The 72089-nt window shown below is 46.5% G+C and overlaps 3 protein-coding genes and 2 pseudogenes across 3 annotated transcripts; all 5 read right to left on the bottom strand.

Moving 5' to 3' along the window:
- Nucleotides 1-33573: 33573 nt before the first annotated feature.
- Nucleotides 33574-34691, bottom strand: LOC136465714 (uncharacterized). The gene is made up of 2 exons (XM_066464339.1): nt 34164-34691; nt 33574-34047 (listed from the first exon to the last, which is right to left on the bottom strand). Exons 1-2 carry the CDS (start codon nt 34689-34691, stop codon nt 33574-33576), a joined length of 1002 nt encoding a protein of 333 aa, XP_066320436.1.
- A 9248-nt stretch (nt 34692-43939) lies between these two features.
- Nucleotides 43940-45362, bottom strand: LOC136465713 (uncharacterized; annotated as a pseudogene).
- A 5045-nt stretch (nt 45363-50407) lies between these two features.
- Nucleotides 50408-52969, bottom strand: LOC136465712 (uncharacterized; annotated as a pseudogene).
- A 5129-nt stretch (nt 52970-58098) lies between these two features.
- LOC136465711 (uncharacterized) lies at nt 58099-60099 on the bottom strand. The gene is made up of 5 exons (XM_066464338.1): nt 59758-60099; nt 58730-58847; nt 58463-58639; nt 58252-58382; nt 58099-58209 (listed from the first exon to the last, which is right to left on the bottom strand). The coding sequence occupies exons 1-5, from the start codon at nt 60097-60099 to the stop codon at nt 58099-58101; spliced, it is 879 nt and encodes a 292-aa protein (XP_066320435.1).
- An 893-nt stretch (nt 60100-60992) lies between these two features.
- On the bottom strand, nt 60993-62379 carry LOC136463553 (uncharacterized). Its single transcript, XM_066462543.1, has 3 exons — nt 61948-62379; nt 61363-61416; nt 60993-61197 (listed from the first exon to the last, which is right to left on the bottom strand). Exons 1-3 carry the CDS (start codon nt 62353-62355, stop codon nt 61168-61170), a joined length of 492 nt encoding a protein of 163 aa, XP_066318640.1. The 5' UTR covers nt 62356-62379; the 3' UTR covers nt 60993-61167.
- Between the last annotated feature and the right edge of the window lie 9710 nt (nt 62380-72089).

The raw sequence follows: 72089 nt of genomic DNA, 5'->3' as shown, positions 1-72089 counted from the left end.
TTAGCTACGCAGCGTCGTGCAAACAGAGGCGGCATGTTCGAGCCCTGTAGCCTATTACTATGGCGGCACAGTTGATGGAGTGGTCCTACCCTTGAAGTGCTAGAGCAACATGCTGGTCACATCCGATCCTGTGCGACGTGGGAGCTCCAGTGATGGCTTGATGTAGGGCCTAGCAAGCGACGTGCTGGTTGCTGTGCGTTGACTACGGGAAGAGCCAAGGCTCAGTTGGTACTGAGGCCGAGCCGTCGTGGGGTGGCTCGGCAGGCACGGATCCTGAGGTTGCCGAGATCCTGAAGTAGACTACCGAGGCATGGAGGGAGCAGTTGGTCCTATACACTGATTCCGAGGCTATAGTAACCCAGACTTGACTCCACACGCCGCGTTGTTCCTGGAGCAGGGTTTAGGTAGCACAACGCAGTATGGGCGCCCGTCGTGGGCACAGCACCGAGCATAGTGGCCAATAACCCCTGCCCTATCCCGTCCTGGATGGCATGGCTTTGATGTGACTAGCGTCTCGTCAGCCACTCCGCTATGTCGAGCCGTTGTTCGGCTGATATCACGGGAGTGGTTGAACGCGCCGGTCGGACGTGACATCTTGTCCGAGAAGTTGGTCGAGGTGGAGGTGATGGGGTTGTTTTGTCGAGCCGGCCTTGGGCAAGGTAGAGAATCGGCATCTCGTCCGAGGCTATTCGCGCGGGGCCTCAGGCGAGATGGAGAATCGGTTCCCTAGCCGAGGCCTTTCGCGTGAGGCCTCGAGCGAGGCGGAAAATCGGTAGATCGTCCGAGGCCTCTCGTGCGAGGCCCTGAGCGAGGCGGAGATTCAGTAGGCCGTCCGAGGCCTCTTGTGCGAGGCCTCTAGCGAGGCGAAGAGTAGGTGGCCTCGGACATGGCCGGGGTTTAGCCAATAGTTGTCTCTTGGCTTTGATTGTGATGGGGTCCAAGCGATTTTTTCGATTGTTGCTTAGGGGACCCCTTCTCGTGGTACCCGACAGTAGCCCCCGAGCCTCAAGGAGAGTGCGAGTGCTCTCCTTGAGGTTTTGACGAGACTCGGCTCGCAGCAGCTCCTGGCGGTTTGGTGTTTCGTACTCGAGGCCTTGGTGGGTGCGCGCGAGCGCACCCGCCGGGTGTAGCCCCCAAGGCCCTGGGGGAGTGGATTTATTCCCCTAGGGGCTTTTCTTACATCGTGCGAGGAGTTAATTGCGTTTGCCGAGCCCATGAGTGTGGGTTCGGGTCGCTGGGCCTCAGATCGGTTGCAGGAAGAGCCTCCTAGCGTCTTCACAGAGCGAGAAGGCCGTCAGGGGTTCCCTTGGCTTTTTGTACGACCCTCACATATCCTTTTTGTTCGGAAGGAGGGGTGGAGGATGCCACGCTACCCTCGGTGGGCGCGAGTAGTGACACCTCTGGTGAGCTGTTATCAGGTAAGTTCGAGTGGAGGCCCATGCCCCGTTCGATAGGGGTCGGCTAGCGGTCCAAAGACGCACTCCAAGAGTACCATAGGGCTTCTCTAGTGGGTGTCGGGGCCGTTTGATGGGCCCCGGTGGCTTGGTGCCTCCCTACGGTGGGATCCCATTCGGAGACCTCCCTGCCGGTCTCCGACACAACTTAGGGCGTCCCGAGTGATCGTTTGCTCGGGCCTTGGCCATACTCGGGCTCACCCATAGTTGTCCCTGACTCTGCTGCCCTAGGCGGCTGTCGAAACCCTTGGGGGCTCAGTCTTCGAACCCCTGGACCATAATGGGCTTGATGCCTTTTATCGCGTTTTTTCGAGCCTTTGAGTGCGAGCTTGGGTCGCTTGTCTTCGTCCTAGGTGCAGGAAGAGCCCCTGAGCCTCTACACGAAGCGAGATGGTGGTAAAGGGTTCCCCTAGCTTTTTGTGTGACCCTCGCGCATCCTTTTCGTTCGGATGGAGGGGTTGTTTGCCGAGCCCCCTCGAGTGCGAGCCTAGGTCGCTGGGTCTCGGCAAGGTTGCAGGAAGAGCCCCCTAGCCTCTGCACGGAGCAAGAGGGTCATCAGGGGTTCCCCTGGCTTTTTGTGCGACCCTCGCGTGTCCTTTTCGTTCAGATGGAGGGGTTGTTTGCCGAGCCCCCTCGAGTGCGAGCCTAGGTCGCTGGGTCTCGGCAAGGTTGCTAGAAGAGCCCCTAGCCTTTGCACAGAGCGAGAGGGCCATCAGGGGTTCCCCTGGCTTTTTGTGCGACCCTCGCGCATCCTTTTTGTTCAGAAGGAGGGGTTGTTTGACGAGCACCCTCGAGTGCAAGACTAGGTCGCTGGGTCTCGGCAAGGTTGTAGGAAGAGCCCCCTAGCCTCTTCACAGAGCGAGAGGGCCATCAGGAGTTCTCCTAGCTTTTTGTATGACCCTCACGCATCCTTTTTGTTCAGAAGGAGGGGTGGAATATGCCAGGCTACCCTCAGTGGGCGCGAGCGGTGACACTTCCGGTGAGCTGTTATCGGGTAAGTTCGAGTGGAGGCCCATCACGAGTGCGGCCTCGGCCTATCGGCGGACTGGTTCATGCGGGCACTCCTGCACTACTATGGAGTGGAGCTCCATAACTTCAACCCCAACTCCATCGCGCATGCGGCCATCTTCGTTGCCGTCTATGAGGGGTATCTAGGGATTGCTCCCCATTGGGAGCTGTGGCTCCACCTCTTCTGGGCAGGGCATACCACCAAGCCGATGGGCATGTTGGGCACAAGGAAGGTAGTGAGGGCCGGCGGCTGCACTCTCCAAGTGCGCTAGGACTGTCAGCACCTTTACATCCCGGCCTAGCTCGCGTCAACCAATCGCTGCTGGTACATCAGCTGGTTCTATCTCCACAACGATGACGGCGGACTTCCCCCCTACACTGGGCGGATCGTGGAGAGCTGTCTGGAGAAGTGGAAGTATGACGTCCTAAAGGAGGATCAACCCAAGCTGCAACCGCTCCTGGAGGGGCTAGAGAGGCTATGGAGCTGCTGCCTTACGGTGGCTATGGTCGTGGCTGCCTTCCACCACCAGAGGGTGCTGCCACTAATGGTTCGATGGCGGCGCCTATTCAAGATGAGACCGGATGAGCCGATCGAGGGCATCTGGATGTCCGCCTCCGCCCTCTCCGACGAGGAGATTCTTCGACGGGTGAGGGAGACGGTGGAGGCGAAGCTGAGGAGCGGTGGCCTGACCCCCATCATGATGTGCCCATCATGGGGGTACCTCTCCCTGGTAAGTCACGCGCCGCTGCAGCCCCCGAGGCCTCCCCATTCCTCACCGTTTCCTGTTCCCTTACCCGTGTTCACCGTTCCTGTAGGGGATAAGGGATGTGCGAGCCTCCCTGCCGCCCATTCCTGAGGATGCAGCGCGGTAGGCGGTGAACCGAGCATGCGCCGAGGCGTAGAAGAGGCAGAAGGACGCCAAGGAGGCAAAGCGTACGAGGAAGATCCTTGCGCACGAGAGACTAGAGAAGCGCCGCCGGTAGCAGGGGCAGGACGGTCTCCTAGTGGAGTTGTCTCCATCACTGTCACTGTCGATGGATGCTTCGGATGGAGATGACGAGAGCGAGAGGGGGCGAGGTCCCCTAGACCATCTCCCTAACATCAGGGAGATGGTGCTCGGGGCATCGGCGAGTAGCTCGGTGCTCCTAGGAGGAGGAGAGGATGCCTCGGGGCCGGCGATTGCCCACCCTAGGGCCGAGGCCGACACGCCCGAGGTGCGAGCGTTGGGAAAACGCGTCGTCAGCCCGGTGGGCTCTATGGCGGAGGTGGAGTAGGCAGCGGTGGGGGTGATGCAACTACCCCCGCAGAGGACTGAGGGGGTGCTGGAGTCCGGCGAGGGCCTATTGGCACTAGCGGATACGGAGGCCGTGCCACTGCCGCCGCCACCGCCGTTGCAGAGGCGGGCCGCAGTGCCGAAGCGGTTGCACCCCCGCTCGAGGTGAGTGTTTTTTCAGTGGAGTTCGCATCATTTCCCGCTCGCTTTATGGTCATATGCTAACCAAGTGGGTGTTTTGCCTTCAGCCGGAAGCGTAAGGTGGAGGTGCCTACCCTGGCACCGCTCAAGTCACTTAAGGTGAGCACGGGCTCCATCGCTCATTAGGTGGTGGAGGCGCAGGCCGCCACACAGCATGACGGGGTGTCGGCGAGGGCTGACCCAAAGGAGCTGGTCACCCAAGGGGAGGTTACCGGGCCAACCACAGAGCGAGCGGGGGAGGAAATGCCTACGCCCCGCAAGGCCGAGACCCACGAGTCAGATAGGGCCAAGGCGCCCCCAGTTGCCGAGGCCACCGGGGGCAAGACTGAGGCCCCTAGACTTCCGAGGCCGAGGCGACGGAGGCTAGGGTGCCTAGGACCGCCGAGGCCGACGTGGCGGGGACCGGAGCCCCCGAGACCACCGAGGCTGGGGTGGCGGGGACCGGTGCCCCCGAGACCGCCGAGGCTAGGGTGGCGGGAGCCGGCATGAGTGCGGCGAAGCCAGTGGCCTAGGGAGTGGAGGTGGAGGTAGGGCAAGCCTCAATGCCACCGTCAGTCCAAGGCCCACCGCCGTTGCAGGAGGGCGCCCGGGAAGTGGAGGTCCATTCGATCTCCTCCGACGATACTTCCCGGGCGAAGGAGGTGGTCGACACTGAGGTGGCCGGCACTATGGACCAGCTGGCTCCAACCTCGGGCGAGGGAAGGTCGGCCCTCATGGCGGTATGACCTAAGCCCCGTGGGTGGGATCACCCGCGTGTCCTGTAGTAGAGCCAGGACGACCCTGAGGGAGAGCCTCTGTTCGCCATCGAGGACGCGGCCAAGGGTGGGCGCTGGGACACCTTCGAGCAATACCACCGGCTGGCGGAGCGGTCACTATGGACAGCGCTGTCCGTCATGGCCGACGATCTGCCTAGGGTCGCCTAGGTTTGCGCCTTCCTTTCTCATGTGGTGTCGTCTTTTTCCGAGTTTTCTCGTAGTGAATGACCCCTGTTTTCCCTATCTAGAAGCTCGAGACCCGGTCCCTCGGGAAGTCATTGTTCCTCCGATGGGAGAGGGACGTCTAGGACTAGCTCTAGCGGCAGAAGGGCCTACTCGCTAACGCCAACGAGGTTTTGTCGGCGTGGAGCATGGAGGTGGAGGACCTCCGCCTTCGCTGTGCTGATATGAAGGCCGAGGCGGCCATGGCTCAGGAGCAGGTCACCCCTTTGGTGGCACGGATCAAGGAGCTAGAGGAGGAGCTGACCCGAGTGGCCGGCGATCGGGACGCCTTTTGGTCTCGGGCTGAAGAAGCAATGGCCTCTGCCAAGGCCTTCACTGGGCAGCTAGGGGCGGAGCAGGGTGCGCACCTGCTGATGAAAGGCTCTCTGGCAGAGGCCCTCAAGGTGGCTAAGGCCTCCTGGTCCGAGGCTATGGTCTAGAAGGGAAAGGTCGAGGGTGAGTCCTATTTCCCTTGTTTTATTTGTTTTTCTTGTGTTCGACCCCTAACTCCCTAGTGTGATGCAGAGCTGGAGAGAGAGGCTTCTAGGGCGGCCGAGGCTTCTTAGGTCGAGGTCCAGGGCTGGAAGGAGAAAGCCGAGGCCTCTCGGGTCGAGGCCCAGCACTGGAAGGAGAAAGCCGAGGCCTCCCGGGTCGAGGCCTAGCGCTGGGAGGAGAAAGCCGAGGGTGAGTTCCATAGGCCTCTGCCCCTATTTGGCTTGTTTTCCTTTGTGCTCAACCCCATTCCGTTTCCTTTGGTGCAGAGTTGGAGAAGGAGATCACCCGGGCATCCGAGGCCTCTGTCACAGTGCAGGCGGTGCTTGAGGCTGAGATTGGGGAGCACGACATGCTGAAGAGTGCCACCCATACCATGTGTGAGGCCCTGGAGGTTGAGGGGGCCCAGTCGGGCAGCTCCCTTAAGAGCCGCTTGGTCACGTTGAGCGGCCAAGTGTGCGAGCGAGTTCGGGGGCGCTACATGCAGGCGTCAAGCGTGCCCTAGCCGTCATCTCCTTGCACTACGCCAGTGTCGACCTCAAGATCGTTAGTGATGGCTATGTCTTGCCCGAGGCCGACGAGGAGGTCACGAAGCTAATGGAGGCAGCTGAGGGCCCTGGCACGGTGCTGGCCAAGCTGTTTGAAGAGGAGGTGGTCCCTCCCCTGCCGTCCGCTAATGCTGGAGACCCTGAGCCCTGACCTAGGCCCAAGAGGCCATGTAAATATATCAGGGATTACGTTACAGTATCATAATGCTGATGGCCTGTCAAGGCCTTTTTGAAATACTTATGCGTCTACGCTTCTTCATCGTTTTTCTTTATTGTATTTTCGAGCCTCTACCCTCTGTCTTGTTTCTGAGCATATCACTTGCAAACGACTTCCTCGGAGCCTAAGCTGTCCCTAGGGTGAAAAGGTGGTGAGGGAGTGCCATAGCCCGGAGGCATAGGCCATCTCATGACTCGGCCGGCCTTTTGGCCCTAAGACAGACTTTTGGTCCTTAGGTCTTTTATAATTGACTTGTCAGAGCATGATAGAGAGTTTGGCGTAGAAATTTTTTCGAAAAATGACTAAAAAACGGTATGTGGGACTTAGGGGGGAGTCCCCTCTTCTAGCCCCCGTGGGAGGCTCGGTTCTGCAGAGGCAGAGTCGTGTCTCCCTAATGGAGTTATCGTATCGCTGAGGCCCTTGATGGGCCTAGGGGTTTCTCGAAAGATTAGAACAACTAAAGAACATTTCTTAGTTGTATTTCGAGAAACAATATATACAATGCTTGGAAATTTAAGGGTAAAAGCGACATAGCTATTCTATGTTCCAAGCGTTGGTGAGGATTTTGCCCTTCTCGTTGGCTAGCTTGTAGGTCCCGAGCTTTAGTACTTGGGCGACGATGTATGGTCCTTCCCACGGTGGGGTCAACTTGTGGCGCCCCTTGTTGCTCTGCCTCAGCCTCAGCACCAGGTCGCCCACCTTCAGGTCTCGGCTTCAAATGCACCGGGCTTGATAGCGTCGCAGGGCTTGCTGGTACTTGGCTAAATGTAGAAGCGCAACGTCTCAGGCTTCCTTCAGTTGGTCGAGGGCATCTTCGCGGGTGGTGCGGTTGCTTTGCTCGTTGTAGGCCTGTAGCCTCGGGGAACCATATTCCAAGTTAGTGGGGAGGACGGCCTCGGCTCCATAGACCAGGAAGAATGGTGTGAACCCCGTGGCTCAGCTTGGAGTGTTCCTCAGGCTCTAGATGACCGACGGGAGTTTGGCAAGCCATTTCTTGCCAAATTTCTTCAACCGGTTGTATATTCTTGGCTTGAGGCCTTGTAGGATCATGCCATTGGCACATTCTACTTGGCCGTTTGTCCTAGGGTGTCCTATGGCTGACCAGGCCACACGGATGTGGTGGTCATCGTAGAACATTAGGAATTTTTGGCCGGTGAATTGTGTCCCATTGTCGGTGATGATGGTGTTCGGAACCCTGAACCTATGGATGATATCAGTGAAGAACAACACTGCTTGCTCAGACTTGATTCGATTGATCAAACAAGCCTCGATCCACTTGGAGAACTTATCGATTGCTACTAGCAGATGGGTGTAGCCCCCGAGGGCCTTCTGTAGAGGCCCAACCATGTCGAGCCCCCACACAGTGAATGGCCATGTGATAGGGATGGTTTGGAGGGCTTGAGCCAGGAGATGCGTCTGCCATGCGTAGTACTAGCATCCCTCATAGGAGCGTACGAGCTTGGTGGCATCAGCAACCGCTGTTGGCCAGTAGAACCCTTGGCGGAAGGCGTTTCCGACGAGCGTCCGAGGTGCCGCATGGTGCCCATAGGCTCCCGCGTGCAAGTCCCAAAGTAGGGCTCGACCTGCCTCGGTAGTGATGCATCGTTGGAGGACGCCAGATGGGCTTCGCCTGTACAGTTCGCCGTCGCTGAGAACGTAAGTCTTGGCTCGCCGAGCAAGCCATCGGGCTTCGGTCCTATCAGCGGGAAGCTCTCCTCAGATAAGGCAATCAAGGAACGGGACTCGCTAGTCCATGCCCTAGTCGGCCTCGGGAGGCTCCGTGTTGACTTACATGACCTCGGGCTCGGCTGAAGGAGTCTCGGTGATAGAGGGGGCCCCGAGCCCTGCCGGGGGCTCGACCGCTGGGCCCTCTTCCGCCACCGAGGCGCAGTCAATGGAAGGTTTGTGGAGGTCTTTGGCGAAGACATTCAGGGGGACTGGGGCCCACGCCGACGCCATCTTTGCCAGTTCGTCCACGGCCTCGTTGAATTTACGCGCGATGTGGGTGAGTTCGAGACCGTCGAACTTGTCTTCAAGGCGACGTACCAGCTTGCAGTATGCCTCCATTTTGGGGTCATGGCAGTTCGACTCCTTCATCACTTGATCGACAATGAGCTGTGAATCGCCCCGTACATCGAGACGCCGTACTCCAAGTTCGATGGCGATCTGCAAGCCGTTGACGAGGGCTTCGTACTCGGCTGCGTTGTTGGAGGCGGCGAAGTGGAGCCAAATCATGTAGTGCATGTGCACTCCAAGGGGTGAGATGAAGAGCAGACCCATGCCCGCCCCGGTCTTCATCAGGGACCCATCGAAGTACATGGTCCAGTATTCCGCCTGGACTTGGGCAGGCGACAATTGGGTGTCGGTCCATTCTGCCATGAAATCGGCCAAGACATGGGATTTGATTGCTTTCTGAGGCGCAAAGGATAGAGCCTCCCCCATGAGTTCGATGGCCCACTTGGCTATCCTACCCGAGGCCTCCCGGTTATGGATTATCTCCCCTAGGGGGAAAGACAACACCACGGTTACCGGGTGGGATTCGAAGTAGTGACGCAGCTTGCATCGAGCCAAGACTATGGCGTAGATCAGTTTCTGGATGTGGGGGGTAGCGTGTTTTCTCAAAGAGTACTTTGCTGATGAAGTAAACAGGTTGTTGGATGGGTAGAGCATGCCCCTCTTCCTGCCTCTCGACTACTACGGCCACGCTGACCACTTGGGTCATTGCGGCAATGTAGAGCAAGAGAGCCTCGCCCTTGGCTGGCGGTACCAGGACGGGAGGATTGGTGAGCAATGCCTTGAGTTTGGCGAGGGCTTCTTTGGCCTTGGGGGTCCAAGAAAAACGTTCCGATTTCCTCAAGAGGTGGTATAGAGGCAAGCCTTTTTTGCCAAGGCACGAGATGAAGCGGCTCAGGGCCGCAAGGCATCCCATGACCCTCTGTACTCCCTTGAGGTCTCGGATTGGCCCCATGTTGGCTACGGCCGAGACCTTCTCTGGGTTGGCTTTGATGCCGCGTTCCGAGACTATAAATCCTAAAAGCATGCCTCGGGGGACCCCGAAGACACACTTTTCAGGGTTAAGCTTGATGCCCTTTTCCCTAAGGCATCTAAAGGCTATTTCCAAGTCATTGATGAGATCACTGGCCTTCCTGGACTTGACCACGATGTCGTCCATGTAGGCCTCGATGGTCTGCCCAATGTGCTCGCCAAAGACATGAGTCATGCACCGCTGGTATGTGGCCCCTATGTTTTTGAGTCGGAGTCAGAGTAGCCGAAGCAGTAGTCGCTCATGGCCAGGAAGCGGCGCATGGCTTTAGGGTCACGAAGTCTGGAGAAGTCCGCTCCGGCCCACGCCTCATCCTCCTCCGAGGAGTTAGTGTGGGTGTGAGTCAAAGTCATGGCGCCGAAGTCGAGGGCGAAGCATTGGTGGCGTCCTGAGGGCTCTGTGTGAGCAGAAGCGTAGGCAGAAGCATAGGTGGTGGCGACATTTCTCAACCCGAAGGGGTATGGAGATGGTGCCATTTCTAGGCTTTGCTCCGCCGAAGTCGACCCCTCAGGAGGTGGCGGGGCAGAGCTTGATGACGGGGCATCGTCATGCGCCACCAGCGTCTTTCCCTCATCCAGGCTTAGGCTAGACAGGTCCCCAACTAGGGACCTTGTGCCAACAGCTGGGCGTGGGATACTGGTGGGGCGCGGCACATCGCCCCGAGCTTGTGTGGTGTCAGGATGGTCCTACCCGTGCCGTGCTTGGCGAGCGCGACGAGAGCGGCCGCCTGGGCTGCTGGGGCATGACGTCGTCGATGGTGAGCGGGACTCTGGGTGAGAGGAGTACCATATCATACTCATGTCCTAGAGACATGAATTCTAGGCTCCTAAACCAGATTATCGTGCCGAGACGCAGTGGTCGAACGGGGTTTGCCATCCGGAACTTGTCAGGATGGCTGTAACAGAACCGACCAAATCAAAAGAACGTAAGTACAAAAACAATCACTGAGGCGATCAAATTCCTGTACTTAAGCTCCCATAATCCCGGTAGTCCAGAAATCACGAAGGATTTCAACCAACTCTCGACATACAAACCAAGATCGTAGTGATTCAACACAACACATCATCCGTTACAACATTTCATAAGTAGCATTCAAATTACATCCATCAGAGTTCAAATAGCATATTACAAACCAAGTTTGAGTGTGCAGAAGCAACATAATTTAGTACAAAACATCATAGTTTTCAATTACATTACCAAGTCTGAGTCATGTCCCACAAAAGCATTATCAGGTATGAGAACTAGTAGAGACCGTGCCCAACGGTCTAGTCTTCATCCCCAGCTGAGAGAAGGCAGTACTTGCAGCAACCAAAGTAGAACTGGTCATCTGCAACAGGTGGGAGATAAACCCTAAGTACGAGAAGGTACTCAGCTAGACTTACCTATCAAAACCAGAAATAAAAGACACCAAGGATCATGCAAGGCTTTTCAGGTGGACTAGCTTGACACAGTTGCATAAAAGAGCTTATGATTATAGTAACCAATTTAAACTTAGCATCGAGCTTATCATCATTTACCTATCCACTAGATTAGCACCTGTACTAGAGCACTCACTTATTAGGAGCAAACAATATTAACCATATCAGGTATAATAAGGCTATCATCATCATATCATCAATTCTGAACCATTATGTTATTTAGTGTATTTACTTTGGAGATAAGCCCGTCAAGTTCTCACTAACCGGGAGAGACGGCGACTCGAATCGAATTACAACTCAGCTGAGGGGGTATTCCTAACTCTCACCCTGGCATACTTAGCAAGGGTAGCCGTGGGTTACCTTTGGTACAACTCAGGAACCAAATTCGCGGGTTCGATCAGCGCCAGCGCTCTCAGCGATTACCCTTCTTCCAGGACGATCAGGACTTTTAAATCACCTGCCCTTGGACTCATGCCTACGGCTCCCTTCTGAGGCGTACTTTATACTTATCGACTCCCGGCCTGAGTTGAGCTACTCGGCTTTGCGGTCGGTCTCCAGACCCGGCAAACTAAGAGAGAGGCATGCGTTCAACATGAACCGAAAAGGCTCCAAGATTCAGTCCTTAATCGACACAGACAGAGTCACTGCAAACCGGCAAGCCTCCGCTCGGTCTCCATTTCAATTTAAGACTGGTTCTTTTCCACGATAGCAAATATAGCCAACCATGCCATATGTATCTTCCTATATCTCGCAGGTGACAGGAAATCACCTGACTTTTACCGTGTTTAAGCAGGGCTAAGCACTACACGAGCCTGAGCTACATAGGATTCAGGGTAACAATATCTGGACAAGGAATGGGGTAACCAATGCAGCAAGTGTTTGCATCCAACACCTAAACTTAATGCAACAATACATATATGTAACAATAATACTATAACTACATTTCGGAAATAAGGAGGCTTAATATGCTCCGGGGCTTGCCTTTCACAAAGTTGCAAGGACGGTGATCTAGGCACTCAACGGCGACCTCGTCTGGCACTTCTCCTGAAGGCTGCTCCTCCTGAATCTCCGGTGTCGGCTGCTGCTGCTCGCTCGGTTCCTCGAATTCCGGTAGGGTCACTCCTTCTGGTACACCTATTGCATGCCGATGCACAAGATAAATATCATGGATGCATAAGGAATGACATGATGCTCAATGATGAATGAATCATAGTAAGTGTTTACCGAAAACACCACTGGACACTCGTTTACCGAGTAAGACTAGCCCTATTCAAATCACTTTAAAACAGGTATCTACTTTAACTTGAAGAACAAGATCACTTACCTAACTTGCATAACCTAAGATAAAGATGCTCATCTTCAGTTAAAGGCCTAACACCTAGGAACATTACCACAACTTAGAAATAGTAAAGGTATACATAATTTAACATTTAAAGTTTCATATGTATACAAGTAGTCCCTTAATTCAATCACAACCAGAGCTCTACAAATCCAAATGACTTGCATGAGGACATTCTGGAAAGCTTATGAAATTTTCTACAAATCAATGGTAAACAGCAAAGCACGATTCTTATGTTAACCAAATCAATTTCCAGTAAACCTAGAATCTGTTCCAGAAATAACAGGGTTACTAGCTTAATTATTTAATGATGATGCAAAAGCATAATTTGACCAAGCCAAGTTTACCAACTTGTTGCACATACCAGAGGAACACTAGAAATTATAATGCTAACTTCTAAATAAATTATTTAATGTCCTTTTCAAATTTATTTAGTTAATTAGGTGATTAAAGCAATATATAGTAAAACTATTCATAAAAATCTACAAAAATTACAGTAGCTATCTCATGCTTCACATAGACTACCATCAAAATTTCAAAGCCATTGAGCAAGCAGAACTTGCTGTACCCAAAATAACAGGTGGCATGCCTATTTTTAGCATAATTAGGAAACCCTAATGAAAAGTGTCAAGCAACAGATTTCACATTTTTCCTAGCATCATTCTAGCATAAGAACCTTACTCACCAAATTTTACCTATACTGGATCTATACAAAAATTATGAAAATTCACACAAGATCCATCTATTGATAAAAAGAAATTCTATAACTCAAAAACTATACATGCACTAGCTCTGAATTTTTAACCAAAGATTCTACTAAGCAATAATAGATTACCCACAAAATTTCATCATTTTTGGACCCCAGAAACTCAAGATAAAATTCAAACAAGTTTGCATGTATCCAAAAACATATTTCAAAGTCCTATTTAATTTATCCAGAATTTCTAAAACATGTGCTCATATAATATTTTTATTAAATACTAGACATGACCAGGAACTTAACAAAATTGGAACCATCACATTTGGATCTACCAAACTTGAGTTACACATTTTTGAATCTATACCCAAAACTGTGAAAAACAATTAAACAAAACAAAATGGAAAAACCTACACAGCTACTGGGCCAACCCAAGGAAACGGCGGCCCGCGAGCAACGCTGGCGCGGCCCAGACCATGGCGCGGCCCACGCTGGGCTCTCACCTCAGCCGCGGCGACTGACGAGAGGGGCCCGCGAGTCAGCGAGACAGGCAGGGGAGCGGAGGAAGACGACAGCGCAACTCACCGCCGGTGGCTTCTCCGGCGAAGGCAACGGTGCCTACGTGTTCGCCTCACCCTAGTGGACCTAGGGGAACCCTTTATTGCAGCTACTGATGCCGCTAGAGGGGGTGGCGATGGCCACGGCGGCGCTCGGCCATGGCACGGCCGGCTCCGACGACGCTACGGCGTCGTAGCCCGATAAGGTGACCCTACGAGCTTCGGCAGCAATCCTAGAACCTAGTGCGAGACAGAGGAGGGATGGCAAGGACGCGAGGACCGCTAGCCACGTGGAGCGCCAACTCCAGCGAGGGCAGCCATGGCGGCGGTGGAAGGAAACCAAAGATTTGCCCTTACTGAGGCTCGATTGACCCGATGGTGAGGTGGAGAGGGTAGAGAAGACTACGGCGAGGCTACAGGCGGACTAGGCAACCCATTTTCACGGTGGCGAATGCACACGACGACGGCGACGCACGGTCGGCAATGGCGGACTGCTTGAGCTCGCTTGCAGCGTGTGGTGGAGGCGAAGAAATGCGAACTGGAGCGGGTGAGTGTGTCGGGTAGGCGCGCGGGGTGCTCAAGACGCGGCTGGCCGTGCCAGGGCATCCACGGCGCGTGGCCTGCGTGCTCAGGCGAGCGGTGACGGGTGGCACCATGTGGCATCATCTTTCTAAACCGGTCGGCCATGTTCACTGAACGTTTTCTGAAAACGCGATTCAAAGATCATCGACGGTGACTGACAGAGCAAGTTTGACGGTGATTTGCTCCTAAACCGTGATGATTTAGGTCATGCCATAGTTAACAAAATTGATCATCTATATGTGAACTACAACTCTTATCAATGGAGCTCGAGCTGGTTTGGCTTTGTTAGGGAGATACAAGTCTCCAAACATTGGTACACGAAACTGTACTTCACTTCAGGACTTAGAAAATTTGCTAAGTAAGAAATCAGCATGGACATGTGACTTGTGGGCCATGTTTGACCATGTTCCACACATTTTCATGAGTTGGACATAAAACAACTTTTGTTCCTTAACAAATTAGCTACAACTTTTGTAAAGAGTGTACAGCCATGCAAGATCTCTAAGTTGGTCTTTTGAATCAGTCAAACTGTGAGACTCTAGGGTCAATTCAAGTCAAACCTTCACTTGAGGGCATTTTGGTCATTTTGATCTACATGAACAATGTCCCAACAAGTAACCTAAGTGTAGTTAAGGTGTAATAGACCATGATCAACCACTTTACAAAATTGTTATACCACTTCTAAAGATCACATGTGATAAAGCAATTAAAACAAGCAATTCATTCATATGTTTCGATTCCATGTTTCACCTGTTTCATGACCTTGTGGTTATTTTATACTTGTCATATTACTACCATGTTGCCATGTTTCAAGGTATGAGAAACTCAGGTTGCATTCACATGTTACACCATTACTATTCACAACACTCAAGTATGAAACATACACAATTTGAAAAATGTTGCATATGCATGTTTCAGTAACAAAGGCATGATGAGATAGATGATGCACATGTTTATGAAATGAAATGCAATTAGTGGAAGCCAAACACCTAGGGTGTTACAGCCCTCCCCCCTTAGAAAAATCTCATCCCGAGATTTAGAAAGCATACCATTTAGTATAGAAAGTTGGATGATTTTCTTTTAAATAATCTTCCCGCTCCCAAGTTGCATCCCGTTCGCTATGATTACTCCAAACTACCTTGTATAACTTAACCACTCATGTACGAGTCACTCTTTCTTGAGTATCTAGAACTTGCACGGGCTTTTCCTCATAAGAAAGATCGGATTTCAAGTTGACTTTTCTTATCGCTATTCTTTCCTTGGGAATACGAAGACACTTCTTCAGCTGGGACACATGGAATACCGGGAATATAGCTCCCATCTCACGTGGTAGATCGAGCTTATATGCTACTCTTCCACTTTTCTCGATAATGCGGTAGGGTCCAACATATCGAGGCTCCAGCTTCCTTTTGATTCCAAAATGTTTTACTCCTTTCATAGGGGATACCTTCAAATAAACATGATCACCTACTTCAAACTCAATAGGTTTTCTTCTCTTGTCAGCATAGCTCTTTTATCTAGCCTGTGTGGCAGTCATATTCTTCTGTATAGTTTGGACTTGCTCTTCGGCTTCTTTTACAAAGTCAATACCATAGAATCTTCTTTCCCCGGGTTCCACCCAGTTCAAAGGAGTTCTACACTTGCGGCCATAAAGAGCTTCAAAAGGAGCCATTTTGATACTCTCTTGATAACTATTGTTATAAGAGAATTCAGCAAGAGGTAACCAGTCCTCCCAAGAGCCTTTGCAAGAGATAAGACAAGCCCTAAGCATGTCTTCAAGAATTTGATTAATACGCTTAGTCTGTCCTGATGTTTACGGATGATAGGCAGAACTACGGATTAAATAAGTGCCAAGATTCTGATGTAAGCACTCCCAAAAGCGAGCCGTGAATTGCGGTCCTCTATCTGAAACAATGGATTTGGGGACACCATGGAGACGTACCACTTGTTGAAAATAAATCTCAGCATAATTGTGCGGGTGATAGGTAGACTTGACCGGAATAAAGTGAGCGGATTTAGTTAGACGATCTACGATAACTCAGATGGAATCACAACCCTTTTTAGTAGTGGGTAATCCAACAATAAATTCCATGCTAATTTCTTCCCACTTCCAGCTAGGAATAGAGAGCGGCTGCAATAATCCGGGCCTTATGTGAATAGCCTTGACTCTGCAACAGTTATCGCACCTTGCCACGTAGGCTACAATTTCTTTCTTCATCTTGGTCCACCAATAATATAGCTTGAGATCTTGATACATTTTACTGCTAACAGGATGGATGGACAATTTAGAAGAATGGGATTCAGCCATAATTTGATTTCTAAGTTCTTTGTCTTTGGGTACCACAAGCCTATCATTAAACCAGAGAATTCCTTTGTCATCGACCCTAAAGTGCTTGGTCTCTTTCTCTTTCATCTTCCGCTTGATGTGAAACACACCAACATCAGTCTTCTAGAGTTCGATAATTCGACTTCTCAGAGAGCAATCCACAGTGATATTGTGGAGTACCACAGGATGAAGGAGGTGTGCTAGATGAAAGTCTTCACTAACCAAGGAATTGCAATGGGCCTTTCTGCTTAAGGCATCAGCAACCACATTTGCCTTACCAGGATGGTAGTGCACTTGAAGGTTGTAGTCTTTGATTAATTCTAACCATCGCCGTTGACGCATGTTCAACTTGGGTTGAGTAAAGATGTACTTGAGGCTTTTATGGTCAGTATAGATGTTGCACACATTACCCAGCAAGTAATGTCTCCAAATCTTCAGGGCATGAACAACCGCAACTAGCTCTAAGTCATGGGTAGGATAGTTGACTTCATGCCTTCGAAGCTGGCATGAAGCATAAGCAATTACTCGGTCCTCCTGCATAAGAACACACCCCAAACCGGTGCCACATGCGTCATAGTAGATATCAAAAGGCTTCTTGATGTCAGGTTGTGCCAATACAGGAGCAGAGGTTAGTAAGGTCCGCAAAGTGTGGAAAGCCTCTTCACACTTCGGAGTCCACACAAACTTCTCATCCTTTTGAAGTAGTCGAGTCATGGGCTTGGCGATTTTTGAGAAATCCGAGATAAAGCGACGATAGTAGCCAGCCAAACCCAAGAAACTTTGGACTTCAGTGACCGTAGTAGGTGCCTTCCACTCATGGACTTCTTGCACCTTAGTAGGGTCAACCAAAATTCCATCACCAGATAACACATTATCTAGAAAAGGTATCTTGTTTAACCAGAATTCACACTTGCTGAACTTAGCATAAAGCTGGTTGTCACGCAACCGAGTTAAAACAATTCTCAGATGTTCAGCATGCTCTTCTTCATTCTGAGAATATACCAGGATATCATCAATGAACACGACGACAAATTTGTCCAATTCCGGCATGAATACCGAATTCATCAGGTACATAAAGTGTGCTGGAGCATTGGTCAATCCAAAGGACATGACGAGGTATTCGAACAAGCCATAACGAGTAGAGAAAGCTATCTTTGGTATATCTTCAGGACGAATTTTGATCTGATGGTAGCCAGACCTCAAATCGATCTTAGAGAATACCTTAGTTTTGGAGAGCTAATCAAACAGAATATCGATGCAAGGAAGAGGGTATTTGTTCTTGATAGTAACAGCGTTTAGGGGGCGATAATCCACGCACATGCGCAAAGACTCATCCTTCTTCTTCACAAATATAGCTGGACAACCCCAAGGAGAAGAACTAGGCTGAATCAAACCTTTCTTCAATAGCTCATTCAACTGACTCTTTAGCTCAGCCAACTCATTGGGCGATATTCTATATGGCCTTCGAGAAATAGGAGCCATACCCAGAATGAGTTCTATCTTGAATTCTACATCATGGTCCGAGGGTAATCTAGGCAAGTCATTAGGGAAGACATCTGGAAACTCACAGACAACCGGTAGATCCTCAATGGCTTTGGCTAGGGCAGCATTGGCTGTATTTTGGATAGAGATATCACGAGGTAACTGCACTAGAAAACCCTTCTTATCCACAAGATCCCTCAACATTACCATATGGGTTGATGTATCGATCAACACTCCATTCCCGCTCATCCACTTCATTCCTAGGATTACATCAATTCCTACCCCCGGTAGAACTACAAGATCCATAAGGAACTCTCGATCCCCAATCTCAATCTTTACATCTTTAACTACTTGGTTAGTCAGGATATTATTTCCAGCAGCACTAATACAATAACCACCCTTGATAATTGTAATCACATTCATATTATGCTCAGATGCAAAAGTAGAACTCATAAAGGAGTGTGAAGCACCCGAATCAAAGAGCACAACTGTAGGGTGATCATTAACAAGGAACTTACCAGCGGTGACCACTTCACCAGCAGGAATTTCCTCCACTGTAGTGTAGTGAACACGCCCCTGATGGATGTTTCCTTGAGCATTCTTGGGAGGATAGGGACACTTATTAGCCCAATGACCAGGCTGGTTATAGTTCCAGCATAGCCTGTTAGCTGGTGGGGCATTGAAGCTGCCCTGCCCAGAGGTATTCTTTGGCAAGGAAATTGTGTACCCCTTGCGGAAACCAATTTTAGCTTGATTCTTTTTCTGAGGTGGGCGGTACTGGACATTAGCATTGGGTGGACGGTACTAGGTCTTGGATACCATTGGAGCCTTAGACTGAGAAGCACCAGCCTCAAAGTTTCTTTTATGGTTCTTGGAAGCAGCATATATCTTGTCATTATTCTCCTGAGTCAGGGTGTTACTGATAAACTCTTTGAAGGTGACACACTTGCAGTTGCCCATAGACTTCATCAGTTTAGGGGAAAGTCCCCTCTTGAAGCTAGCTATTCTCTTGGTGTTAGTATCGATGAACTCGGGAGCATACCTCGCCAGGTTGTTGAATGCCTGGAGGTATTCATTAAGACTCTTGTTGCCTTGGGTTAGCTTCATAAACTTGGTATGCTTAATGGCCATGAGACCAGGAGGGATAAAGTGTCCCCTGAAGGCTGCCTAAAACTGGTTCCAAATGATCTCAACGTTAGCAGGGAAGGTGGTCCTATGATGGGTCCACCAGATGCCTGCAAGGCCTTGGAGCTGGTGTCCTACATACGAAGCCTTCATGCCTTCTGTCAAACGGAGCAATCCAAATCTTTGCTCTATCGTGCTCAACCATTCATCAGCTTGTAATGGTTCTTCTGCCTCATGAAAGATAGGAGGCTTTGTGTCCATAAAGTCCTTAAAGCTGCTATACTAGTTCGGCTCAGGTCCCTGGTGGACATGCCGATCCTCACGGTTAGCCATCTGGCGCATAGCCTCAGCTAGCATGCGCTAACTTTCCACGACCGTCTGCATTAGCTCAGCTGGTGTGGGCGGTGGAGGAGGTGGTTGTTCCTCATCTCCCATGCTACGACCGCAACGAAGGTTATAAGCCATCTGCAAAAGGTATAGCCAATGAGCACTGACGATGTGGAAACTTTTGTAGATGAATTGTATAATTATGCCAAACTGATTCCATCGGAGAGAATGCATTTATATAATCAACAGAGGCACAATCATTCATCACAATCACACAACTCATCAAGCGCATCAATTGACACATAAATGAGATGAACTTAACCAATAATCGAGATCCATAGACCACAAAGACGAATTTCATCAAAAGCTCACATACGTGGAGCATAATACGTCCGATAGGTTACATCCCAGCCATAGTGGTTCCAACTTACATCAAGGGTAACATAGGGTTCGATATTACATCCCAACGATTAACTTGATACAAAGCTACTTGTTCATGCATGAGGATCAACAAAAGACTAGCTCTAGTGCATTAGCTACGTAATAAGCTAAACTACGCATCATCCTCGGAGTCAGTGTTGAAGATCTCTCCTCCATCTTCATCACTAGCAGGCTCTAACTCCTCATCTTCCTCCTCATCAGGTGGGACGTCCTTGGGTCCATTAACCTCCATGTCATCATCACCTTCAGCCATGATGACACCAGAACCCATCTCAACCTCATCATCAGGTGGCAGGAGAGGGTGAAGTTGATTGTGTAACAGGTGAACCTCCTCATGGAGATGGTCGTTGTACTCTTCAGCAACTGCCACTTGCTGCTCTAACTCCACCTGTCGTGCTCTCAACACATTCTCTTCGTGCCAGGCTTCATTCCGTTGGTTCATCACGTGAATCAACATACGTTCACAGTTGCGGTGAGCAACTGTCAACCTCTGAACCTCAAGGGTCTCTTGGTCCCGTTCCTGTGTTACCTACTCCAAACGGTGCTGAGCCGCATTCCTCTCAGCGGTCACCTGAGCCAGCTCTGTCCTCAGCCTTTCCACCTCAGTAGGCTCAGGACGGGGCTCACGAGGAGCTAAACGGTGACGAGGCGCCCTGCCTCTAGCAGACTTGTGAGCAGTGAGTTTCGTGCGTGCCATCTGTAGCAAAAAGTTGCAACATAAGGGAAGAATCATTTAAGGGATACGAAATTTAATTAGTCGGGACAATCAAATTTTAAGGGAGGGAATAATGCAAGAAATGCCATGTATGCTTGAACATGATGCATGCACGATCCGTACGTCCTCATAAACCTAGAAAAATTTAAAGGCTAGCAAAATATACGGTGGCATACATATGTTCTCTCGTATACGGTAGCTAGTCGATCTACAACGATACGTTGTTAGTGTACCTGTAGAAAATTTCATTTCAGCCCAGTAATTTCCCAAAAAGCATAGAAAACAAGCAGTGAACTAAATACTTTCATACATGCATCCCCTAATGCATATACTCTAGTATCACAGCTACCCGTCAGAGATACCCACTTTTAAGTACTCTCATAGATACATGATTGAACATATAAGTATGCGAGCAACCACAACTACTCTCCCCTAGACCGACGGTTGGGCGATCATGCTCTCACAACTCCCACTTACCAGAGCGTAGAGGTATTTTGAACCATACATTACCACCCAAGCGGATGGCATCCATATAATAGCACGCCGTATGGACGATGAAACAGAAACAAGCAGGAACCCCAAAGTTAGTACTTTAATAAGCCACCTAAGAGTCCTTATTTGGGCATAAGGGATATGACCATTGGCAATACTTAGTATTTAATTTAGGATTTTCATAAATACTTTTGTTTTAAATACACAAATGACATGTTTAGTGTCAAATCTTGCTCTAATGCTAGCTGTAACAGAACCGACCAAATCATAAGAACGTAAGTACAAAAACAATCACCGAGGCGATCAAATTCCTGTACTTAAGCTCCCATAATCTCGGTAGTCCAGAAATCATGAAGGATTTCAACCAACTCTCGACATACAAACCAAGATCATAGTGATTCAACACAACACATCATCCGTTAGAACATTTCATAAGTAGCATTCGGATTACATCCATCAGAGTTCAAATAGCATATTACAAACCAAGTTTGAGTGTGCGGAAGCAACATAGTTTAGTACAAAACATCATAGTTTTCAATTACATTGCCAAGTCTGAGTCATGTCCCACAAAAGCATTATTAGGTATGAGAACTAGTAGAGACCGTGCCCAATGGTCTAGTCTTCATCCCCAGCTGGGAGAAGGTAGTACTTGCAGCAACCAAAGTAGAACTGGTCATCTGCAATAGGTGGGAGATAAACCCTGAGTACGAGAAGGTACTCAGCTAGACTTACCCATCAAAACCAGAAATAAAAGACACCAAGGATCATGCAAGGCTTTTCAGGTGGGCTAGCTTGACACAGTTGCATAAAAGAGCTTATGATTATAGTAACCAATTTAAACTTAGCATCGAGCTTATCATCATTTACCTGTCCACTAGATTAGCACCTGTACTAGAGCACTCACTTATTGGGAGCAAACAATATTAACCATAGCAGGTATAATAAGGCTGTCATCATCATATCATCAATTCTAAACCATTATGTTATTTAGTGTATCTACTTTGGAGATAAGCCCATCAAGTTCTCACTAACCGGGAGAGACGGCGACTCGAATCGAATTACAACTCAGCTGAGGGGGTATTCCTAACTCTCACCCTGGCATACTTAGCAAGGGTAGCCGTGGGTTACCTTTGGTACAACTCAGGAACCAAATTCGTGGGTTCGATCAGCGCCAGCGCTCTCAGCAATTACCCTTCTGCCAGGACGATCAGGACTTTTAAATCACCTGCCCTTGGACTCACGCCTATGGCTCCCTTCCAAGGCATACTTTATACTTGTCGACTCTCGGCCTGAGTTGAGCTACTCGGCTTCGCGGTCGGTCTCTAGACCCGGCCAACTAAGAGAGAGGCATGCGTTCAACATGAACCAGAAAGGCTCCAAGATTCAGTTCTTAATCGACACAGACAGAGTCACTGCAAACCGGCAAGCCTTCGCCCGGTCTCCATTTTAATTTAAGACTGGTTCTTTTCCATGATAGCAAATATAGCCAACCGTGCCATATGTATCTTCCTATATCTCGCAGGTGACAGGAAATCACCTGACTTTTACCATGTTTAAGCAGGGCTAAGCACTACATGAGCCTGAGCTACATAGGATTCAGGGTAACAATATCTGGACAAGGAATGGGGTAACCAATGCAGCAAGTGTTTGCATCCAACACCTAAACTTAATGCAACAATATATATATGTAACAATAATACTGTAACTGCATTTCGAAAATTAGGAGGCTTAATATGCTCCGGGGCTTGCCTTTCACAAAGTTGCAAGGACGGTGATCCGGGCACTCAACGGCGACCTCGTCTGGCACTTCTCCTGAAGGCTGCTCCTCCTGAATCTCCGGTGTCGGCTGCTGCTGCTCGCTCGGTTTCTCGAATTCCAGCAGGGTCACTCCTTCCGGTACACCTATTGCATGTCGATGCACAAGATAAATATCATGGATGCATAAGGAATGACATGATGCTCAATGATGAATGAATCACAGTAAGTGTTTACCGAAAACACCACTGGACACTCGTTTACCGAGTAAGACTAGCCCTATTCAAATCACTTTAAAACAGGTATCTACTTTAACTTGAAGAACAAGATCACTTACCTAACTTGCATAACCTAAGATAAAGATGCTCATCTTCAGTTAAAGGCCTAACACCTAGGAACATTACCACAACTTAGAAATAGTAAAGGTATACATAATTTAACATTTAAAGTTTCATATGTATACAAGTAGTCCCTTAATTCAATCACAACCAGAGCTCTACAAATCCAAATGACTTGCATGAGGACATTCTGGAAAGCTTATGAAATTTTCTACAAATCAATGGTAAACAACAAAGCACGATTCTTATGTTAACCAAATCAATTTCCAGTAAACCTAGAATCTGTTCCAGAAATAACAGGGTTACTAGCTTAATTATTTAATGATGATGCAAAAGCATAATTTGACCAAGCCAAGTTTACCAACTTGTTGCACATACCAGAGGAACACTAGAAAGTATAATGCTAACTTCTAAATAAATTATTTAATGTCCTTTTCAAATTTATTTAGTTAATTAGGTGATTAAAGCAATATATAGTAAAACTATTCAAAAAATCTACAAAAATTACAGTAGCTATCCCATGCTTCACATAGACTATCATAAAAATTTCAAAGCCATTGAGCAAGCAGAACTTGTTGTATCCAAAATAACAGGTGGCATGCCTATTTTTAGCATAATTAGGAAACCCTAATGAAAAGTGTCAAGCAACAGATTTCACATTTTTTCTAGCATAATTCTAGCATAAGAACCTTACTCACCAAATTTTACCTATACTGGATCTATAGAAAAATTATGAAAATTCACACAAGATCCATCTATTGATAAAAAGAAATTCTATAACTCAAAAACTATACATGCACTAGCTCTGAAATTTTAACCAAAGATTTTACTAAGTAATAATAGATTACCCACAAAATTTCATCATTTTTGGACCACAAAACTCAAGATAAAATTCAAACAAGTTTGCATGTATCCAAAAACACATTTCAAAGTCCTATTTAATTTATCCAGAATTTCTAAAACATGTGCTCATATAATATTTTTATTAAATACTAGACATGACCAGGAACTTAACAAAATTGGAACCATCACATTTGGATCTACCAAACTTGAGTTACACATTTTTGAATCTATACCCAAAACTGTGAAAAACAATTAAACAAAACAAAATGGAAAAACCTACACAGCTACTGGGCCAGCCCAAGGAAACGGTGGCCCGTGAGCAACGCTGGCGTGGCCCAGACCACGGCACGGCCCACGCTGGGCTCCCGCCTTAGCCGCGGCGACTGACGAGAGGGGCCCGCGAGTCAGCGAGACAGACAGGGGAGCGGAGGAAGACGACGGCGCAACTCACCGCCGGTGGCTTCTCCGGCGAAGGCAACGGTGCCTACATGTTCGCCTCACCCTAGCGGACCTAGGGGAACCCTTTATTGCATCTACTGATGCTGCTAGAGGGGGTGGCGATGGCCATGGCGGCGCTCGGCCATGGCACGGCCGGCTCCGACGACGCTACGGCGTCGTAGCCCGATAAGGCGACCCTACGAGCTTTGGTAGCAATCCTAGAACCTAGTGTGAGACAGAGGAGGGATGGCAAGGATGCGAGGACCACTGGCCGCGTGGAGCGCCAACTCCGGCGAGGGCAGCCAAGGCGGCAGTGGAAGGAAACCAAAGATTCGCCCTTACCGGGGCTCGATTGACCCGACGGTGAGGTGGAGAGGGTAGAGAAGACTACGACGAGGCTACAGGCGGACTGGGCAACCCATTTTCGCGCCGGTCGGACGTGTCATCTTGTTCGAGAAGTTGGTCGAGGCAGAGGTGACGGGGTTGTTTTGCCGAGCCAGCCTTGGGAGAGGTAGAGAATCGGCGTCTCGTCTAAGGCTGTTCGCGCGAGGCCTCGAGCGAGGCAGAAAATCGGTAGATCGTCCGAGGCCTCTCGTGCGAGGCCTCGAGCGAGGCAGAGATTCGGTAGGCCGTCTGAGGCCTCTCGTGCGAGGCCTCTAGCCAGGCGGAGAGTATGTGACCTCAGACATGGCCAGGGTTTAGCCAATAGTTGTCTCTTGGCTTTGATTTTGACGGGATCCAAGCGATTTTTTTGATTGTTGCTTAGGGGACCACTTCTCGTGGTACCCGACATATAGAGTCGTGTGTGTTCTCTTTTCTCCGTGCCTTTTTTTCCTATAGGGTTTTTGGGGTTGACTTTTTAGTGAGGCACACACATGTTGGTTGCAAAGGGTGATCCTCGTGGATGGGGGATGATCTTCAAGTGGCACCAACACTGGTATTTATAGCACCATGGAGTGGAGGGGGTACTTTAGGGAGATCTAGAGTCAGTGGAGCTAACATGTGGGGCTAGGCGACCCACTTGAAGGTCGGTCGACCCTTGGATGCACCACCGGGTGCATTCATGGCTAAGGATCACTCCTAGAATTAGTTGGAAGGTGTCTGAGGCGGTTTGGTGGGGCCCCTAGGATGGCCGACCTAGCTTAGGTTTTCTTGACCTAGCCTTAGCACTTGTACCATTGATCTTAAGTCGGTGCACTGATCCTCAGTTCTCCTTGGCTTTGGTATAAGTTTTGGTCATGGTGGAATTCGTTGAGACTTGATGGATGGGCCCATGGATCCTTGGGAGAGGTCACATGGCTTCATCTTGTCCCTTGATGCAAATTGTCATTCAACCAACATGTAAGACCATCCTGAGTGTGTTTCTTTGTTGATGGGGTGGATTGGTGTCGTGGATCAGCTCTGGCTAGGTCACCTAACCTTGGGTTGGGTTCTTGAAGTCTAGTTCTGACATTCTGGTGTTGTCACCACTTCCCTTGAGCTTCATGATGAGTGTAGAGGCTCTGGGCCAAGTTTGAGGGCCATTAGGTGTTGGTATTTATTAGTGTAAATTAGAAAATAAGAATTTTGCAAGCGCACAGAATACCATTATAGCATTTCACTGGGAGTATTCCAGGTATCATTATTTATGTTTTACCACAGGGATGAACGGTGTCAATAAATAGATTGATAAACTTATACTTATGATGGATCAATAAACTAAACACTTACTCTAAACAGGGTAAACCAAAAGATATATGTATATGATAAGCATAACATTCAAAGAGACTAAAAAAGATAGCAATAGCTAGACTAAATAAGATACAAGGGAGATAAATTTCTAAGTCATTGTAGTTACAAATCAAAGCATACCATGATATTTACATACTTAGTAATAGCAAAAGATTAATTTTATATATACGCATAAGGGACATCTAGAAGGAGGAGCATAACAGAGTATAACTTCCTCCATCATGATGCATGTCCTACTAGGCCTATAGATGAGGGGTGGACTATAGAGGATCAACGAGGCTGTCACCCACATGATCTACCCCCCTTCCTAGAATACAAGGTGCATCCCACAGGCAAAACAATATATAAGCACCACCATTACACAAAGTCTAGCTACTCAACCTATTTGAACACTAGGTCGAGTGCTCTGTGATCCTATGCATAGATATAATGATAACTTCAACTATACTAAGCATATAACCAAAGCAATCTAAGAACATAATATAGATGAAGATCAAAATCATTGATAAGATAAATGTGATGGATACAAGGGCTATACCAAGCCTCCATGACTAGATCTGGAACTCGAGTAGGAGCTCGACTCTACTTGATCTAACTTAGCTAAGATACGCTAATTCTCTAGTGATCTGAGAGCTCTTCTCTTTTGAATGGGTCAAAATGCAATCTGACCGATACCTTTCTGGGGAGGGGTCTAGGGGTCCTTTTATACGGGGCACTTGGCACCCTATGGGCCCATGAATCCATGGCACGGCTCCATCTCATCCCTATGTTACAAACCGACTTCAAAAACATGGTGGAGATTGATCTTCAAGGTTGATGAGAGATCCACGTCTGACAAGAGGCTAACAAGAGGTCCCCAGGAGTCGGCTAACCTAGGGGGCGGTTGACCCCCTCTAGCCTCTGCCATTTATCTTTGGCGGTAAGTCTTGAATGGTGGGTGTGAGTCTAGTGGAGTCAGTTTCGTTGTGGATTCTTGATTTGCTGACATAGTATGGCCCACTTGGTCTATTTTCTAGATAAATTAGCCTACATACAAATATTCACCAAGACTTATGGAAATGCTTAGTTTAAATCTCTACATCTACGTTGGTGATTGATTTTAAGAATAAATGCAGGTTAAATTGATGGTTTATTTTTGCTGTAACGACCGTCAACATTAGGATTAGACCTCGGTCTCCTAACCCATGATGTGGTCATCCGACCTCCCTTTGTGTCCATTTCTAGTATGACCTGTGTCACGATCTTTAAAATGGCATAACTTTTTCATCTGGACTCTAAATTGGGTGAACCAAGACTTGATTTCATGTATCTCGACGAGTGTGTGACATGGTGTAGTCAAATTGGACATTTGATCATGTGTTTTACCATGTCCAAAGTTGCCTTGTTCCTACACTCACATAGTCACCAAAACATGTGGAATTGATTAGAATTAAGCCCTATGACTTTGGTGGATGTCATTCACATTCTTAATTTAATCATAGTTGATGGTATGAAATAAGGTGCTAGTGACCATAAAAACCATATATAACCTAATAGCTGAGGGGCTATTGTTGAGAAAGTCCATGAAGCATCGGAGCCAAGTCTCCCCTAGAAGAGGCCCAACTACCATCTATAGTAGTGTCATGTGACATCTAACCCAACCAAGGGGCCACTTGTAATAAATAATTGTTGCCTATATAAGTACCCAAGGGTAGGAGGAAAAGAAGACACTTAAGCTCTCACTTGCATTCATTGTCGCTTGTTGCCAAACCTTAGTTTGGATCTCTCTCCACCACCAAACCTTCTCCACCTAACCTTCTCTAGCTTGTTCAAGATCCCTTTGTCCAACGGCTTTAGTCCTAGACATATAGCAGGCTACATGGCGTAAACACGATAAGATGTGAAACATCATAAAACATGAAGCCCATGAGCTAGAAAATCAAAATCATCAAATTAGTCTTATCCCAATATTATTCTTATCAAACTTTTACTACAAATCAGCCTTATTCGAATATTTAGAGTTGACAAAATCTTAGGAGAATGTATATGTACATGTATGTGTCCCTAGTAGAACTCCAAAAAAGAAAAAATAATCTGATGTTGTCAGCTTCAATTTTGACATGGCATTCAGAAGAAGAAATAGCAACTTCTAGCTCCAACCTCTAGGATGGAATCAACTCAACCTTGTCACCGAAGATTCGCTCAGCCTGGTCACCGGAGATTTGATGATGCACATACATCACATATTCTTTTGATCCTTGATATGTGATTCTCCTCATGGCTGGGGTAGACGGTCCTGCATCGTGGGCAAAGCCAATATTGCGCCAGTTTCCTTACAAAAATCCTTAGCAGATTGAACATAGTCCAATACATACACCTGGCTAATTGGTTCTATATATATATTCTAGCAGCTCCATAGAGCTGACTTTAAGGGAGTCTTATCTCTCTTGGTTGGTTATGGCACAGCACAACTGATGGGCATCCTTGTAATTTGTTGGCAACACTGATATTTTGCCAAGTAGACCCAAAGGCGCTCTTTGGTGAGAGCAACCAGCATTGCTACCACTAAGCTTTTAAGGTCAAGTTCTCCAGGAGGAGGAGGCACTAAATGCAGCACCGAGTCAGTTGGATTACTGATGGCCAGGGCGTGACTGCACTCAGTCCACCGCCAACCCAAACTCTTGCATATCCGCATGCACAGTGGCGAGGGAGATGACGATATCCAGAGATCCTCTAGAGCCGTCACGTGGGTAAATTGTGGCAATGACCTTTGCCCTTATGCTTCCTGAGCACAAGGTCAACGAAGTGGCATGCCTAGGGGACTGCTGGTACTTGCTTGTCATAGAGACGTCAAGGCGAGACCCCTTCTTGTCAGTCATCTCGCGGAGCATCCCATCGGCTTCAGCACGAAACATGCTGGAGCAGTCACTCCTATAGATGGCCAACGTGCCTGGCCCGGGCCCGCAGGGAGTCGGGCTAGCACAGCACGTCGGGCCTCCCGGGCCGTGCCTCTCCGGGCCACGGGCCTGGCCTTCGGCCTCGGCATGGCACCGTGGGCCATTTTTCGGGTCGGGCCGGCCCGAGAAGTACGGCCAATCTAGCATGTTGGGCTAGCCCGAGGTCCTCACAGTCGCCGCTTCCAGAGCTTGGCCTCACCGGCATCGAGGGAGGAGGGCACGACTGCGCGGTGCTCCACGCGCGACGGTGGGGCAAGGAAGGAGGAAGAGGAGGCAACGACACGAGCCACCACAGAGGAAGACGAACGGCGATGGCGTTGGCTCAGGGAAAACGCGGACGCTGCTGCCGGGCTCCTCTTCACGCAAGGAGATGAGGAGTGGGCGAGCAGCAAGACGCGATGGCTTGAGGAGACGAGGAGTAACGAGCCTCTCGACGGCGACAACACTCCTTGGGAAGGGGAGGCGCGGCGCGCGACGCAAGGGAAGGGAGGGGGAGTCCGCGAGCCGCGAGGGGAAGGGGACGGGGCATCACGAGTGGAGTCTGCGTCGTGCGAGCCGTGGGTGCGGTGTGGCGGTTGGATGTGGGAAATTAGAATTAGGGTTAACATAGAAGTACTTTATATATATACTTGCGGGCCTTTTTCGGGCCCAGATGATTTTACGGGCCGTGCTGTGTCGGCCCACGTGTCTGGGGTGCGGCCCAAGATCGACCCTATGCATCGGGCCATGCTGGCCTGGGCCCGCACAACACCGGGCCGTGCCGTGCTCGTGCCTTGCCAAAATACCGTGCTTCGGGTCGTGCCAATGGGCCACGGGCTGCATGAACATTTATAGTCAGTCCAGCTGTAATTTATCTCGCAGTCTCCATGGCGAACCGGTCGATTATTCCTTTCCCCACTTCCCATGGCTCCGGGCCGGATCAAATGTAACTACGGGGTAGCTAGCTCCCTCCTTGCTAGATGGAGTGCGGGGTAGTGATGGAGTGGCCGATGGAGAAGTGACAAGGTGTCTAGGTGAGGCAGGGGTGGAGATTGGAGAGACGCCGGCCAGGTGTTCGACGAAACGGCAATGAACTGTCCATGAAAACCGTTGGCGCTGCTTTGGGCTTGTCCAAGAGGATAAATACCACCTGGATCCCATGGAAGGGCCAGCTCATATAGTGGAACCAGTTGCCTGTCCATACACAAGTTGATCTAAGACATATAGCCTCCATCCAACGGTTCAACAAGACGGAGCAGAATTCGGCACCGGCGTCACATGTACGGATGAATGTTCCTATTGCTTCGGACCGTGCACGACATGTGCGTGCCCCTACCGAGGTGCTGATGTTGCCGCACCGCACGTATATACAATGGCGGAGCTGGTGAATTTCTAGGCCTAGAGCCAACTTTTTTAGACATCTAAACCATCACAACAGGTCACAAATCAATAGATAACAAATGCAGACTATAAAATGCATTATCCAGATGGCATTCTAATCCCCGCTTAATTGAAAGAGCGTGCAATTTAGCAATCAGGATTGCTAGCAAATGAAGATTATAATGAAACATACAAAGTCCAGCATAATTGTAGAACGTGCAATTTAGCGATCAGGATTCAGAGGATAACCACAGAAAGGTTACCTGTTGCCACTGCTCCGCTGTTCCTGGTGGTGTGCAAAGCAGCGCCGAGCGTGGCAAGTCGGCAGCCGCCTGACCATGGGCCGCGACCTCAAGGCATGAGCATGATGCATGCTCGTAGATTTGCCAGGCCCAGCTCTTGGTTCTTCGGTGGTACTACGGTCGTACGGTTTTGGAAGTCGCTGATACCGGCAGGGGCGGCGGGCGGACAGGCGACCGAGAGCCGGGCGAGCGGGGAGAAACACAGGCGACATAAGCGCTTCGGAATCTTGTTGGGCTGGCTTGGGCCACCAAAGTTTGAGCCATTAAATTGGAAAGGGGCATTCAGATTTTACGGGCTACATCTAGGGTCATGGCTCTAGTGGCCCTAAGCCCATATCCGCCCCGGCGACTAGTGGATGGGGTGGTCCTCTCCGACGGCCCGACGCGAGTTCAAGTGAAGAAGCTTCACTGCCTCGACAAGCTGGCGGCCGGCCTAGCACGGTGGCGCTGTCGTCGACCGTCACTCATCAGAGAATGACGTCGTCCCTCCTGCAGAAGCATGCAGGTTGCGCGAGGTGGCCGCGGCTTTGCCCAGTATAGGAACCAGCGCAGCGGCGTCCGAGCTTGGAGACGCGACGACGTGAGGCGGCGTCGGTGTGGTGGGCGCTGCACCGCGCGGCTGGAATTGATCCTGGCACACGGCAAGAAGCTGACCCGGCGTGACCAATCCACTGCGACCTGTTGGAAATCCGGCCTCACTTAATCTTGCTGGGAATCTCTCTCTCATTCGACACGTGTTTATCACAAACACTCTCCTACTTTCTCATAGATGAACACATGTTGGAATGATAAAAGTAGACAACTCCTAATTTGTTGATGCAAAGCCACACAGCTCCGTCGTTTTCCATTCATTTATCACATGCATAAAATAGACGGCCAGCCAAATCACTCAGCCGAGACTCATGCCACATCTCGTAACGTGCGAACGTGCAAGCAGCATACAAGCCACCAGGACCTCTCTCGAACGTGCCTCGGGCACGGTTTTCATTAAGCAGAAGAAGAGAGTTGACACGAAATTACAAATAAATGCCATGGTAATCCACTGATTACCAAAGCACAACGGCCCACGGGCAAAGAGTGAACATGATTTACATACTACTATGCTTGCGACGGGAATGACTCCCGGAGACTACATCAGTGTTAGCAAAGCCAGGAGGTGCTTGTATCCTGCCAAACACCACTCCTCGGCCTCGCCCCAGATCGAGCCAGCCAGATCAGCCGCGTCAGTAGAAGTTCCATCAAAAGTGCGCGAGTTCTTCTCCTTCCACAGTCTCCAGCCAACTAGGAAGAAGAGCGAATCGAACCTCTTTCTCGTCGGTTTAACCACGAGCTTTCTGTTGCACAGCCACCACTCCATGACATCCTCCTCACTGACGAGCACAACATCCAGGAGATGAAGTTTGGCCAGTAGAATGGCCCAGACCTCCCTACTGTAAACACAACCCAAGATGATATGATCCATACTCTCCGTCAGTTGGTCACAAGTGATGCAGATGCTAGAGTCTTGCAAGCCATGGCGAAAACGCCGTTCTGCGGTCCAGCATCTCCTGTGCATTACCAACCAGAAGAAGGCATGAACTCTTGGCGACGCCGAGGTCTTCCAAATCTCCCTTGCCCCAAGAGTCCTCGAAGCACCAAAGAACATGGCTCCATAAGCCGAGGCCGAAGAGTAGGCTCCATCCGGTGTGAGCCTCCACCGAAACACATCAGGTGTTCCCTGCAAGGGCAGAAATCGCCGAACTTGCTGCCACACCAACATGAACTCGTTGATGACCTGAACCGTATGTGCTCCGGTGATGTGGCGCACCCATGCATTACCCGGTAGTGCATCACATACCAGCGCCCCCCGACGCCTTACTGCAACTGGCTGAAAGAGCGCCGGCACCATTGACTGAATGCTTGTACCATCAATCTAGTTGTCCGTCCAGAAGAAAGTCAATTCCCCGGAGCCAACAATGGACACTGTGGCTGCCTTGAAAACTGCAGTCACCATCTTTTCTTTTTTTCTATGGAAGCTGGACCAATTCAGTCTTTGGTCCACACGACATTTCCACTCCCATCGGACCCTTAGTGCCACCCCAGCACGCCGCAGATCAATGACGCCCAGCCCTCCAAGATCCTTTGGTTTGCAGCATGATTTCCAGGCCACTTTGCACTTGCCTGCAGTGACCGTATGCTCGCCACACCAAATGAAAGCACGTCTCCACCTATCAATTTGCTCAATGGCCCACTGCGAAAGGCACAGCGCTATCGACATGTGGATCAGTATTGCCGAGAGCGTGGCTCTAGCTAATGCTGTCCTCCCGACCATGTTCAGCAATCTTCCTTTCCACTGTGGTATCCTGGAGGCGACGGTGTCTACCAGGCTCTGCTCAGCGCTCTTCCTCAGCTTGAAAATTGATAGTGGAATACCCAGGTAGCGGCATGGGAATGCCTCGATCTTGCATAATAAAGTGTCACGCACGAGTTTTGACTCTTGCTCCGAGCAGCCAATCGGAGTAGCCACACTCTTATCCAAGTTGGAGAACAGACCAGACGCCAGGCCGAAGAGCTCCACCGCCCCCTTTAGGACGAGCAGATCATCCAATTTTGGTGTTACAAACATGACGACGTTGTCAGCGTACAAGCTGACCCTGAAAGGCAGCGCGGCGACCCCAAGGGTGACAAGAAACCCTGGACATCCAGCCAGCAGATCAGATGGTTGAGAACCTCCATGACGAGCACAAAAAGCATCAGTGACAGTGGATCACCCTGGCGAAGTCCCCTCGCATGGCATATTCTTCTCCCCGGCCTACCATTCAGAAGTATTTTTGTGCTAGCAGTTGACAGCATGCTGGAGACCCAGTCCCTCCAACGTTGGCCGAAGCCCAAATGTGCCAACACCTCGAGCAAGAAGTTCCATGCAACTGAGTCAAAAGCCTTGGCTATATCAATCTTGAGCAGGACACAGGGAACACGTTTCTCATGAATCGCCTTACAGGAGAGGCGCACAAGCTGGAAATTGTCGTGTATGCAGCGACCTCTGATGAAGGCCGTCTAGTTTGGCTGAACCAAACTGTCCAGCACCTGCGCCATCCTTGCTGCTAGGCATTTTGTGATCAGTTTGCCAAAACTGTGAATGAGACTGATAGGGCGGTAGTCCTTGATCTCCTCGGGCTAATCTTTCTTTCTTAGCAGGATCATATAACCATCGTTAAGCAAGTTGAAGTTTCTAGTGTCGCGAGCCCAGAACGCGTTGAAGGCGTTCAGAATGTCCACCTTGATTATGGGCCAGGCCGTCTTATAGAAAAGGCCTGTGAAGCCATCTGGCCCTGGCGACTTGTCATTCGGCATTTCAGAGATCACTGCCCAAATTTCAGCTTCAGTGAAGTGCACCTCCAGGCTGGATAGGTCCACCGATGGCAGCCCAATAATCCCAAGGTCGAATCTCCGGGAGGGAACAAAGATGGTGCCCAAGACTTGGTCATAGTAATGGTACAGAGCATCAACCATTCCTTCTTCACTAACAATCTCATTACCATGAATGTGGAGAGACCGTATAAAGTTTCTGCGTTTTCTGTGGCAAGCCATGAGGTGAAAGAACTTGGTGTTTGCATCCCCTCGGCCATAAACATCATTCTTGAGCGTTGTCTGGCAATCGTACGCAACAGGGATGCCAAACCGAGCACGCGGACTTTCAGCAACTTACGCAGTTGCGACTCCTGCAAAGAAAGCGACCTGGATTCCTGAGCCACATCCAGACATACGATTGCCTCCCGGACCAAGGCTAACTGCATCCGCACACTGCCGATCTTCTTATCACTCCAGCTCTTCAGCGCCCGTGCCACATTTCTGAGTTTGTAATCTAGTATACGGAACGGGTCAGCATGCAACAGAGTTGCTGACCAGGCCAACTCCACAACCTCCATGAAACCGGGGAATTTGATCCAGTGGGGTTCAAACCGAAACCTCTTTTTTGCCCATGGAACCACGTTTGCCATCAGTAGCAGTGGACAGTGATCGGAGCAATCCGTGGAAAGCGCTCGGAGGATATGATTCGGGTGTGCTTGCAACCAGCCTGCAGTGGCGAAGACACGGTCCAGCCGTTCCAGAGTCGGCTGGTCCCGCTCACTGGACCAGGTGAACCGCCTGCCGACCAGGTTGAGGTCCTCTAGCTCGACGGCATCGATGAATGCCCGGAAACGACGCATACAACGATGGTCGAGGCGATCATTGCTCTTATCCTCTGCTCTGTAAATCATGTTGAAATCCCCCACATAGCACCCATGGTCCATCAGCCGTCATCCTGAACTGACAAAGTTCATCCAGGAACTCGACCTTTTCCTTGTCCGCCTGTGGCCCATAGACCACCGTTAGCCACCAGCAGTCCTGCGGTGTTGCTGTGTTGGCCACCTTAGCCGATAAGAAGCAGCGACGTTTATCCACCTGGGAAACCACCCATTGTTCTCGTTGCTAGCCAAATAAGACACCCCCGGCTACATTAGCAGACGGCAGATAGTCATAGTCGAACATAGATCCCAATATTTCATTAGCCAGTGAGTTACAAATGACGGAGAGCTTAGTCTCCTGCAGACACACGAGAGAAACGCGCTCCTGGGTCACTAGGTCCCTAACGACATTGCGACGGGCACGGCCATTCAGCCCACGCACATTCCAAACACAGCAGTTGTATGATATCATTGAGAAACAAAGGGCGCGACAGAAAAAGGTCCCAGGCACCACTACCGCGCCTCCCCCTCCAACTCGGCCAAGTTGAGATTCATGGCCACGTGATCAAAATCAGGCGCGATAAGCATCTGCAGTGCCTCCAGCTTCGACGGAGTCAACGGTTCTGTGAAGGTCGCCAAATACTTCTCGAAGGCCTCCAAATCCACCGGCGGTAGATTAACCACCAGTCCGAGCTTCTGCATAAGGACGGACTGCGCCTGCAGTGTGGCGTTGGCCGCCCGCGGCTTGGCCGCAAGACGACTCCTCCTGATAGACAGCACTGTTGTCGGCGTCCTTGACTTGCGTAGCTTCGGCCCCGCCTTAATGAGAGGCGAGTCCAGGGGGATGCAGACCCGAGCCACAATTTCGGCCTGCCGCGCCGCAGCGGACGTTCCGTGCGTAGCGTCCGCCCGCGCGGTGACGTTGGACGTTCCCAGTGCTGCGGTTCCACCGGCGAACCCAACGGCGAACCCAGACTGGCGAGCTCTGGTTCCATGAGCTCCCGAAACCTCGGGTCCGCTCCTTCCGTCCCGTCCGCCGGACAGCGGAACACTAGCCCACGTTCCCGGATGGGCCTCAAAAGGACCCTTTCCCCCCTCAGGCCTAGGCTAGCATCGATGCAGGTTTTCAAGTCATGTGGGCCGCTCCCCTGTGCCGAACGGTGCGGCACCAGATCAGGAGAGCGCAGGTCGATCCAACGCCGGTTCGTCTGGTATGGGGTCCCCAACTCCGCCTCCAACTCCATCGGGTCCACACGGGGTGGAAGCGCCCCCAACCCATCCTCGGTCGCCTAAGCGACGAAGTCCTGTGCATCGAGCTTCTGGCACCGGTCTGAAAAGGCTGTCTCACAGCTTTCGGCGTTGACAGCCGGGGCAGTGTCACGCCCCGATGGGACGTCCGGGATCCCGCGGCGTGAGCCCACCCGATTCACGCCACGTCCATAGCTCCCGGGCCCAGCACCCATGAGGCAGGCACCCCACAGCGGGCAGTGAACGAGCCCACCACCAACGACCTGATAGCGGCATCCGCGGTCCCACCGACCAGCGACTCGGATGGGCCGCCCACACTGGGGAAGACGACTCGGCCGTACCCTGGCAACGTACCGCCACGGCAGCAGTCGAAGCCCGGGTGAAAACGATTGCAGTTGCTGTCGCCGGAGCCGTCATCGTCATCAGATGGATCGCCGAAATCAGTAGGGGACCTTCGTGGCGGGCCATCATCCAAACCCGGGTGATACCTGTTGATGTTGCTATCCGGCGAGGCGTCATCATCCTCACCGGGACCCGGATCAGCAACGTCCAGGGACGGCGACGGCAGGTTCCAGTCCTGGAAAGCGACCAGCCTGATCCGCACCAACTAGCGCAAGCCGGGCAGGCCACTAATTCTACATCGTGGCCTTCCCTTGGACCTGGGCGCCAAACAACACATCCCGTGCATGCATGCATCCACTAACACAACTAGCTACTTCGACTCGACGCCCTCCTAACACATGCAAACCACTGACCTACACACACATGAAACTTTCCATCCGGCCACATCGCACGGCTCCTGAGCCCACTTGCGTACGCCTCCCACATACTCTTAAACACTACCAGTCATGGAACGCCGAGCTCGTGCAGTGTCCGGTAAGCATTTCACGGACAGCTCCTTTTCCTCTGGCTGTGCCACCGCCGATAGTACGGTACGTTCTTGAGCCTGCACGGGCCGTCAACTGTGTAAAAATATACTAACATTGTTTCAACCAAAAGAAAAACATTCGATGGAATCTGAAACTGAATTTAACTTTTTGGCGTTTAATTTTGTTGGAGAACGCGGACTGTTCTGACGCAAGGTTTCCATGAATAGAGTTGGCAACTGGTGTTATTAGCGTTGTTTTTGTTAAGCGGTGCAATTTGCGATTCAGACATTTATTCAATGATTGTCTTTAATATTTTTTATAATCAGACTTTATATCCTCGCTTGATGTTAGAATTCCAGTCAATTTCCAGCATATTTCAATTTAGAGTTAAAGAGTTAATTGGATTTATACTATTATATTACAAATATCGTGTTTCTAAAATATGCCATTACAATTTATTCATTTTAAAATGTACCATTACAATTCTTCTTCTACTTGAACTGTTCCATATTATACGTCTCTACGATATTAGGCCCACCAACAGGCATCGTATTTCTATATTACCCAAACTACCCCTTCCTTCTTCCTTCATCCCTTCCTTTCGGTAGGAAAGGCTCTGGTGGCAGGTGGCAGGTGCTCACATGCACCACGGTCCACGGAGGAGAGGTGGAGGGAGGAAGAATATGACGCCCCACTGCCACCCCGCACGACCCTGCCCGGCTGCTCCCTCACAAGGGCGTCCAGGATGCTGAGCACGTCGGCGATGAGGTCGTCCAAGGATGCCTCCTCGTGCTTTGGTGCGCAAGCGCAACGACGGCGAGGTCATGGGCGTGGAACCTCCCTCGTCATGGCCGCGCCAAGCTCGCGCCTCCCCTGAACATGGACCTCGCAGGTTGCCTCATTGGCCATCGACCCTGCAGCCTCGCCGCGATGCTCGACGTGTCCAGGATAGCCTGCGACACCCGCTTTGCCGGCCAATGGCCCTGCAGCGTTTGCCATGACGAGATTGCTCAGCTGCTCCCTCACCGCACCTGCGGCCCTTCCATCGGCCACCCGTCCGTGAGCACGCCGTGGTAGAAGGCCCCGAAACTACCACGGCCAATGAGATTGCCCTCGGCGAAGCCACCTGTGGCCTTGGCGAGCTACAAAAAGTCGCAACTGTGCATGCCGCAGAATACAGAAACAAAGGCAAGCGGCAAGTCCAGTAGACTCGGCCTTGGCCTTTTGCCTTCGTGAACGTTCAGCACCAGCACAAAAGGCTTCGACTTTGGCCTTGCACTAATCGAGGACACGATTTTGGGAGTTTCCAAATCCCCAATTGATGGATAATGATACGATTATTTTTTCTGTTTTCCAGTTATATAAGTACAAGCAATCACCACACAGCATTACATGATATTTTGTTGCATTTGTTCCAGACTCGTAGCAAATTAGGAGCTTGCTGCTGCCTTGCTATTCCGCATTCCAACGAGAGGTCAAGCAAGCATGAGTTGCCTTTTTTTATCCTTTCTTATTCCGAAAAGCTTGTTTGAGCGAAGTGATTCCTCAAGGTCAGGTTAAACAAGTGAATCATCGGTTGCAAGAGCACGAGAGCAAGCGATTGAAAAGGAGGAGATTATCCAGATGTCGAAGCCAGCTTGAAATGAACGTTAGGAAAGAAAAACAGTGATTCAACGTTACGTGTACCCTCCCTTAATAAATAAATATAATAGGGGCCAAACAATTTCCTTCAATTTTAGTAGAGTGTGTTGGCTGGAAAGTAGTAAAGTCAAAGTGAACATGTTTTATGGAGTGGGATGCTAGAACTAAAATAAGGGATTGTTAAGACGGTAATTCTCTGCTCCCCTCCGATCGTCGCCGATTAAAAAAACACGTGGTGATACTGCGCTCCACCGCGCCTCCTGCATGCCTTCGTCTCCATCGCCGTCGCACCCGCACCGCCGTGGCACGCTCCCCCCGGACCGCACAGCCGCTGCCGCCTCGCCGCGTGAGGTCGCACCCACCCAACTGTTGTTGTAGAAGCTCCACCGCAGGCACCACTCGTCGAGGGCACCGCGTGCGCCCCTATCCTCGGGGGCTGCGCAGCCGCTCGTCCGCTGTCATCCTCCTTCTCCATCGCGACCGCACGGCTAGATCCCGCTATGCAGTGCTCCACCCACCCGACTTTCAAGTTTTGCTGAAAGCACATGTTGCAAGTGTATGTTTCAAGTGTTTCTGATGTTTCATAGGTATGTTGCAAGTGTTTCAAATGAATATTGCAAAAGTAGATGGGGATGTTGCATATGTTGCAATATGGTTGTACGCGTATGTTGCAAAGGTCTGTTACCAATGTTTCATCTGTGCTTTCAGATGTATGTCGCAAGTGTGTTTATCTGGATGTTGCATATGTTTCATACATATGTTGCATGTGTTTTATCTAGGTGTTGCTTATGTTTGCAATGATTTTCAAATGCTTTCAAGTGTTTTTAAGTGTTTCAGAAGCATACTGCAAGTGTGTGTTTTAAATGTTTCAGTTGTTTCAGACATATATTGCAAGCATATGTTCCAAATGTTTCATCTATTTTAGACATATGTTGCCGCAAGTCCTCAATATTGCAAGTGTTTCATGAGGCGCAGGTGGTCCCCACGAGGCGGGCGAGCTATGGGGGCGCAGCAGAGCGAGCAGACGTAGGCGCGCAGCAGGGCACGGGCAAGCAACAGCACGGCGAGCAGGGCGCGGTGAGCAGCAGGACGGGCATGCATGCTTGGATGCTCGTCCGGGGGGGGGGGGGTAGAGGGAGCGCGAGGGAGACAGCCACCTGAGGTGGCGCTAGTAAGCCCCTTGTTAATAAGAGCATAGCTTACGTAGGGATCGACATAAAAAAATACCTTTTTCTAAGAAAAAATATATGTATATAGTAGATGAAGCCATAGACGCAAAGATGTGGGCGATCTCAATAGAAAAAGGCAAACACAATTATTTTAGATGTGGGACATTGCTACTTAAATCGTAAGAATTCTTTTGATATTTTAAAATTTTAGAGTTTGCGGTAGAGTTGGCTAAGTCATACCCACTAATTGCAATTCAACAAAACTATACAATCTTGGTAGTGAGATTAATATTTATATTGATAATGTAGGAGCTTATATAATATCATCCCGTATTATACTATTATAGTTTTTCTTATTGATATTATTCATAGTATTATATCAGGTAAAATTAGTTATAGAACACTTCGTGTCCACTGGCAAAGCAACTTTACTTTCAATGCCCTATAGCCAATTTTATCATTATATTACATTATTTTTCGGAAGGCAACCATTATATTACATTGTGTGTTTATACGGACCCCAATGATATTTCATCATGGCTTTGCCCCTGCTGCCCTGTCCACCTCGCACCGCGTGGCCAAACACCTACGTGTCGCGTAGGGAAGAAAGGGTTAAGGAAGGAGATGGCATGTGGACCCATGCATCACTGCACATGGAGAGAATGATAGAGGGGTAGTTTAGGCAACACTAGAATAGAGTGACCTACAGATGGGTCCTACAACATTTTATGCTTCAACGGAACTATAATGGCATGGTTGGAAATAGATGAATTGGAGTGGCGTATCTTGATCCGTGAAAATTTTAATGACACCAATCTAAAAATAAACATGACATGCATGTGCATGTATGAGAAGAAAGTCGAAGAACGAATTAAAAAAGACTTAGCAGATGGAAAGACAACATTTCTCATTTGGAGTTAGACAGGTGGTGATTAATTCAGTGTTCTTTAAGCCTTCCTATATTTATTCTTTCTTTCTTTGAGATCCCTAGATGTGTTTTTTTTTAAAAAGTAGAGTATTACAGATCAATATTTTTTTTGGCAAAATAACAATCACAAAAAGAAATATAGACTCACTACTCGCCTCTGTTATGTCTACACGAAGAACAAGGGGGTTTAGGCATTATGAATCTTGATTTACAAAATAAGTGTCTGTTGAGCAAGTGGTTTTTTACATTGATGAATAAGAAATTTGGCAAAATTTATTGAGAAACAATATATAAAAGATGAGACATGATAACAAGTTGAGAAAAGAGGATGAAACTCTCATTTTTGGATGGGCCTCATGGGCGTAAAAGAAACTTTCATGAGTTTGGGTGCCTTCATGTTACATGATGGTAACCAGATCAGGTTCTCGAAAGATACTTGGTCAGGAGACCAACCCCTGAAAACAAGAAAGGTTGCAGATGTATTAAGCATGATTCCAGTTAATCTTGAGTTTAGAAGGAATTTAGTGGGAAATAAGCCACTAGAATGGAATCACTTAGTTGTGCGAGAGTGGCTAATATTAACATGCAACATGGTAATGATGGTTTTGTTTGGAGACTACATAAAACATATTCTTTTATAGTTAACTCAATGTATAGTTACCTAATCAATAATGGTTTAAAAGTTTCACAAGTAGTTTGGCGGCTTAAGATTCTTTCGAAGATTAAAATCTTTTGTTGGTTCTTTAAAAGAGGGGTTATTCTCCCCAAGGATAAGTTAGTAAATTAAAGAGAAACCGGAATGGAGACATGTTATGTTGTTGTTTGGAAAACCTGAAACCATTTAACACATTTTCTTTTGATGGTCACACACCATTTTTTTTATGGAGAGCGATCCATATAATGTTTGGATTTAGTCCACCTCGAAACACCAACACTTATCTAGAGAATGATATTCTTATAAAGATAAAACTTTTCAATCCCTTTTACCGCTAGTGCGGCGGCCATTTTGTGTGGTTAATATGGATAACAGGGAACAAAGTTATTTTTGACGATGGTCAACTCAAATATCTTTTGCAGGTTCAATTCAAGGGATCCACTGGCTTCGGTTCTGACCCAACTGCAACTGTGTGAGGTACAACCAACGCTCATGGTAGGGGTCTGTCGGACAGTCGCAAATAAATACAGACTACAGCAATGCGACTCTTTGCGCCATATGGATTGCCTTCATTATTTCTCATGGCACTTCAAGGTCTAGGGCCTGCTTGGTTCTAAGCCAATCTTTGCAAGCCAAAATATGGGCAAGTTCAAAAGATTTGGCACACAATTGGTTGGTTGCCAAAGTTTTGGCAATACTTTCCAAAATTTTGGTAAGACAAATTTTTCTCTCTTGTTGGTAGCAAACCAAACACTAATCTTCATTGCATTACCAAAATATTAGCTTGCCCTAATATTGGTATACCCATGTTTTGGCAGGAGGAGAGGATATCAGTATTGTACAACCACAACAGTGTTTGACAAAAGCAGTAAAAAAGAGCACAATTGTAACTTGGTACTAATTGCAAGTTTTGTCATCGACGACTCGTGCACTTCTCATGAACGTACTAGGGCCAAACAAATGATAAGTTAGATTTTTAATAAGGGTGGTTACATGCATCCAAGGCATACAGGAAACAGGGTACAAGAAAGAAAGGAGAACTAGTTACCTGTAGCTGCCCAGATATTTCGAGATCTCAGTGTCACGGTAGCAACGCCTAATAAAACATTCATTTTTCCTGCTGTCGAGGTGAGCTATGCCTGCGCCCCGCACATCTCACTCTGGTTCTGACCCAACACAATTATACGTCGATTAACTACGACGCAACAAGAGCCGGATGCGTCTCCTGGCCTAGCGCAGCTGCCGCCGTCCCCCGTCCTCCACCACCGCTGGTCTTCTTCTCTTTCCTTCGACATCTCGTCGGATGCTGAAAGAAGTGGGGATCCATTGTTTTTAATAAGTTTTTTCATAGTAGATCGAGTCATTAGAGTTAGTGTCTCTCCATGCCAAATTTCTTGGTATTGGAGTTTTATCTCATTCTCTCTCCGACGACGATGAAGGGGAATGGTGGAATCGTCTTCTCTATGGCGGCTCCGTTGAAGATGAGGACGACAACTTCGGCGTCAGCATCTTCATCGACATGACGACATGGAGACTTTTATTTTCGGACAACGGCATCAAGGCGAAGATAATGTCGCCGCCATGGAATATTTTTCTCCGATCTCTTCTCTGTTTTGTCGTGGTTAGATCTAGCCACGATGAAGGACTAGGGAGAATAATTTTCAGATCAGTCTTCCTCACTCTTCGATGACAGAAAGAAGAAGAAGGAAGACACCAGAAAGAAGAAGTTCTTCAATTCCGGCTATAGGAATATTGGCCATCGTTCGTTAGGTATTTGTTCTCAGGCCATTTATCTATTTGCCTGTGCGGTCATCCATACTGCAAAGCATCTAACATGTTAGGTTTTCAGTTGTGCTATTCATAGCGTGAGTACTATTTTGTAATCCAAAATGTTTGTAACGTATTGATGTATCCGGCTATCATATAATATAATTCTTCTTTCATCGAAAAATAAGAATCTGTCTACCCTACATCCGTGTGTTTCAAAGGAAAGTAGCACTCAGTTGTTAGATCATCGTAAAACACACGATTTTTATCAGGAGCAAACTTCGGTTGTTTCAGAGAAAAGTAGCACACGATAATAACAACGTTAGATTTAAATCAAACGGCTGCCCACACAATTAACAAGTCACAAAAATTTAATATAACAAGTGACAATCTTTTTTATATAGTTTGACAAGGACAAAAAATTAATATATATATTGATAAAAAACATTAACAAGTCATAATTTTTTCTATAGTTAGACAAGGATAAAAAAATTAATATATATATTAACACAAAGACAATTAACAAGTCATAATTTTTTCTATAGTTAGACAAGGATAGAAAAATTAATATATATGTTGACACGAAGACTAATAACAAGTCATAAATTTTTTTATATAGTTAGACAAGGACAAAAAAAATAATATATAGGTTGACACAAATACAATTAACAATTCACAATTTTTTTCTATAGTTAGACAAAGACAAAGACTTCATTTGGACATCCATTTGCATTTTACAAAACTGCACAAGTTTCTAAAATGAATAGCTTAATAAAATTTCAGTGAAAAAAGAAAAAGGCCAAACTAGCCTAATAGACCCACGGCCTGGCCCAACCGCGGCCCAGAACGCGACTCAGGCGGGATCCCGCAATATGTTAAACAGATCGTCATCTCAACGCTTAACAGGCCCACGGCCTAGCCCAACAGCGGCCTAGAACGTGGCCCAGGTGGGATCCCGCAATATGTTAAACAGATCGCCATCTCAACGCTTGCTTCATGATCGAACGGCCAAAAAAAAATTCCGGTGTGCCTGGCTGCTAAAACACCCGAGTGTGTTTTAGCTTTTCCGAAAAAAAGAGGTGAGCTATGCCTCGCAGCTTCTTGTCCCTCACCCCAACAGCGATCACGCATCCCTGATCGTCCATGTAATCCACCTTAGTTAGACAACAAATAAATGACCACATCTCACCATCCTCGCCCAGTCCCAAAGTTGGGTGAGCTGTAAGCAGCCTCCTCAAGCTCATCGTCGCATCTTCTGGGTCAGTGCTCAGCCGTGGCAATGGCAGCAGCAGCTCAGAATGCCTTGGGTTGTCGACAACGATGTCGGTGACGTCAACCTTGCAATCCTTGTTCCTGTGCCAATCCTTCCATGAAGCAATTGGAGCTGGCATGGTCCAGACGGCGGCATTCCAGTAGGGAAAGACATCTTCTTCTTTGTCGTCGTCATCAGAGTCAGAGTAGTCAGAGTTGTTGGAGTTGTCCACTGATCGAGGTGGCGGCAAATCCTCCCCAGGACGAGTCCCCATCTCGACGTACTTGATTTCGATGTCCTGCTCCGAGAGTTTGACGGCGGTGATGTCCCTGTAAGGATGCGGACATCCTCTGCAGAAGCCCCTTTTATTGATCCTCATCGGCTTGGGCAACGGCACGTCGCGAAGCACAGGTTTCTCATCGAGCACGTCACAGAGCAGGATGCCCCTCCAGAGATCGACCCAGCCGATTGTGGCCCTGGGGCCCCCCGAGCGTGATGACGGATGACCTTGGTGGTGTCGTGGAAGAGTTGCTCGGTGGCCGTGTCGGGGATCGGGAGCACCCTGTCCCTCTCCGGCGCGTCGACGGGCAGCAGCGTGGAGGTCCACCTGTCCGAGTCGTAGAGCTGGAGCTTGAACTTACTGGGGTCGACGGTGTTCCTGAGGGCGGCGATGACGTAGCGGCCGGAGGAGGTGCCGCCGTTGCAGCGAAAGATGGCGACCTCGTTGTCCTTGAAGGTGGCGTTGGCGTACTTCGGGTGCGGGAGGCGGCGGAGCCCGGAGGCGCCCGGGCGCGGGCGAGCAGTGTACACGAAGTAGTCTTGGGATCGGTAGTTCCGCAGATCCTGGGCGCCCGGATGGGCGACGCGGAGGAGAGCGAGGTCGGCGTGCGTGCTGATGACTTTGGGGGCCTCCGTGAAGCACCGGACGGCGGGGGTTCCATCGGGGACGAAAAGGAGGCGACGGGGACAGCGGCGGGGCCCAGGAAGTGGACGCACAGGTAGGAGAGGCGCGGCGGCGGCCGGGCGAGGCAGAACGAGACGTGGATGGGTTTGCCGTTGCTCAATTCCCCGACGGTGGTCGTGGCGTTGGAGACGGCGGCGGTGGAGATGTAGGCTGTGTTGTCTAGGACAACGGACCTTGGGCTGAGGCTGCTGCTCTCCTCGGTTGGTAGGGAAGGAGGAACCAAGCAGGGCACGAAATCGTCCATGGAGATGGATGATCTAATCACGGCGGGGAGGAGCCCTAAGCCCCTAACCTATGGTTGTCGGACTCGATCGGAGCTCCTAGTCCTAGTTGGATCCATATAGACGATGAGACCGTACCGTATGAAAAAGGGGCGTACGTAGGGGCCGGACTTTCCATGGATATATGTCTGGTAGCGGTAGGTGCAAGAGATCGATCGACTGCGAGTCTGCGACTACTGCTTCCATCGTCCATGAACATGGACAGGAAAAAGACGACGATGATCATCCCTGCTTCTACGTGGCCCCGGTGAAGCGGCTGGCTTTCAAGATCCGCAAGCGAGGGTTCGTCGCCTATAACGACACGAGCCTGCTCATCAGCAACTCCCTTGGCGTGTGGTCCCTCCGCCGCCGCCGGTACGTCAAGAAGAGGCGTTTCCTCCGTTTCAGTCTGCTCAAGGCCGAGGCCTTACCGGTGGAGAGGCGGTACGCCGCGCTGCGGAAGGTCGGCATGCACTCGTGGCCGGAGTACGACGAGCAAGTCGCGTTGTTGAGGAGCAGGCTGGTGGACATATACTGGGACGCCGCGCCAGCGTGGTACAGGGAGGATGTCGTCGACTACTACCGCGCGGCCAGGCGCCGGCGGATGCAGAACTGCTGGGTAATAGAATGAAAGGACTTTTATTTTTTACTAGTAGACATGCATGTACGTGTGACTTGCACGTATTTATGGTTGTAATATAAGGCGTTCTATCATTATAGAAAAAACTTTGGGATTATAAGGTGTATCACAATGTTTAGAACCTGATTTTAGATGACATTTTGTAATAGAAAATGATTATGCATGATTACATATAATGGGACGCCGCGCCAGCGCGGTACAGGGAGGATGTCGTCGACTACTACAGCGCAGCAAGACGCCGGCGGATGCAGGACTGCTGGGTAATCTGTTAGAAATAGTAATTAGTGATCAATTAGCAGCTAATGACGTCATTAGATATGTGTTAAATGTAATTAGATATGTGCTAATTAAGATTAGCACCAACCGTTCAGGACCTTTCGAGGTCCGAAAGGGCTAGTTTCCTGTACCAAGAGACATGTAACACACCCGTTCAGGGGGTATAAATATGTAATTACTGTACAGTTTACTAATCAATCCAATCATTCTTTCCGTTACACAAATCGCTTTCGCTTTTCCTTTCAACACGTTATCGGCACGCTTGCCACTAAGCACATCGGCAAGGAAGAAGAAGGGGGAGGCCGGAGTGCCTTCCCCATGACACGGTATGGCCCGAGACTTACTCGTTTTCGCTCTTCGTCGCCTCCTTCGTGAGGCCGTCTATGCTCGTTGCCATTCTGTCCGCTGTCTTTTCCATGGCCGGCGTCTTCATCAGGAGTTCCGTCCAAGCTTCACCACCACACACAGTGGAATCGCACCACCATAGCCGTTCGGGAGACCGCGAGCGCTGTTGATGGCTACTGGGTGGGGGTCGGTGGGTAGAAGAAGCACGACAGAGCCGAGCCTTCATTGGTGCCGTCGATGATCTACATGCCACTGCCACCAATCACTTATAAAAAAAGTAAAGCTTATTGCCAGACCATTATTAATGAATTGCAAATTATCAACCTCATGTTGGGGTCATGCAGTTTTACATGCTGCAGACTTAATACCATTGCGTCCAACTGCTTATCATACTAATTCCCCTATACAATTAGTACGTGGAAATCCACCTAGTATTTCCCATCTGTGAAAATTCGGTTGCGCTACATACATAACGATTTTACCACCACAACGTACATCCATGGGCCCTCACAGAAAATTATGGATGTACATGGGATATCAATCTCCGTCGATTATCAAATATCTCGAACCCCTTACAGGGACTTATTCATAGCCCGGTATGCTGGTTGTATATTTAATGAGGACCATTTTCCGACATTAGGGGGAGATTTGAATTACCAAAATGAATGCCATGAAATCAATTGGAATGTCCAAGGCATTTCCGCCTCTGATCCATGTACTTTACAAACTGAATTTCAAGTTCAGAAAATTATAGATTTGCAATATATTGCAAATAACCTGCCAGATGCATTTACTGATATTAAAGGTGTCACAAAATCATTAAATCCTGCACGCAATGTTCCAGCGCGAGTGGAGATACCTAAAAATACCACTTCAATCCCAATTCTAAATAAGAGGGGGAGACCTACGAACACAAGCCAGGATAAAGCTTCTAATAAGCAACCACGGAAACTAGAAGAATAAATCTTCTGAAATAGTAAATGCAAATCAACCTCATGTTGATAGACATCAAATTGTTAATCAAAACAATGTGGATGGGCAACATCTACAACCTAGTTCAGTGGTGCACCTAAATACTGATACTAGGACATCAGGAATATCCAGACTCTATTGTGATGGGAAACCACGAAGAGTCAATAGGGATACGAGAGATTTCAACAAACTATAGTGAAACTGAAGTATCATATGATAGAAAGACTACCGTTGTGGACACATTTTTCTCCAAACAAATTGCACATGAACTTCACAATGATCCAGATCCACAGACCTTGGCAGAATGTCGCAAATGCCCGGACTGGACCCAATGGAAGAATGCAATTCAATCGGAGTTAGACTCGCTAACCAAAAGGAAGGTATTCACGTCAGCAATACCAACTCCACCTAGTATCTTTCATGTGGGATACAAATGGATACAAATGGGTTTTCGTTCGCAAACGGAATGAAAATAATGAAGTGATGAGATATAAAGCGAGATTAGTAGCACAAGGGTTTACGCAGAGACCCAACATTGATTTTAATGAAACATATTCTCTAGTTATTAGTGGATTCACCTTCCGATTTTTAATATCCTTGGCAGTGCAAAATTATCTATCTGTGCAGTTGATGGATGTAGTAACAGCCTACTTATATGGGTCACTGGATTCTCACATATACATGAAGGTTCTTGATGGAATCCCAATACCGAATTCTAACGCAAACCGCGACATGTATTGTGTAAAGCTTCAAAAGTCACTTTATGGCTTAAAGCAATCAGGTCGAATGTGGTACAATCGACTAAGTGAATTTCTTCTTCAGAAGGGATACACAACTAATGATGATTCACCATGTGTATTCATTAAGACATCACAAACTGGGTTTCGCATAATTTCTGTATATGTCGATGACCTAAACATCATAGGTCATGTGCAAGACATAAATGAAGCATGTAATCATCTAATGACGGAATTCGAGATGAAAGATTTAGGTCAAACTAAATTTTGTTTGAGTTTACAACTCGAATATATTCCTTGAGGAATATTTGTTTATCAAGCCGCTTACATCCAGAAAATTTTGGAGAAATTTAATATGGATAAAGCACATCCAACAAAAACTCGGTCTTTAGACTTAAATAAAGATCCTTTCAGACCACATGACGAAGGAGAAAGGACATTGGGACTTGAGGTTGCTTATCTTAGTGCAATTAGAGCGCTCATGTATCTTGCAAACAGCACCCGGCCAGATATTGCTTTTGTAGTGAACTTACTAGCTAGACACAACGCGATTCCTACCAAGCGACATTGGACATGAGTCAAGAATATCCTTAGATATCTCAATGGCACAAAAGATCTTGGACTTTTCTTTCAAAGAAAAACAGATCCAAGTATGATTGGATATGCAGATGCTGGTTATTTATCAGATCCCCATAACGCCAGATCTCAAACATGTTTTGTATTTTTACATGGTGGGAATGCTATTTCTTGGAAGTCTTCAAAACAAACTTTAGTGGCTACATCCACTAATCATTCTGAAATCATTGCAATATATGAGGCATCTCGCGAATGTGTGTGGCTACGCAGAATGATTAACGGCATACAACAATCATGTGGTATAGGTTCTATCGAAGCACCTACTATTATCTATGAAGATAATGTCGCTTGTATTGTACAGATGGAAACATGATACATTAAGAGCAATATCACAAAACATATTGCCCCTAAGTTATTTTATCCTCATGAGTTACAACAAAACGGGGAAATTAACATTTTGCAAATCAAGTCTAATGATAATTATGTTGATTTATTCACTAAATCTTTACCGGCAACCACATTCTAAAAATATATTCATGAAATTAGTATGCGTCGTCCCAGAGATTTGCAAGGTTCAGGGGAGTCTCTCCCTGAGTTAATCCTGTTCACACAACATACTGTATTTCCTAATCTTACATGAGTTATTAATTAATTTTTTCATGGAAGATTTAACAATACAACATCAATACAAGAATCTATGTATGTTTTTCTATTTTCCCCACAGGATATTCAAGGAAATATCAAGGATCAATTTTCAATTTTCTTCAATATTCAACGGATTCTTAAAAGACTAATGGACATCGCGTCAAGGATATTCATGTGAAGATTCAAAGAGCAAATTGATCAAGGGAGAGTGTTAGAAATAGTCATTAGCGATCAATTAGCAGTTAATGACGTCATTAGATACGTGTTAAATGTAAGTAGACATGTGCTAATTAAGATTAGCACCAACTGTTCAGGACCTTTCGGGGATAGCCCGAAAGGGCCAGTTTCCTGCCTTCAGGGGGTATAAATATGTAATCATTGTACAGTTTACTAATCAATCCAATCATTCTTTCCATTACACAAATCGCTTTCGCTTTTCCTTTCAACATAATCAACGATATAACTCATACGGCCCCAATGAACTTAAACATTTATAAACCAACGGACACGTTCATTTCTCAGTGTCAGGATCAGTCAGTTACACATATGCACGGAAATTGAGTTCAGTACTGAATATGAGATCCAACAATTGTCAGAAACTTGAGCAATCCAAGATAATATGAAAATGACGCCATCCTCCATGCAATTCGACATTGACAACAGTGCCCAGCTATGCATTGACAACATTTACAGAAAATGAAGCATCTGGGTCAAAGTTTAAGTTTTCCGACAAGAAGCAAAGTTGTGGTGGACTGTACAGACTATTTACACTTGAAAAGAAAAGAAAAGTTCATGCTCATAATGGTAGGTAGCCTAACGGTGTTTCAATAATTTTCCCCACAAAGTGATTAATATTACTGCATCCCCTGTTCTAAGAAGAGAATCCATCAGAAGCCGAAAGCGCCAACCTCACCAGCTCTACCATCGAAGTAAGGATATAAAGCAGTCACAGCTAGCATAATTCCAGTCCCAGAACCAAATACGCCAATGAAATCTCCCAAAATTATCAATGCACCAACGCAGAAACCACTGAGACGAGCTGCCTTCAAAATATGACTGACTAATTCGTTCTGAGGTATTGAGTCAGGCTGGGCAGGCATGACTCTTCGTTCCGCCTGCATTGGATTTACAATGTAAACAGTAAAAATAAGAAGGAAAGAGGAGAAAGTAAGAATGTTGCACACAACTTTACCCATACATTGATAAAGCCATTCCAAAATCTTTTTGAAGATACACACAGTCTCAGCCAAAATACTGAGAGATACGCACAAGCACCAAGTACACAGGTAACATATATAAATGCTTGAAACGAGGCTATGTGAAGATTAGCCAGGCTGCAAGAAAGAAGGATAGTGTAAAGCAAAGATCGAGGCAACACATTAGAATCAAGCCATAGTTTTAATCACAAAAAAATGTGGCTGCCAGAGTTTCCACATAGTATATGCACTTACGTTGGGGGTGTTGTTATGTAGTACAAAATGCCACCAACTAAAAACGATTGTCAGGAATGGTTGGATCTATTCCATGTGCCGAGCAGATTCAATAGTCTATTTCCACCGTATTTCATGTACAACATCTGCAGACGGAAACAGGAAACATAGCATGCTTACACAGGAAGGCTCAATAGTATCAGTGTGACATAACATGTAATAATGTTGACAATTACCTTTGCGATGTTATAAAGAAATGAAACCAGCAACCGATACAAGATTATAGGCCCATAGAATATATTGGAGATCTTGATGAGGTAGTTAACTTGAAACCCAGGAATATGCATCCTGACTGGCAACACAATAGACAGGCCTTGGAAGGATATGACAATTAGAACAAATAAGCAAGTAGCTAGTAAGCTGGTAACATTTGGGAGGTTTTGATGGTAAAATGCTTCACGCATTGCAGAAAATTTATCTGTCTTAGTAATCAGAAGGTGAACCCAAGCAGGAACAGCTCCCTCAAATTCAGCGCCTTGTTCAGGATAAATGAATGTTGTGAGGCTAAAGGCTTCCACAATACATTTTCACTGTACAAGAAAATGAGAGAAGTATTATTTTACAAGGATAAACCAACTCTGTCACAATGCCTCTAGTTTCAGACCCTCTTACCAAATAGTGGCGGCCGTGAACAAAGAGATACCAGATAACAATCCATATCCCTTTTTTAGGACATCGTCAAGATAAATGACAATGATACCAGAGATAATAATTTGAAGAAGTATTAAGACTGCATTGCCAGTGCCAAGTTTGCTAACAGAACAAAGACCTAATACAAGAGTAATAGCTCCTGTGATGGTGAGCAATATCCCCATCAACTTTTGAACCCTGTTCCTGAAGTTCGCAAGAGTTTAGAACTAGAATATAAAAATATACAATCTGTAATTAACAAAAAAAAAATAACCACCCAAAAGAAGCACAGCGCATAACGCCTTAGCATTTAAATTTAAAAGTCTGATACAGTGGTCAAACTCACAATATTGTTTCTCAGCCACAAGCCCATAGGTAATGGAATCAATGACCCATGTCCAAAGAAATCTGATAAATAGTTGGATTGTGTGCAGTGTGCTACTTTCTTTCCAAAGCAGAAAGTTGGGATAGTGATGGAGTCCCCATTTTTCTTTTCTTAGCTCATCAATTGGTCGAGGGTGTGGATATATGCCCAGATCACCTAGGTTCAAGTCCTCATTGAAGCAAATTTGGGTGCCTATTTTCTTCTTAATAAAATGTCACTTAGTTCCTCCTAGGTTGGTCTAGTTTTTCTTTTCTTTTCTTACACCATAATAGGGTGCCTATGTGGCCAAATTCTTGAGAAAGCTATTTAATACTGCCTTATCTTGCGGAAAGCTAATACTTTGACACATAAAAGAAATTCATCATACCTCACTTTCAAATTTCTGATAGAAGAGAACTTTGGTCATATGGTTATTCAAAGAATGATCGATTGATTATTTATGTAGCTATGCGTGTTTAGTCAAGAAGCATAACATTATGAGTATCACCATTCCAATCATTTCACCAGAAATTAATTTTCAGCCAGATTACTTTGAATTGAGGAAAATTAGCACTTACAGAAGTGTACGAGCCTCTGGTGCATTGCTGTCCACGTTTATACCATTTGATGTCACCAATATCTGTGTGACAATTTCAGATAGTAGAATGGGACCGATGCCAAGTGCCAGAAGTGAACCATTTGGTGCAAAGAATGGATGCCCCCAGTATGATGTATCAGGCACGTTGACTCGTTGGACAGGGATTGTCCCATACAATGGAAGATGGCTGGCAGTCAAAAAGATGAAAAGCGAGATGGCTGTGTAGATCACTTTTTGATGATTAGGAGTCAGCTGATCAGCATGCTGCACCTCTGGGAAGAATCTCGTGACTAAATAGATCTTGGACCAATCTATCATTTTCTGTTAGCTAACCAAGATACTCCTGGCAAAAGAAATCATGCAAAAAAAATTATAATTACATGATTGCAAATACAACACCCTTCTGTAATTGATATCTTCTTGATCTAAACTTTCATCCTGGTTTGCCCTATCTGCAATATTTTATTTTATCTGAAGCAACTCAGATGTCAAGTTGTATTCTAAAAAAAATCATATGAAGTATAAATGGTTACTTTAAGCAATTACAATTCTTCCAACATTCACTGGTATGTGTGCATTTTCTATCTATTATTGTCTTTTGATAAGAACTCATGAAACATCGCTAGACCTGAGATTACAGTTCTGAAACTAACAGATTATAGTACTCCCTTCGTTCAAAATTATAAGATGTTTTGACTTTTCTGGATTCATAACTTTTGTTAAGCATCTAGTCATCTAGATATATGTTATGTCTATATTAATAGTAAAAGCTATGATCCACAAAAGCCAAAACGTCTTGTAATTTGGGAGTTGGGACGGATGGAGTACTACTGAACTAAATACAAACTGATTCAATAGGTGGTCCTATCTCCTATGAGACCCGCGCGGACACTTAGTACAGGACATATAAACCCGATAATGTTTTGCTAAACTTCGAAGTTAGTTGGCAATATGCATATGTAGATACTTTAATTGGGGCCAGCCGGCCAGACCCTAAGAACACAAGTAGCTTACATTAGGTTTCGGGTGCTCGGTCTCAAACAGCAAGAAGGAAGATAGAACGTGTAGGCATACCTCGAGGGTACAATTGCCGGCGACGGGCCTGGCGGATACTCGAAGGACGCTGCCACAACGACGCTAGCCAGTCGTCGCCGCCCGGGGAGGACGGGGTCGGGTCGTCTCCAAGGCAATCATACTTGGCTCATTTTTCCGACTTGGCAAGCGAACACATTGATTTTTAATAAAGGCTTTAGTGGTATATATGCACGTTCTGGGATTTATTTTTATTTCAAAAGCTGCATATATTTATTTAAAAAGCAAGCTAGTCTTAAATTGTAGGGACACATCACCTTTTAGAACATATCTCTAGACCGAGATTCAATCCAAAATGGCGTCCACGCTCGGACTTAACCAAAACGGCTAGAGTCACTCCATACTTAACGAAGCGGTGCATCATGAGTTTATCCTATAAATTTTAGTAGAATCAACTTATTTCTTTTATATATATATATATACTAATTATTAGCTTGAGAAATGAGTTGGCGATGGATTAATTTATTCCATTCCATGAACCAAATAAAAAAAGTAAGGAGTGAGAAGATGCTAGATCACCTCATTTTTCAAATCAAACACACACTTATAGAGTAACGTCACTTTGTTTTCTCCAAGGTTAGATATCGATTTGTCTCTCTTTTTCGTTAAGTTAATCTTTTAGGACTGTCATAAAAAAAGACTTAAACCCTGTTCGCTTGTCTTTTAATTCGTATTTTTAACTTATTTTTTCAGTCGGAACAATATTTTTCTCTCACAACAAATCAGTCAATAGTACTTTCAGCCATGGCTTATCACCTACGCGATCTTTTAGGAATCTCGATGTTTTACAATATAAAGTGATTTGTCTATCTTTTTTTTGTTAACTTAATCTTTTATAGGAATCTTAACATAGAAGTATAAACTGTTTTTAATATGAGCTTTGAACTATTTATAAAGGATTTATTTATATGTTGATAGCTAAAACATGATCAACAGAGTTGAATATGATTAGAAAATCACGTGTAATAAAAAGGGCACTGCTAGTGTTCGAACGGACACCTACGGCTGTTTTCAGTTTTCCCATCCGTTTTGCGCGTCCACATGTGGCCCTGTGCCACTCGGACATCGCTCGACCACGCCTGCGTCACCCGCGCCCACGCGGGGCCCGTGCCACCCAAACATCGCCCCCACAGGACCACTCGTGCCCCCCTCCTGCTTCCCACGCGCATTCCACGTGCAACACATGATCTACTTTTGCAACATCCCGATGCAACACTGCAACATTAAATACTTGAAAAAACAATTGAAAACCATTGCAAACATACGCAATATCCAGATAAAACACTTGCAACATATGTGTTGAAACATATGCAACATCTGGATAAACACGCTTGCACCAAACATCTGAAAAAACAAATGAAACATTGGGGAAAGACGCTTCTAACATACGTGTACAACCATTGCAACATATGCAACATTCCGATCTACTTTTGCAACATCCGTGTGAAACACTTGAAACATACCTCTACACCTGAAACATTTTCAATGTACACTTGCGACATGCATCATATCCCGGTGTGACCTCCGCCATCTGCATCCTAGCGCCGTAGCCGTAGCAGGAGACAAGACCGCAGGGCTTCTGCGCCAAGGCCCGACGCTTCTCCTTGCGCTGGTGGCGGAGTAGAAGCAACGGCAGGAGCAGCAGGGTGGGCGCGCGGAGCAACGGCAGGAGCAGCGAGCGTGGGCGTGTGGAGCAGCAGCCGGAGCAGCGGGCACGGCACGTGGAACAGCAACAGGAGCATCGAGCGTGGTCCGCGGAGCGAAAGGAGCTGTGACAGTAGGAATGGGGCGAGCGGTAGAGTGGGATATGGATGAATTGACTGGATATTTATTATTAAACAAAGGTTGTGTCACATGGCCCTACGTCCGCGTTCATCTGATACCGAGTAAATAGTCGGACATTCAAATCTAAGAATTGCCGTAATAAAAAAGATTCAAATTTGAATCAATTAAAATAAAATTTATAAAATTCAGCAAAAGCCAGACTAGTCCGGTTTAGGGCTTCCCCGGCCAGCCAGCAGTCAGAACCAATCGAGATGGTTTTTCTAGAGAGCCCACCGTGCATGTTTAAACCAGCTAGGCCAGTGTTGGAACCAACCTAATAAGCAGTTTTGGCTATCAGTGATGCAATTCATTTTTTTTTATAGAAACTCATCTGGTCTCATGAAAAACTTATAAATTACGTGTGGAATAAGTTTTCTATACAGATAAGACCACCCCCATTCTATTTATGTAAGAGAATCTCGATTGATTAAGAGATCTATCTATCCAATCGTCAGAAAACCAATCTATTTATTATCTTTTCTTCTACATCAAACTCTTCCAACCCTCTTGCTGTTCTGCACTTCTGTGTACAAGATTTGTGAATGTACTAAATGGCCTTACCGACTCCAGATCAACCCCGATGTGCATCTCCCCCAACAAGGTCTTTTCGGAAGGCGTTCGATAGTTTATCGGGTGAAAAACGAGCATCAAATCGGTCTTGCTGACCTACTGGTCGGCCTTGTCGTTCCGATCTCCCTCCGCTACGTGCATTGGCTGTGTGCGACCTAGGAAATTTAGCCCTTGTTGATATGTGACTGAAATTTAATTTATCAACACATTTTTTGACGACTTTGTTTGGAAGAAAGTAAACAAATCTGCTACTATGGTAGACGGTAAGAAAAATGATTCAAGAAAGTAAACAAATCTAATACTATGGTAGATGGTAAGAAAAATGATCCTACAGAGCCAAACAATTCCAAGTACATAATTAAGCATTCGGTCGATCAACCTTCCTGAGGAGATTTGTAACATGCTGGAGGGGAGGGCGAAGGTCTGAGATGCCGTCGATCTGGAGTATGCCCTAGCATACTTCAAAGTGGACCAGCGGGGATTTGACAAGAAGATCAAAGACGCCAGCTTTGCCCCTATTCCTGCTAAATCTCTATACGAGGAAAAACTGATGAAACGCCTCCTATGTTTGGCATTACACATGATGAATGTACTAAGATGATTACCGAACTAAGCCAAACTTTTTTAGATCAATATGCAAGACAATATTAGCAAATATATGGTTAATTTTGATAAAAAGGATAAAAAGAAGCTCGAAATTCCTGTTTTTTCCTCGTGATGTGTCTACTAGTGGATCGCCCTCGATTGCTAGTCAATCTCAATATGAGATGCTGTTCAATTTTTTGAGGGACAAAATGAGTTGTGCATTAGCTAACCAACTCGAATTGGCCTATTCGATAGCTGAAACCGATAGTTACGACTACGTTACCGATGGTTACTTTCAGTCAGCCATCGAATAAACCACAACGACACATATCTCTTTTGCTCATTATACGGTGTTGCCAAACCCTTCTAAAACACCGTTAAAGAGTTAACGCTAACATGTAGACAAATACTTCACAAATTGACAATCTGACCAGTGGGATGAAGCTTTAAGATGATTTATGAAAAATTTGCATAAAGATTTAGAAGAAAACTATGGGTGTGCATTTTAGATCAGCTGGAGACATGTCATATCCTTCATAGTTTGATTACCTGAAAGCTCATGATGGTTGGAAAGTACCGACTTTTACAAATTCAGCGATGGAGATAGTAAAACCATAATGGAGCATGTTAGCATATTTTTACATAATTTGGTGAAGCTAGTACCGTGGAAGATATGAGGATTCGCAATTAATATGGAATAGTTGACTAGCGGTTGGAGATGACTGTTGGAGGCTGGAAGCTCCAGTGCTCCTTCGTTGGTGCACCGGAGCGATCCGGTGTGTTTTACTCCCACGCTGCCTCGCTGCAACCCTCTCTGAACCCACGGTCCATTCTGCACTTTCGGTGCATAGCCCCAGTCTGTTTTATTTTCTTGTGCTCCCTGAATGCAATGCACCGGAGAGTTCTAGTGTCGTTGTAGCCGCCTCGGACTGCCTATCACGCCTATTCTCCATGCTTTGTGTTACGTAGTAACGTGTATGAGTGTATGATGATTAGACCTTTCCAAAAATATGTGATGTATACACTTGAACCTATTTAATTTACAATATCTTATAAACCGTGTGGTGTAATTGTGTATGACCTGCAACCTATATTTATTTTGTGCTTGTGGGGCATACTTGTGGTGTCCCAGGAACTACCGAAATTAATTCCATTAACCTCGATAGCTCGGTTTGAATAGGTTAATTTGGACGGTTCCTCACACTACACATTAGGCTAATCTCAATGGCGGTTTCACGAGGGTTTTATAGGCATTAAATATACTGACATGGCACTGTATTGATGAAGAGAGAGGTGATAAAAGTTTCGTGGGACTAGAGATAGTTTTATGGGATGAAACTCTTCGCGCTGTTTCCAAAATATGAGTGCGTTGGTAACTAGGTCGTGAAATCCCCCATGAGACTAGAAACCACTATTACCAATATATCAACATTAGTTACAACTGATTTTGACGGCACAAGAATCAGTGCACCAGTTACACCGCCCACCTATCAGCATCACCCATGTCATAATCGACCACGCAAAACTACGCGAAGAGCTACTGTGACCATCACCAAAGCAAAAAGAATCAACACAACAATTAGCAGATCAGAACCTCTTCCAATTTCAGGCGCTGGCGCTTCAGGTGGCATTACTTCCTCCTGCCCATTGTTAGGCCCAGCTGTAAGCCATTTTAACAAGTTAGATATATGTCAAATGCATATGTATATTGAAGCGGCAAAATTCCATTGAGGTACATACCCATGATGCTGCCAAAGAGAAAAGCCAGAAAAAGTACAGCCGCAGCAGTCCGCCACAGAACTTTAAGCCTAGCTGCTTCATGAGCCTCTTGAGCTGCTAGCGCTTGCTGTATCTGCATCTGGTATCCTGGCGCCCGTAGCTCGTTAGCAGCCGCATCAAGATCATATCTCTGGAAACCTTCGGAGCAAATAAAAAGAATAGCGTTTGTCAAGTTTCACGCAACTAAGCACATTGCAAGGAAAAACAAAACATAGTTGTGTAGGTTACCTATTGCAGTAGGGAGATTACCAAAAAATATCAGAATGATGACGAGAAAAATCCGCCTGCCATTTATTCTCCTCCTACCCGATATGCGGACTCCACATGTAGCATCCTCATTTCTCTTCTGTGGGAGCAAGATATACTGTGACCATTGTTTTTTCCCCTTGAATTCCATATCAGATCACAAGAGTACTCATTACTTAAGAATCATCTAATCTTGAAAAAACAGAAACTATAGCATTTGCCATTGATTTCATCTCTATACTACACCATTTGAAACTGATTTCTTGCCAAAATAAATTTTATGATCTCAATATTTAATATAAGCATGGATATAACAAACACTGGGCAATCCTGATCCAACATCACAAACACAAAAATTGGCACAAGAGTGTTCACACCAGTTACCAAATATAACTAGAGATGTAAGAAATATTCATGTCATATTGTAACTTTGTCCAGAGTGATTTCTTGTTAACATTTTCATGTCAAATTGTTGGTGACTTCACATGTTCCAAAATTAACCTCGAAAGTCAAATATTCAAAATAAAAACTTATCTAGTCTTCTCAGGTATTCATATGATTATGTTTTGGGGCACCCAAGCCAATTTCAGAAATCAGCCAGACAAGGGCTAAAATCAGCAATGCATGTAATTGAGCAATGATCTAAAGAAACTGCATTGGTTTATGCTATCTTAAATATGCATAAAGATTGGTCCTAAAATTTTACAGTGAAATGAAAGCATGACATCAAACTGAACAGAAAGATCGAATATAACAGCACAAGCACATGAACCTACATAAACCTCTGCAAGATAGTTTCCACTCTTAGCAACACTGAAAGAGAAATCGGCCCCAACATCTGCCAAAGGATTCCACCCCTACTGGCCTACTCTAGTATGCCATACTGACTCCAGTATGCTAAATCCACTGCCAAGATCCCCAAGAGCAGCAGGATGCAATCTCCCAAAGGCCAAATCACAAGCAAACAGGAACCGCACAAGAATGTAGTCAAAAGATGCAGGAAACAGCACCTGTTCATTGATCAGGTCCTTCATTTCGATATTCGCCCCCCTGGCTCTCAGGATGGAGGCAGGGCATGGAGGAAGAGGGGGCTTGCCGCCTACGGAGCGCCGTCGGGAAAGAGCCATGGTCTCCTCGCCCTTCCACTCAGCCGCAGCGGCTGTGGCGGTGGAGGAGTCACGGCCTCCAGCTTCCAGTGGCCCATGGCACTGTTCTTGGAGGCTCTTGAATGGAGGAGCGGCAGGAGACGGCTCTGTAGTAGAGGAGGCGGCGTTGGACTTTTTCTTGCTCAGCAAATCAACCAGTTCTTTGGTTTTGGTGTCGTCTTGGTTCTTTCCTGAACCGGAGGCCATCGTGGCGGGAAGAATAGCCTGATCCAAACTTAGTCTTGTCAGCTATTCAAATGATTATGCTTTGGGGCTTCCGAACCAATTTCATAAATCAGCCAGACAAGGGCTAAAATCAGCAATGCATGTAATTGGGCAATGATTTAAAGAAAGTACATCGATATGCTATCTCAAATAAGCATACAGATTGTCCTAACAATTGATGGTGAAATGAAAGCATGATTTCAAACTGACAGAAAGATTGAATATTACAGCACAAAAACAAGAACAAAGGAATTCAAAACAAAAAGATCTGAACCAGGAAGCAACAGTTCTAATATGGGATTGTAATTTGTTAAGTTTTCAGGTTTCCACATTATAAGAAAACCTTAAGCCATGAATAAATGCAATGTTTTTGATGATATTGATTTGTTCAATGAATAGAGAAAGAAAGAACATATACTTCATTTCTTGAATTCAATACAAACTCAAAGCCAATTAAGGTCCCATCACAAACCAATAATATCAATTAGAAGAGGCATGTGAACAGTGTATGCTGGTAGTTCACATGAGGTATTGTGTAATTTCAGCTGGAGATTCCTATCCTGTCCAAAAACTATTCCACATAAAATTGGTTAAAAATTCCACATTTTTTGTTAGAATTAGAAGCAACAGTAAATAATTAATGCCAAGATCCATCTAATAGTTCACAGAAGGAAACAATGGAGAAGGTAATGGAACTTTTTGAAATATTACTACAGAAATATCCAAGATCTTATGTATCTGACAACTGTCTGTTTTGCTAATCATATAATAACTTCAACTATTAGACCATTCATCAACATCAGAATCCTGTATGTCTTCACAATTCCTTAGAAACATGTCAACAAGGACAATTTGTGGTACAATGAAGAATAAGACATAAATACTGACCGTTAAGTGTAAGCAATAACACTTTTTACAGTTTTTAAATTATGGAAACATACACCAACATTGTCTTTTCCCCTTGAAATTCCATATCAGATCACAATAATAATCAAGAATCATCAAATCTTGGCAGAACAGAAACAATAACATTTGCCATTGCTTCCATCTCTATGCTACACCCATTTTGAACATGATCTCCTGCCAGAATAAATTTTATGATCTCAATATTTCATATAAGCATGGATAGAACAAAGACTGAACAATCCTGATCCAACATCTCAAACACAAAAATTGGCACAAGAGTGCTCACACCAGTTACCAATCACAACAAAAAATGTAAGAAATATTCAGGTCATATTGTACCTTTCTCCAGAGCGGTTTCTTGACTTTTTTGGGCCAAAGTACTGGTGAGTTCACCTGTTCCAAAATTAACGTCCAAAGTCAAATATTCAAACAAGGGATTAGTAATAACAAAATCGACACTTATCAAATCCTGTCAGCTATTCAAAATATGATTATGCGGCCATATAATCAGCCAGACAATGGCTAAAACCAGCAATGCATGTAATCGGTCAATAATATAAAGAAACTACATTGGTTTATGCTATCTCAAAGAGAGAGAGAGATTGGCCCTGACATTTGACGGTGAAATGAAAGCATGCATCAAACTGAACAGAAATATCGATTATAACAGTGCAAGAACATGCACCTACAAAAGTCTCTGCAAGATCGTTGCCAAGCAACCCAGAAAGAGAAATTGGCCCCAACATCTGCCGAAGTATTCCACCCCTACTCTAGGATGCCGTACAATTTCTTAGTTACAGACTCCAGTATCCAAAATCCTCCCCCAAGATCCCCAAGAACGCCAGGATTCGATCTCCCAAAGGCCAAATCACAAGCAAACAGGAATCGCTCAAGAACTTTGTCGAAATATCCAGGAAACAACACCTGCTCATTCTGTTGCCTCAGCATTCCCTCAGCCTCGGCTTTCTGGTCCGTTTCCCCGCTCCTCTCCCTCTGGCACTCCAACATCAGTTCATTAAACACGTCCTTCAAATCGATGCGATTCTCCTTGTCACTGTTCCACTTATCCCTCACCGCCATGCCGCTCGCCAACACCTCCTCGGACATCGGATAGGGCGGAGGGGGCGGGCTGGGCGGGCGGGGGGCCTTGCCGCTCGTGGAGCTCGGACCGCTGGCTCTCGAGACGAAGGGAGGGCGTGGAGGAAGAGGGGGCTTGCCGCCTGCGGAGTCCCAGTCGGAAAAGAGACATGGTCTCCTCGCCCTTCTGCTCGGCCCCCGCGGCTGTGGCGGTGGCGGCAGAGGGGTTCCGGCCTCCGGCTTCCGGTGGCCCATGGACCTCTTCTTCGATGATTTTGGACTGCGGAGGGAGGGGAGGCGGTTCTGTAGCGGCGGCGGCTTTGGACTCCGGGCGCAGCAAATCGACCGGTTCTTTGGTTTTGGTGTCGTCTTGGTTCTTTCCTGAACCGGAGGCCATCGTGGCGGGAAGAAAAGCCAGGCGGGAAGGGGAGAGGAGGGTCTGCTTCGCAAAATCTTGGAGAAGAAGGGGGCGGAGGGGAAATACGTGGAGGGTGTCGTTGCTAATTGTTGAGATGATGGGGTGCTATTTATAAAGGCTGTCCGGAAGATACAGAAATGGTGGTCGGTGGAGCACGAGGGATTTGGGCAGTTTGATCCTCATGATTCTTGCTGTTATTAAAGGAGTAAACTACGTTTGCATTTCAAATTATAAGACGTGTTAGTTTTTCTAGATCTATTAATTTTACTACATATTTAGATATAAATGTATATCTAGATATATAGTAAAATCTTTTATCTAAAAATACCAAAACATCTTATAATTTGAAATAGAAGAAGTTGATTTAATTTTGTATATACTCTTGTGTTCTTGCATACTCTTATGTAAAAATGATGCATGTTTTGTTCTTTATTACAACACACCGTTTTCGTACCATGCTTTGTTGATTTATATTAAAAAAAAGCATATAACCTCAAATCTATCTATCTATTTATCCTTAATAATTATATTATAAAACCCTAATTTTCTTCCGTCTCTTCCTAATCTTTTACATGTAGGCCTCCATGAGACATAGCTGGCCAAGACTCACGCTTGCGAGGTGCCACCTCCTTACAGTCTCCTATTTCCTATCTCCTATACAACTAAAAAGAACAAAAGTAAGACATTTTTTGTGTGCGACTTTTTTTTGTCGCCATTCCCTTCTTTGCGATACCGCTGGCTCCAATAGTCAGGTACACCGAGAATTGGTAAAAGGGAAACGTAATCTTCGCTCCAATCAAATCAATCGGCCCTAAAAGAAAACCTAATCTCCTCTCCGATCAAAGCTAGTCGCCTCCCGCAAAGCCCTCGCTCCTCTTGCAAAGGATTTTGCCTTCCTATACGTCGCCTCCGCACCCGCCCTCGCTCCTCGCGATTTGGATTTGGACTTCCTCCATCGTCGCCATCGTCGCCATCGTCGGCCGGCATCGTTCGTCGTCGCACCAGCGACGTTGCCGTCAACGTCGCGGCCTGACGTCGCCCTCATGCCTGTCGGCATCATTCGCCGTCGCACCCACGTCCGATTGCTGCAACTGTCGCCCTCAGCTGTCACGAGCCATAGCCGTCCTCGCCCGTCGCACATGTGATCCAGGTGAGTCGGACTCCAAATCATCCACACGCCGCCCCTCTCGCCGGTCGTGCATCTTCGCGACCCAATCACCATCGTGCGTCTCTGCGACATTCTTTCTCTGCGACCGGCCTCCATGACTAGCTTCCCTGAGCCGGAGGGTACTGGGCCTCACGCAATCATCAATCTTCTATCGTCCGAAAAAATAGTCGCCGCCATTCTCGTCCCTACACGATAGTGGAGAAGCAGCAGCAACAGATCGTCCACCGCCTATCTTACACTCCGCTGCAAGACGACGATCGTGCAATCCTAGGTTTTTTCTCCCACATTTGCTATTCATGATCCGACAACACCCTACTGCCTTGGATCTGACATGCGCGAGGGAGTGTGACCATCACGCCTAATAGCCTGGGTGACATTATCGTGCATGGTAACATCATTGTGTTTGGCTCTCTATGGCGGCCGGCGCATCCTTTTCCTGTTCGTCGAGCTGGTTAGAGTGAGTGGCCGGAAGCCCGGAACATCTCTACCATGATCCGATATCTCATCTCTTTTTGTGCCCTGATCGACTGTGAAGTCACCGAAGGCAACAAAAAGGTCAAATTGGAGACATTAACCCTGTGCTTTGTGAACCTACCATCGCTAACTTGTATTGAGTCTTGACGAAAGGCTGTGAATCGCGATCAGGTCCGTTGTTCACTAGTTTGTTAATCTAATTTGGTCTTTTCACCAGCTAATTTGGTCATGCGAGGTAGGTTGTTCACTAGGCTATTAATCGTACGAAGTTCTTTCAATTTTGCTGTCTTTCACTGGTCCTCGATGGACCAACTTTCAGGTTTGTGTAACCATGACATTCTAGGTAAGATATTGTCATCAGCTAAGACCCAAACACTTTGTGTTTTTCTTTCTAATATTATCACAATCTTGTCATCAGCTAAGATCTAATTACATGAACGTCATTGTTGACATCTTATTTTGGCATATCCATCCAAAATTTAGTTTTAGTTTAATGGAGCATGGAAAGGCTTGTAGATTATTTTTGTTAGCAGTTTGAGTTTCCAAGTCCAACTGTAGATCTGTTGTGTTTCTAGATCTCACACCATCATTTATTAGTTTCTTTAAATTTATGAATGATTGCCCAATTGCTCATCTTTATATATAGTTAGCATCAATTTGCCGACGTTCCATATATTCACAGCTTGGTTGCAATAGTTGCTCTTTTCACCAACTGATAATAGCGAAGTGAATAGCAGCACATTTTTTTAACAAAAATGAACTCGTTATTCATCTCAACTTCATTTACCTTCCACACAAGTTCAACACAAGTTCAGGCATCATATAATCATAAACCACATTAATTTAGCCTTAACCAACATATCTAATTGATTTTACGATCATGAACATGCAGGTTCTTACACTATTCATCAGTTTAATGCTTCATGGATTTCTCTTATGTTTCATTAAGTTATTACTTGTATGTTTGATAAGCCAAAGCCAACCGACTTGCGACCCGTTGCGTAACTCACCACAACTGCTTAGGACATGAAGTTCGCTGACTAGGCGATCATCGGCGACGGGTGTCTAACAGATTGGCCATTGCTTTCTTTGTTCCCCTTTAGAGTTTTAAAGTCTAAACTGTTAAACTGTATTTTTCTTATTAGCTTTTGTAACTGCAATGTTTATGCAAGTGTCCTCAAAAGAATCTATTAAGTAATTGTCCTATCAAGTATATACTACGAGCTTGTTGACTGATAGTTAAGTAATCAATGCTTTTAGGCTTAGGTTAAGACCTTGTGTTGGGCCCGATGTTTAGTAGGCATTGTTTGATACCAATCTTTTTCTTCCTTCGGAATGCCATCATCTGCAAAATGCTTATTCTTGTCGTTAACATGAGGCTTCCTTCATAAGGCTTTCCATGGTTTTGTAGAATGACGACAGTACATAAGGAGACATCAATGAGCATAAATTGAGTGATTAATTTTCATGGCACTGCAGGCTTTCACCTCCGGGTTGTGAGAGGTCGGGTGATTTGTTGGAGCGACCGGTATTTAGGCAAAGTATGGGCACTTAACTAAAAAAACTATATATGTAACTATAAATGCGGTTTGTGGATTGTTGTGAGTAGGAGATGCATGTGTATTTAAATAAATGTCTAGAAATGGATTGTTGCGAATGTCACGGTCAAAATCATTTTTTAACAATACAACATACGATCGAATTTAAATTATCAGTGGCACTATCTTGTTTCCTTGCAACGCACGCGCATGATCCTAGCCGCATCACGAAAAAATATATACAGTAGAGTTTGTGAGTCTGCGACGCCACGCTCACTGTTAATTTCACAAACTATGATTTTTGAATTAACTATTACTTTAACGTTGGTATTTAATTTTTACAGTTTGTAAATCAAAATCAAAATTAGATATAAATGTTATTTGTCTGTTTTAAATTATAAGTTATTTAAAAATTTTATATATATAGTTTTTGTTATGTATCTGGACACGTATTATGTTAAATATATAGTAAAAAATTCTAGAAAAAAATTAGTTCCATAGCACCGAAAGATTGCAATATTGAGAAAATACCATTAAAAGTTTTCCATCGTGTGAAATAGCATCGAAAGAATGAACGTTATCTAAAAATACCATGTTGTCACGTTTTGAGATAACGCTTCGCTGAAATGTAGCTTATGCTGATGCTTATACCGATTTGTTCTGAGAGAAAAACACTGTTCATTCGCTAAAAAGTACCGCCGAACTAGTTCAAGCGAACAGGCGAGTTCCATAGCACCGAAAGATTGCAATATCGAGAAAATACCATCAAAAGTTTTCCGTCACGTGAAATAGCATCAAAAGAATGAACGTTATCTGAAAATACCATGTCGTCACGTTCCATAGGACCGAAAGATTGCAATATCGAGAAAATACCATCAAAAGTTTTCCATCGTGTGAAATAACATCGAAAGAATGAACATTATCTAAAAATACCATGCTGTCACTGTTTTGAGACAGTATTTTTTAACGAACGAATAATATTTTTCTCTCACACCAAATCAGCGTAAGCATCAACATAAGTCAAATTTGAGCCAAACGAGCAGGGCCACGTGAGAAAATACACCTCCACCGGCCGCCGAGAAAACTACTTACTCATATCCACCTCCACCCACGTGACCACCTCCATGGCTCCACCCGCTGAGAAAGAAAAAAATGCTGCCATGTCCATGCTCCACGGCATAGTCGCATGTCCAATTGTCCACCTCTCCATGCTCTATACAACTAACACCTACATGGATCCACGACTGCCATGTCCAGGCTCCTCTCGGTCGACCTCTGCGATGTCAGCGGCAACCCCGAGCCAGAGGTCGTCATTTACTCATTGTCGTTTTCGCTCCGAGAAACAACTTTGCACTAAATATATATTAAAAATATTAATATTTATGATACATAATTAGTATCATTAGAAAGGTCTTTGATTCTGGTTTTTTATAAATTTATCTGAAGATACAAATATTATACGTATTTTTTACCAATCGGGTCAAACTTGCGACCATGTACACCAACGACGATAGTTATTTAGAGACGAATAGAGTAGTAATATGGTAAACGTGCTGCTGCTGAATGACGACCTGGAGGGCTACTCGGCCTGGGCTTTGGACAGCACAACCTACAACCGGTTTTGTACTCACGGTCGCCGTTCACCATGCACAAGTACAATATCATCATCATCATCAGGTTCCTTAAAGACTACTCGGGATTGCTCAGACTGAGAGAGCTCCGAGCGCTCACGGAGGCCTGGTGCACCGACGCATGGACTCTGCTGATTTGCACAAATGTCCTACATGTTTGATAAAATAAACCCGTGATCCAGCTAAGAAGGACGACATAGTATACACGTTCAAAACTTTTATGGATAGCCCATTCGCCTATACTATTAAGACTATCTCCAGCAGCTGAAAAGAGGCCCTTGTCATGCGACACAAGAGAGTCACGCACCAAAACCCTCCCGTCTCCAACAACCAACACAAAAGAAGAGGACCCCGCATCAACGCCTAGCTCTGCGGCGCTGTCCTCTCCCCACCGGCGACGCGCATCCTCCTGCCCCACTTGCGGCGCAGCGGTCATGGCTCCTCCTTCTCCACCGGTGGTGGCACCCTCTCCCCTTCCGGTCAGCTGTGGGCAGATCCGGTCGATTGGGCGTGGCGGCGCCCCTTTCCTGGTGGATCCGACCTCGACATCCGCGTAGATGGCCCCCACGCGCGGTGGCGTCCTCTCCCCACCAGCGGCACACATCCTCTTGCCCCACCTGCGACGCGCAGTCGTGGCTGCTCCTCCTCCACCTGTGGTGGCGCCCTCTCCCCATCCAGTCAGCTTCGAGTGGATCCGGTCGATTGGGTGGGGTGGCGCCGCTTTCCCGGCGGATCCAACTCGACGTCCGCGCAGATGGCCCCCACGCCGGCGTCGTCGACCCGAGCGCACAACCACCACATTCCGGCACCTATTGCATCTCAGGTGAGTGGGCCTTCTCCACGGCGCCAGAGATTTGGGTTCGAGGAGAGAGGCGACGCTTATTTAGGTTGTGCATCGCGTCCCACTAAAAATAGGTCCCTCATTTATGTCGTGTGTTATGTGTTTTCTACCGATAAAAGCAACCTAGAGTAGGCATTTTGGGTTTACATGTCGTGATACATGAGTTGTTGGAGACAGCCTTAGGCATTGTTTAAATCTAGGGTGTAAAGTTTTTGGATGTTATGTGGGGATGTCGCATGGCGTGATCAGATACTAATAAAAAAATAAATTATAGAATCCGTCGTAAACCTAATTAATCCGTCATTGGCACATGTGTTACCATAACACTACATTGTCAAATCATGGACTAATTAGACTTAAAAGACCGATCTCGTAAATTAGTTGCAAACTATGCAATTAATTATTGTTTAGTCTATATTTAATACTCTACTCATGATTCAAATATTCGGTGGGACGTGAAGTAAACTTTATTGGTCCACGGTGAAGAAGAGGGAATTTCGAAACTGCCATTTTTTTCAGAAACGTCCCCGCTGGTGAATTTGCGGAGAACAACCACCCGTCACCCAACCCTAGCTTCCTATTCATTCGTTTCCCTCATCCTCGCCCAACCTCCCCCACCGCCGCGCCGCCTCCCTTCACATCCCCTGCCACCACCCCTCGCTGCTGCTCGCTGTATGTGTTTCCCATACCGCCATCGATCAGTCGTGGGGAGCCGTGCGAGGTCAGTGGCATTCGACGGGCACAGCGGCACGGGGAGTCGCACGAATCGATTGGTGCCAAGATAGGGTGGAACTCGCCGGCCTCCGCGGCGCACACGCTCGTCGCCCATGGCAGCAGGCAGCCGGGCTCCCAACTCGCGATGAGAAGTCTGTCAGATCCGGCACGGTGGAGACAGCTAGGTACGCGTCACCCCTGCTGCACGCTGTGTAACCGTGGTCGATCCATTCGTTCCTCTTCACCTTGATCCCAAATCAGGCGCCGGATGTGCCCTGGAGTTGAAGGGGTGGCATTCATCTTTAGTGATCTGGCCCCAGCTGCGTCAGCGGTAGAGGAGAGATCGAGCGCCGAGGAGAAGCCAGGTGAGTTGCTAGTTTCTGTGCTATGAGGAAATGGTTTGTTATGGGTTTCTGGCTTCTCTCATCCAACTCTATAGTATGGAGTGCTTTGTGTTAAGTATGAAGTTATCCTCATAGTTCCAGTTCTGCCTCTGCGTGGATGTTCAGGGAAAAGGTTTCTTTCGTTCCTAAAATTGCATATCAGCAAAGCACGGTTCAGATTCGAACCTTTAACGTGTAGTTTGAACAATAATAGGCATTACATCTCAGTTTCGTGAGATCAATCACATAGCATCCTTTCCATAATCAGCAATGTTTGGCCCCCTCTGTTTTTGTGCAGGAATATCAGCAAAAATTATCGGCTTAATGAGTTCCCTAGTTCGAACAATAATAGGCAGTGCGAGTCAGTTTTTCACCATAGCTGCTTGAATTTCTTGTTGAAGAACGTATGGCTCTATGCAAGGTTTTGGTGGCTATGCAACAACAACATTATGCCTACCTCAGAGATAAGAGCATGAAGTTTTCCCTGGCTTCATTTTCTCAGCAATAATGGATAGAGAGATTATGAAATCATTCCTGCTATATTAATATTATAGTTCAGTATTCCATATAAGATATGCTAACACACATAAGTACATTACAGTATATAATTATAACTACATATACTGACTACCGCATTATGTTTGACTGACCTTCGTTGCTAGCTTGATTGCCACACGTACTGATGTTTTTTTCCTTTGCTTTGTAGGTTACTCTTTGAAGAAAGACATATGTTAAGGTTCAAACTAATTTGGGAAAAGGTGGGAGGTAAATGAAATTTCTTACTAACAGGTAATTCATTCAATATTCCATTGTGTGTTCAGAAATGCTGCTCAACATTTTCTTGATAAATGGCTCTTTACAAATTATTGTAACTCTTATCTCTTTTTTTCCTTTTTTTTTTTGCCTTGCATTTATTTTCTTTGTTGATTTTAAGGATAGTACAAGAGATCTTTTGGGCCATGCTCAGGGCCCGCCCCTAGCTAGCACACATGACCTCTTATTCAGGATCACTGTCGCTTCAGGTACAAAAGAACTAGGTATGAAGTAGAAGACAGGGTTGTGATTATTATGCATGTGTCTGAAGTTCTAATTTTCAGGTCACCACTAGGTGCAGAAAAAAGAATGTTGCAAGCTGCAAAGCAGAGCTTGAGCTGGTTTACTGCCTTCTCTTGAACTTGTTTGGCATGCCCTGTGCAGGTAAGTTGTCCCTATTCGCCATGTCCTTCACTTGCTATGGTTGTACTATGTGGTTTGTAAATACCATCCAATGTGTCTACGACATGGTATCTGTCGTTTAGTTAGACGTGTTTTACAGTACATGTGTGTTTCTAGGAAACATTCGTCTCGCATCTGAAAGACAGGGAGTTCCTTTTAGCAGTACCAGGTATTGATTGCTTGGCTTCTTTGTAAGATGAAGTTGGTTGTATTTTTGTAGATGTATGTCCATAGAAGATTATTCTGGACAACAAAATAAGTAGTCTGGCGTCACCTGCCACTTGAAATATTGAAGATCAAATGTATAGAATTTTTACCATTACCATTGCTAATTTATTGCTTCTTTGCAAGCTGAAGAATAATGTCATCTATAATTACTACTCTCTACAAATGTCTTAGAGCTGAATTTCCTATTTGCTTATGAGAAACAGGTTTTACGCTATCGTCTAAAATGCTGGATAGTAGTTGTATAGCCTACCTGCTGATATTGGCTTTCAGTGTGAATTAAAAAAAAAGGTTCTTCTAGGTACACTGCAATTGTTTCCTGGAGCATTACAAAGAAGCTACATGGCCAGGGTTCTTCTAAATCAGATGATAGTGCCATAATTGAAATGCCTTTAGTTGTTCCATTAATTTAGCACAATGAATTTTCGTCATAGGACCTTATCTATCAACTAATCCCACTGATCATTAGGTTTGAAATTTCCTCCTGATTCTGATGGGCTAATAGTTTTCCATATCACAGGCTTCCACCGTGTGGCAATAGTTAACATACATCACCATCTATTACGACAGGAGTGCATTGGCCACTCTTTTGTACATGTGCGCGCACCATAGCCTTCGTCAATAAAGGAACCTTCTAAAACTTTCGGTGAACTGGATATCTGGGTGAACATGAGGATGACTACTTCCTGTGTGCTACTGTTTTGGTATTATGAACTTTTTTAGTACTCTGGATGGGAATTTGAGTGTTCCAAATTACCAGCAAAAATGATACTGTAATGAATTCATACCTTGGCATGTCATCTGTATGGATAGACAAAAATCGTATAGTCCATACGGGCCATATGATTAGTGTTATTAATACGGTCTACTTATATGAGTTTCCCCCCATATATGCTATTGTTGTTTTACAAATTTGACATTTGAGCTATTTCCCATATTATGAACCGCTTTAGTGCTTTGGATGGATTTGTACCAGTATTTTATACTGTTGAGGCAATAATGAATTCTGGTATTGGCATGTAATCTGTATGGATTGACAGAAGCCATATATGGTCTACGAAGACCATACATTCAGTGTTGTCATCAATAATATATATCTAAATGTGTTTCTTCATATGTATTTCATATTATTGCTTCACAATGGGAAGCCGGTAGGGCGCCCGGAAGGGCGCTTCCTTTTCTAGTTGGACCAGGTCATTGTTAGTAGTGCTCCTGCTGCCAAGGTTGGTGACCTAGCAGTGATAATAGGCATAACGCTGTCGAGTCAAAGTATCACCTGGCAGTGATACTAATGACTATCACTGCCGGCAACAACTGGAAGTAATAAATCCGAAAGGGGTATTAGGTTAACATTGGAGTTATATTGTGGTGCCGCTGGAGAT

Source organism: Miscanthus floridulus, chromosome 7, assembly GCF_019320115.1.
Source record: "Miscanthus floridulus cultivar M001 chromosome 7, ASM1932011v1, whole genome shotgun sequence".
Classification (NCBI taxonomy): domain Eukaryota; kingdom Viridiplantae; phylum Streptophyta; class Magnoliopsida; order Poales; family Poaceae; genus Miscanthus; species Miscanthus floridulus.
This window is presented reverse-complemented; position numbering and strand designations above follow the sequence as displayed.

Excerpts from the sequence above, each read along its gene's own strand:
- LOC136465714 (XM_066464339.1), bottom strand. The coding sequence starts at position 34,691 with ATGGACCATGGGTGCTATGTGGGGGATTTCAACATGATTTACAGAGCA. Across the intron at positions 34,048-34,163 it reads CCTTGGTCCGGGAGGCAATC|ACAACGCTCAAGAATGATGT; the intron begins GTATGTCTGGAT and ends TACGATTGCCAG.
- LOC136465711 (XM_066464338.1), bottom strand. The coding sequence starts at position 60,099 with ATGGCCTCCGGTTCAGGAAAGAACCAAGACGACACCAAAACCAAAGAA. Across the intron at positions 58,640-58,729 it reads TAATCTCCCTACTGCAATAG|GTTTCCAGAGATATGATCTT; the intron begins GTAACCTACACA and ends TTTGCTCCGAAG. Across the intron at positions 58,210-58,251 it reads TGGTCACAGTAGCTCTTCGC|GTGGGCGGTGTAACTGGTGC; the intron begins GTAGTTTTGCGT and ends TGATGCTGATAG.
- LOC136463553 (XM_066462543.1), bottom strand. The coding sequence starts at position 62,355 with ATGGGCCACCGGAAGCCGGAGGCCGGAACCCCTCTGCCGCCACCGCCA. Across the intron at positions 61,417-61,947 it reads TGAGGCAACAGAATGAGCAG|GTGAACTCACCAGTACTTTG; the intron begins GTGTTGTTTCCT and ends ATTTTGGAACAG. Across the intron at positions 61,198-61,362 it reads AGAAACCGCTCTGGAGAAAG|GAGATCATGTTCAAAATGGG; the intron begins GTACAATATGAC and ends TTATTCTGGCAG.